Source organism: Pistacia vera, unplaced genomic scaffold (genome assembly GCF_008641045.1).
Source record: "Pistacia vera cultivar Batoury unplaced genomic scaffold, PisVer_v2 Contig478, whole genome shotgun sequence".
In the NCBI taxonomy this organism is placed as follows: Eukaryota; Viridiplantae; Streptophyta; class Magnoliopsida; order Sapindales; family Anacardiaceae; genus Pistacia; species Pistacia vera.
In genome coordinates, this window is record NW_022196310.1 from 985,944 (window position 1) to 1,055,787 (window position 69,844).

At 35.7% G+C, this 69,844-nt stretch overlaps 5 protein-coding genes across 7 annotated transcripts; 4 read left to right on the plus strand and 1 right to left on the minus strand.

Annotated features, from left to right (window-relative positions):
* Positions 1-898: 898 nt before the first annotated feature.
* Positions 899-6,132, plus strand: LOC116146432 (protein MODIFIER OF SNC1 1-like). Its single transcript, XM_031431828.1, has 5 exons — positions 899-1,007; positions 1,164-1,244; positions 1,370-2,711; positions 2,794-3,058; positions 3,143-6,132. Exons 1-5 carry the CDS (start codon positions 899-901, stop codon positions 5,681-5,683), a joined length of 4,338 nt encoding a protein of 1,445 aa, XP_031287688.1. The 3' UTR covers positions 5,684-6,132.
* Positions 6,133-6,724: 592 nt separating this feature from the next.
* Positions 6,725-14,029, plus strand: LOC116146433. Its single transcript, XM_031431829.1, has 6 exons — positions 6,725-6,893; positions 7,456-7,522; positions 8,438-8,571; positions 10,327-10,653; positions 12,041-12,496; positions 13,220-14,029. Exons 2-6 carry the CDS (start codon positions 7,496-7,498, stop codon positions 13,632-13,634), a joined length of 1,359 nt encoding a protein of 452 aa, XP_031287689.1. The 5' UTR covers positions 6,725-6,893; positions 7,456-7,495; the 3' UTR covers positions 13,635-14,029.
* A 628-nt stretch (positions 14,030-14,657) lies between these two features.
* On the plus strand, positions 14,658-19,045 carry LOC116146515. 3 transcript variants are annotated; one of them, XR_004130513.1, is made up of 6 exons: positions 14,659-14,997; positions 15,947-16,013; positions 16,297-16,695; positions 17,569-17,912; positions 18,274-18,724; positions 18,865-19,045. XR_004130513.1 is itself a non-coding variant. In XM_031431933.1 (5 exons), the coding sequence occupies exons 1-5, from the start codon at positions 14,917-14,919 to the stop codon at positions 18,487-18,489; spliced, it is 1,083 nt and encodes a 360-aa protein (XP_031287793.1). In that variant the 5' UTR covers positions 14,658-14,916; the 3' UTR covers positions 18,490-19,045. The 3 variants fall into 3 exon arrangements, 2 of the variants coding, with proteins under 2 accessions (XP_031287793.1, XP_031287792.1); XM_031431933.1 differs by having other exon boundaries at positions 14,658-14,997; positions 17,593-17,912; positions 18,274-19,045; XM_031431932.1 differs by having other exon boundaries at positions 18,274-19,045.
* Positions 19,046-21,953: 2,908 nt separating this feature from the next.
* On the plus strand, positions 21,954-25,442 carry LOC116146407 (LRR receptor-like serine/threonine-protein kinase GSO1). The gene has a single exon (XM_031431811.1). The coding sequence runs from the start codon at positions 22,260-22,262 to the stop codon at positions 25,188-25,190; it is 2,931 nt and encodes a 976-aa protein (XP_031287671.1). The 5' UTR covers positions 21,954-22,259; the 3' UTR covers positions 25,191-25,442.
* A 20,681-nt stretch (positions 25,443-46,123) lies between these two features.
* Positions 46,124-58,068, minus strand: LOC116146481 (protein MICRORCHIDIA 6). The gene is made up of 20 exons (XM_031431895.1): positions 57,902-58,068; positions 53,664-54,035; positions 53,300-53,374; positions 53,153-53,187; positions 52,480-52,558; positions 52,298-52,387; positions 52,122-52,197; positions 51,390-51,468; positions 51,189-51,317; positions 50,560-50,658; positions 50,381-50,467; positions 50,149-50,295; positions 49,226-49,318; positions 48,487-48,541; positions 48,267-48,378; positions 47,575-47,798; positions 47,380-47,489; positions 46,800-46,879; positions 46,378-46,420; positions 46,124-46,258 (listed from the first exon to the last, which is right to left on the minus strand). The coding sequence occupies exons 2-20, from the start codon at positions 54,025-54,027 to the stop codon at positions 46,154-46,156; spliced, it is 2,082 nt and encodes a 693-aa protein (XP_031287755.1). The 5' UTR covers positions 54,028-54,035; positions 57,902-58,068; the 3' UTR covers positions 46,124-46,153.
* Between the last annotated feature and the right edge of the window lie 11,776 nt (positions 58,069-69,844).

Here is a 69,844-nt window from a genome sequence, read left to right on the forward strand (position 1 = left end):
TGCCTTCAGGGTTCCGTAGAAATGGAAATCAGAGTAGCCGTTTGGCAGGGGGCATGAATCTCGTGGAGATTGGACTTCATCTGCACAAGATAACAACAACATAACCAACCTATAAACAGGGAGAGCAGCGACACAATTCACAGTGTAGAGTACCGCCTGTTGGACCTTACAATATAGTAGTAGCAACAGGGGAAACAACTATGAAGGACCAAAAGATGCCCCTAATAATGCAGCAGGGGGAAGGTATAGGGAGAGGGGTCAGTCACTCAAGGCGCGTGGGGGGAACTTCCATGGAAGGCAAAGTGGTTGTGTTCGAGCAGCAGATGGTAGTTATGATTAGTGAAGAAAATAAGCCCAGATGGGTGGTTTATTGTATGGTCAAAAATCAAATCCCAATGAAGTGTAGTGGCTTGATCCCACAAGTTTTCAGGTATTGTAGTTGAGGTCGCATTTTGAATTGTAGATATAAACTAACTAAATCATCTTGGAACTGATGGTTGTGAATTTAGCAGGAGGCTTAGGAGAAAGCAAAGATGTGCTAGACAAAAAGAAATAGTGATTTTGAATGGAGTACATGGAAGTGGATGATTTCTGCCCTTATTTTTTAAAATGTACCTGATATGAGAACAACATTGTAATTTGTCATTGTCAAAGAAAGTTATATGAAAAGCAATATAAGATTTTTGAATTTTATTGTTATACAAAAAGCCTCCATCGGACTTGAACTCTCGCTTGTGTATGTGCTTTTGTGATTTAAAAGAGAATAGAAAAATATCTTTTTAGAAAAGGAAGATAGAGAAAACTATCAACACCTGGTCAGCCTTATGTTATTCGCTCTCTGAGGTTTTCTCTTTTGTTTCCAAATGATTTGACTTTTGCTAGTTATTAACTGTTATACATGCAGGGGGTTAAATCCTCTAGGAATGATGGGTTTTCTCTAACTTCTGGAGACTTTCCAACCCTTGGTGCAGAGAAAGACAATGTGGGAAAGAACACAGAGCCACAAGGTTTCATGTTTAATTTTGTTTTACGGGCATATGATATAGTTGTATGTTAGCCTGTTCATTTTGTAGTTTTATGAACATGATTGGCTACTTGTTCAAGAATGGTTTCTTTATATTCCCTTTACAGTATCAATAAAACTTCATTTTCTTGCATTGCAGAGCACAGTTCTCATGGTCAGCCCAAAATGTCTTCAGGTGGGGTGGCCCCACTGAAAGATAGAACTGAGACTTCTGTATCTGGTTTGTGTGCATGAACTTAATTTTCATTGTCAAAAAGAAAGAAAGAAAAGTGAGATGATTTTGATTTATGTTTATAAAGTAGTGTCATTCTCTTAATCCTTAAGGTATGTTTTCCCAAATTTCAGGTGATGTTTCTGTAAACGCAAATGTGAGGAGTGGAACTGCAAATTCATGGAGAAGAGATAATATTCCATATGGTGAAGATGGAGGGCGGCCCAATGTGGAGAAGTGGCAAGCAGATCCTCATGGACCCCATCCATACCCAAATGCCGCTATGCCGCCTCAGCATTATGAGGCTTGGCATGGTCCTCCAATCAATAATCATCCTGGTGGTGTTTGGTATAGAGGACCTCCAATCAATAATCCAGGAGGTCCTCCATATTCTCCAGTTCCTCCTGGGGGCTTCCCCATGGAACCGTTTCATTTTTATCGCCCTCCTATGCCAACAACTGGGCTTCCTAATCCACAGCCTGTTCCCCCACCGGGAGCGGGACCAAGGGCACACCATTCAAAAAATGGGGATATGTACAGACCTCCTATGCCTGATGCTTATATGCGCCCAGGTATGCCAATTAGGCCTGGATTTTATCCTGGTCCAGTGGCCTATGAGGGCTACTATGGGCCTCCCATGGGTTACCGTAATCCCAATGAACGAGATGTACCATTTATGGGAATGGCACCTGGTCACCCTGCTTATAACAGGTACTCTGGTCAGAATGTTCATGATCCCAACAATTCCCACCCTAGATCCAGTGGATATGGTCCTAATGGCAAAGGCTTGGCTTCAGAACAAGTAGAACCTATGGGTCATCCTCTTGATGGTCGAGGACCATACAGGGTGCTCTTAAAGCATCAAGATGGTTGGGATGGGAAGGATGAAGAACAGAAGTGGGAAGACACTGTAACTGATGCATCACATGTTGAGAAGGGTGACCAACCAAGAGCGTCATCATGGGATGAGGACTGGAGAGGAGATTACAGAAAAGATGAAGAGATGAATTTAAAACGAAAGGCTATTGATGAAGAAACTTCTTTTCAGACATCTGACCATGTTGGAGGTTCTTCTGTACCTGTCAAAGTTAAGTCACCTGAAAGTATGGGAACAAAGGCATTTGATGACATTTCAGTGAAGAAGTTGGAACATCCAACTACTGTCTTACCAGAAAACCCTGCTGCCGCAAAAGGTTCCTCTTTGATTCAGAAAATAGAGGGTTTAAATGCTAAGGCGCGTGCCTCAGATGGTAGATATGATCTCATATCTGTTTCCAGTAAGGAGGAACAAAAGAATAAACCACAAGTTGTTAATCATGAGGCTAACCATTCTGCCAATGAAGCTGCTGCTAGTTCTTTATATCCTGGTAGAAGTCATGCCAGTGGAAGTAATAATCCTGCTTTGCACGATGGCAGTTTTTCTGCTGGAGATAAGAGTGTTGAATCAGCTGCTGCCAGTGGAACAGTTGTCTCAAGGTTGTTTTTTTAATTTGTAGGTTTCTATAGGGAATATTTGTTATTTTCAATGTTTTGGAAGTACTGAAATGCAGATTTGCAGGAGATCTACTCATGCCATGCATGGTAGAACTGATCATCGTGGCAAAGGAAGATTTAATTCCCAAGAGGTTGATGGGTGGCGGAAGAAATCTCCAATTGCAGACTCTCCAAGTGTAACATGTGCTACACATTCTGAAAGTTCTATTGTTCACATGCAAGATCTGGCTCTCAAGGAGGCTGCTGAACAGTCTGCGTCATATCTTCAAGGGAAGGATGAAGGGGAGTCCATGCTACCCATGTCTGATTCCAATGATAGCGAAGCGCAGGTAATTTACTTTTATATTGTACGCCTGCTGGTTTTATGGATCGGAAAATTTTCTTATAACAATTATTTTGACTTGTTCCATCAGCGTGCTAAGATGAGAGAACTAGCCAAGCAACGTGTCAAACAACGTCAGAAGGAAGAGGAAGAACGGGCGAGAGACCAGAAGGCCAGGGCTCTTGCAAAGTTGGAGGATCTGAACAGACGTTCACAAGCAGTGGAAGTTTCAACCCAGAAGTCTGAGGTTTTTCTTAGTGTTGATGTCCAGAATAAACAAGAAGAATCCCAGTCTCTGGTTGAATCAATTAAGGTTGCTAGCAAATCTGGAGCATCAACGTCAGGTTTGGTTTCTACCTCAAGTGATGTGGCACAAAGTAGTGAAAGTGGCAGCAGCAGTAGAGTTGAAAAATCCACTGTTTTGTCCAATGAGCTCCTTCCAGAGAGACCAAAGAGTGGCCACAAGGAACCTGTTGGGATGTATAAGCATAATGAATCTATTCCCGTAATACAGGATGTTAATGACCCTGTTCATCAAAACAATGCCCCTCAGGTATATGAAGGTAGCATGTCTAGACAGAAGCGGGTAAGCTATAAGCAGAAGAATATTCTGTCAGAAAGGAATTCCTCTGAGAAGTTTATCAGTACTAGCACAACTGAGTCACTGAAAGGCCATACTGATTTAATAGTTAATGCTGCCACATCCATTGAGGTTGTTACCGATGAAATTACCCCTAGCAGTGAGTCAAGTTTGCCTGGCAATCCAAATGTCATGGTTGAGTCCTCTGTACATCAAAAGAGGAGAAATAACAGGAGTGGCAAGAAGCACAAAGTAGAAGAGGCTTTGTCTGTGACCGCCTTACCAGTAGTAACAGAAGCATATATTATAAACACTTCAAGTGAAAGTAGTAAGGCAAAGGCTTCTGAATCTGAGTTGGATCCTAACTCTGTTCAGTCACCGATGGATCCTAAAGATGCAAATCAGTCTTCTGATATGTGCTTGTCTTCACCAACCGATGAAAACCATGGAAGAGCAAATAACCAGTGGAAATCTCAGCATCCTCGTAGGACATCAAGAACACAAGCTAATAAATCAGGAGAGAAATTCCATACTAATGATGCTGTTGTCTGGGCACCTGTGCGGACTCAGAACAAAGTTGAGGTGGCTGGTGATGCCAGTGAGAAATCTATGGTTGAGGTTTCATCTGTAAAGAGCGACCATCAAGTGCAAAATAATTCAAGAAACAAGAGGGCCGAAATGGAGAGATACATTCCTAAGCCTGTAGCCAAAGAAATGGCTCAACAAGGTAGTATTCAACAGCATATATTGATTCCTTCGGTTGATCAGACCACGTCACATGAGATTTTTGGTAGAGCAGATTCTGGTTTTCCCGGTGCAGACAGTTCCCAAGCTGCTGGGTTTGCCAGTGGGAAGATGGGGGTGGCTATGGAGTCTAAAAATGGGGATAATAGGCAGAATAAACAGGGAAAAATGCATGGATCATGGCGCCAACGGGCTTCTTCTGACATTGTGCAAGGGTTGCATGATGCACAGTCTTCGAATGCCAGTAGGAATGTTCAAAAATCAATTGAGCATTCCCAACCCCAAAAGCCTGATGTAAGCTCAGTGAAAGAGCAGCCCAAGTATTACGATGATTGGGGTTCTGATGGCTGGAACATGCCTGAAAATCCTGACTCTGCGGTACCACTTACTGTTCCTGTTGCAAAAGATCAGGGAGTGGCATCCAGAGGAAAGCGTCATCAGTACAAGGGGCAGAAAGGCACAGGAAATAATCATGATCATGATCACAAGAAGATCAATAGCGCGGATGCTGATAAGAGTTATGTGCAATCTTCGGTACCTGTACCTGAGATGAGTCAATCTGACTTGCCTTCTGCTTCAAAAGAAAATCGAACTTCTCATTGGCAACCGAAACCACAGGCATTTTCAGCCTCTAATCAACAAGGGAGCCGGCCCAGCAGTGGTCAAACTGTAGGGACGGAAGTTGGGAGGGCTAATAGAAAGGACTCCACTTCCCAAGGTGGGTTACAACAACCACCTCTTCCAGACAAGGAGACCAATGAAGTTATGGCTCAGTCTCATCATGTTCAGTCTGCATCCCATTCAAGCAAACTGGAAGAAGCACCAAATGTTGGCAATCAAGAACCCAAGAGAGAAAGGAGGATAGCATCAGTAAAAGGACGCCCCCACTCCCCAAACCAAGGTCCTGGTAACCAGGTTGAAACAGCTCCATCAAATACAGAGATTCGACATGAGCAACGCATGCCTTCAGGGTTCCGTAGAAATGGAAATCAGAGTAGCCGTTTTGGCAGGGGGCATGAATCTCGTGGAGATTGGACTTCATCTGCACAAGATAACAAACAACATAACCAACCTATCAACAGGGAGAGGCAGAGACACAATTCACAGTATGAGTACCAGCCTGTTGGACCTTACAATCATAGTAGTAGCAACAGGGGAAACAACTATGAAGGACCAAAAGATGCCCCTAATAATGCAGCAGGGGGAAGGTATAGGGAGAGGGGTCAGAGTCACTCAAGGCGCGGTGGGGGGAACTTCCATGGAAGGCAAAGTGGTTGTGTTCGAGCAGCAGATGGTAGTTATGATTAGTGAAGAAAATAAGCCCAGATGGGTGGTTTATTGTATGGTCAAAAATCAAATCCCAATGAAGTGTAGTGGCTTGATCCCACAAGTTTTCAGGTATTGTAGTTGAGGTCGCATTTTGAATTGTAGATATAAACTAAAACTAAATCATCTTGGAACTGATGGTTGTGAATTTAGCAGGAGGCTTAGGAGGAAAGCAAAGATTGTGCTAGACAAAAAGAAATAGTGAGTTTGAATGGAGGTACATGGAAGTGGATGATTTCTTGCCCTTATTTTTTAAAATGTACCTGATATGAGAACAACATTGTAATTTGGTCATGGTTGGTGTTACTATGGAACTTTTTTGCATTTTCATTGAGCCTTGTATTTAGTGATTAATATTTCACGTTGCTCTAATTATGGAACACGAATAGATAGGGGGAATGAAGTAGAGAAGAAGTTTTCTGGTTCTCCCACTTCACCCTCGATATCATTTTAATCCTTTGTTGTGGCTTGGCTTTACTCTGTGGATTGATGTTTGGGGTCTGTATGAACAGCTTTTTATGAGTAAAAGAATTCGACAGGAATAGACATAGAGCGGCATATCTCTGTATGACTTTGGAAGTCCTATTTTGTGGATGATTTCCATTTCCAACGGGCTGTAGTTATAATAAAAATACCTAAATCTTCCATCAAATTTTCAATTATAGAATAGAAACAGTATCATTAATTTCTTAATGCCAGAAGTTTGGCCTAAGTACCAAAAAAATAGAGAAAAAATGTCACTTATTAGAGAAATTAAGGTATAAATTATCACCTTTTACTTTTAGAATGTGTGGGCGACACATTGAAAATTTGAAAGGGGAACGTAGATTCAGTGGTTCTAACATGATAAGCGCGTACCACATCATGGGCCTGGCCCAAAAGAAGGGTAAAACCCGAAATAGCACTTTATTTACACCAAAATAACCTGATTACAAAAACGGGTCACTTCACAAAAGCCACTAATTTGTTTTTTGTTAAAAATTATTTTAATCGATTTACTTCGCCTTACCCTTACCCTTTGGTTTCTAATTCTATCCACTGTGAAATCAATCCAGAAGAAACCCATCCTCTATAAATAAACCCTAAATTCACCGTTTAAAGCTTTCTCTTCTCCCTATCCACTACCTATCTTCAATAATCAATTGCATCTTCATACCTTCTCACACGCACGCTCATGATTTCTTTTACTCAGGTATTATCTCTGTTTTCAGCTTCAATTTTTAATTCTAAGCTTCTTCCTTCTCTTTTTTTTACGGATATTTTCTGGAAGGGTCTTTTTTTTTTTTTTTTGTAGCTTTTTTTGGTTTCCTGGATAATAGAGAAGGAGGGAAAATACTTATTTGAAGGTTTCAATTCTTTGTTGTTTTTGGTTTTTAAACGTTATGGGTAAATTTATTTGCCTTGGAGAAATGTTTTGGGTGAGGTTTTAGCTAGGGCTTCTGTTTGGGTGCTGAGAAAACCGAGGAAAACAAGAACATGCGGGAAATAAATGTTAATTATCCTAATTTTTGCTGCTTAAGGATAAGCTTAACTAAAATTTTTGAGCTTCTTGTTTCCGCTTTCTTAGATAATGTAAGGGTTCTTCACATTATGCGTTTGTAAAACTTGGTTTTTGAAAAAAATAAATGTAAGTCATTGTTTTTTTTTTTTTTAAAACTCCTTCTGTTTTGTTATCTTTTGGTCTTTTTAAGATTATATTTTAATTATCATTGTGGTGAAAGTAGCTCTTATCTAGCAACTGTTTATTGAATTAGGTCCTATTGAGTAAATGATCCGGTGCTTAGGGTCAAGACAATGGTGTTGGTAACCCATCAGTTGCAGGTAAGCCTGTAAAAGTGGGCATTCTTTATGTGTCTGTCTGTCAATTTTGCATCTAAATTTCATGAAGCCTAGACTTGCGGGAAAATTTGTATTGATTTTGAAATATGCTGGCATAACCAACTGAAGAATCTAAATTATAGTTGTGTGGCTGTGCTGCTCCAAATAATGGTTGCAGGTTATGTAGTTTCTAGTACAGAACCGTATAAATCTTCATATTTGGCAGTCGGAGAATTGTGTAAAACTATTTTCTTCCCCGTTTACGTGATATTAATTAATATCAGAATCTATATTGTTGATTCTATGCCTTTGGGTATTATAATTATTGGAATATATATTTTGATTAACATCGTAGGTCTTAGTGTCTCAGTTCAAATAAGTTTAAGGATTTGCGCTTTTATTATATGCCAAATCTAATATTTCTTAGCAAGTTTGCCATTGAAATAACTATCCGTTTTAAGATAAACCTATTGGAGCAATTGGAGCACTACACCAATGTTCCTTTATCTTCCTTTTTTCATATAAGTGTACATACCCTACATATAATCTCGAACATTTCTAGTTTCCAAAATCACGGAATTGAATGTCATTATGGTAATAAGCAGAAACTATGCCACTTGCTGCATTATATATATTCTGTATGTTCCTGAGTGGAAACTATTAGCTTTCCAGTTCAGCCTCCTGGTTATATAATGCCTCTTATCTTGTGTCTTCATCATGAATTGCTAGTTCAATCCTGTAGGTGATGATATGTTTTCATGGAACCTCCCTAGTTTGAACCTTTTCTTTCTGTTTCGCTCTGATGTGTCATATCTATTAAAGTTTTCATTTATGTATGCTACTACTAGAATTGAGTTTTTGAGTTTCTTTTTGCTTGTCTGAACTTGTAGAATAAATGTCTTGTCTATTGCATTTCAGGGTTCATATGTAGCATTTCCCACAAAGCGTTTATCATGGAGCAAAGGGTTAATATTGAGGCGACATGTAACAACAGTTCACATGGTTGGGAAAACAGAGAGAGGTTCATCATTAAAATGTAATTTTTCTTTAAGGTGAGAAATGTCATTTTTGTGTTTAATTGTCATCTCCTTTGGTTGAAGTATGTTGAAGTCACTATAGGTTGTTTATCTCTTGGTACATGTGATTTGCTTTTGGAAATTTTCAAGTTTGCAATCTCATATAGTGACTATAGACATACTATCATTAACATTGAATTTGCATCTTGATGCAAAAACCTGTTTTAGCCCTATGTTCCTATTTCATTTCATTGTATATTAGGCTGGGTTATAATCCAGTTTTCTTCAGTTTATTGTCTTTTGTATTTTAATGTTTTTGTTGTAAGGGTGGTTACATGCCATTTAATGCTTGTTCGTGGCATTTTTCTTTTTTACTCTTCTATTTCGAAGAGGGGAGAAGGGATGAGGCTTTTTCAGTGTTTCGGATTACTGTCTTATCATTTTTTTTTTTTTTGGATTACTGATATGCTTTTTAGAATATTCTTGTAAGAATATTTTGGGTGTGTTTGTTTTATTATTTTGAGTAGTATTTTTGAAAAAGTTGAGTTGGGTTATTATTAAAAGTATAGGATTTGAATTTGAAAATGTGTTTGGTAAGATTATTTTTTAATCCCTTATATTTGTTAATTTAGTTAAACACTCCTTACAATAAAAATTTTAAAATTAATAAAAACACTTCCACGCACCCATTAAATGCCGGCTGGCTGCCGAGAATATGTGAGTGGGTGGGGGTATTTTTGTCAATTTATAAATTTTGATTGTTGGGAGTGTTTAGTTAAATTAACAAACCTAGGGGGTTAAAAAAATCTAGGCTGTGTTTGTTTTGTTTTTTTTCAAAATACTCTATTCCTATCCTAAAAAAATGCATGTTTGTTTTCCTATTCTCAAAATCATATCCTATAATATTCAACTACTTTAAACCCTCATAGGTTTAATAATTTAACTAAACACCCTCAACAAAAAAGTTCTATAAATTGACAAAAACACCTCCACCCATCCACATTTGTCAGATTCTGGCAATTACTGCTAGAAAGTGGCCGGAATCTGGCGTAATGGCGCACTACCGGCTGGATCTGGCCAGTAGTGCGCTGATCTGACCTTTTCTAGCTAGATCCACTGTGGATCTGACTGGAAAAGGCCAAATCCACAGCCAAAGATCTGGTTGTTGACGGCTAATATATGGTCGTCGTTGACCGTCAACGATGACCATATCTTTGGCCATCATTGATGGCAAGATATGGCTAGATCTGGTTGTCAATGGCTTGATCCGGCCGTTGATCTAGCCTTTTTCGGCCAGATCCGTGGTGGATTTGGCCGGAAAAGGCTTGATCTGGCCGGTCGTGCGCAATGAAACAAGATTCTGGCTGTGGTGGCCGGAATCTAGCAACTGTGGGTGGGTGGGTGGGTGGGGGGGTGGGGGTGTTTTTATCAATTTATAAACTTTTTATTATTGGGTGTTTAGCTAAATTAACAATCCTAAGAGTTTTTTTTGGTTAATTTTCAAATCCTACCTCGTAATAATAACTCAACTCAACTTAACAATAATATTTCAAAAATATTACTCAAAATAATAAAACAAACACTAAATATTTTGAATTGAATAGAATATGATTGGATTTTGAGAATAGTGAAACAAACATGTATTTTGAACAGGATAGGATAGGAATAATAAAACAAACACATCCTTCATTGTTTATCTTTTCTCTAGTATTAGTGTTTTCACATCCTTGAAATTCTCTCTTTTATTTTATGTATCTTGTACAATTAGTTCTGATAATTAATATTCTGCAGTATAGGGGCTCCTCGTGTTTGTGGAGTGAAGGTCAAACCTGTAAAAATTTCTGCTTTTAAAGGCAGTGCCCAAAATGATGAATCAGGAGGAAGAACAAGTGGATCAAAGATTTCCAAAAATTCTGTTAAACTTTCTTATATTCCGAAAGAGAGTGAGGAAACCGTAGCAGAATCTTCAAAGGCACATAATGGTCCACTGCCATATGCCTCCGAAACGAAAGAGACTATTGCAGGGTCCCCTGCGATTCAGAGACTATTCAAGAAATGGTTGACAATGTTGCAGACACAATCTCCGTGTCAAGAGGCAGATGAGGTTTTGGGAGAGAGGCCGNGAAGAGGGGAGAAGGGATGAGGCTTTTTCAGTGTTTCGGATTACTGTCTTATCATTTTTTTTTTTTTTTTTTTTGATTACTGATATGCTTTTTAGAATATTCTTGTAAGAATATTTCGGGTGTGTTTGTTTTATTATTTTGAGTAGTATTTTTGAAAAAGTTGAGTTAGGTTATTATTAAAAGGATAGGATTTGAATTTGAAAATGTGTTTGGTAAGATTATTTTTTAATCTCTTATATTTGTTAATTTAGTTAAACACCCCCTACAATAAAATTTTTTAAAATTAATAAAAACACTTCCACACACCCATTAAATGCTGGCCGGCTGTTGGGAATATGTGGGTGGTGGGGGTATTTTTTTCAATCTATAAATTTTTATTTTTGGGGGTGTTTAGTTAAATTAACAAACTTAGGGAGTTAAAAAAATCTAGGCTGCGTTTGTTTTGTTTTTTTCAAAATACTCTATTCCTATCCTAAAAAAATGCATGTTTGTTTCCCTATTCTCAAAATCATATCCTATAATATTTAACTATTTTAAACCCCCATAAGTTTGTTAATTTAACTAAACACCCCCAACAAAAAAAGTTCTATAAATTGACAAAAACACCTCCACCCACCCACATTTGCCAGATTCTGGCAACTACTACTGGAAGGTGGTCGGAATCTGGCGTAATGGCGCACTACTGGCTGGATTTGGCCGGTAGTGCGCTGATTTGTCCTTTTCTAGCTAGATCCACCGTGGATCTGGCCGGAAAAGGCCAAATCCACAGCCAAAGATCGTTGGCTATCATTGACCGTCAACGATAATCATATCTTTGGCCGTCGTTGATGGCTAGATATGGCCAGACGGCTAGATCCGGCCTTAGATTTGGCCTTTTTCGGCCAGATCCGTGTTGGATTTGGCCCGAAAAGGCCATAGATTTGGCCGGTCGTGCGCAATGAAACAAGATTCCGGTGGTAGTGGCCGGAATCTAGCAACCATGGGTGGGTGGGTGGGTGGGGGTGTTTTTGTCAATTTATAAACTTTTTATTATTGGGTGTTTAGCTAAATTACCAAACCTAGGAGTTTTTTTTGTTAATTTTCAAATCTTACCTCGTAATAATAACCCAACTCAATTTAACAATAATATGTCAAAAATATTACTCAAAATAATGAAACAAACACTAAATATTTTGAATTGAATAGAATATGATTGGATTTTGAGAATAGTGAAACAAACATGTATTTTGAATAGGATAGGATAGGATAGGATAGGAATGATAAAGCAAACACACCCTTCATTGTTTATCTTTTCTCTAGTATTAGTGTTTTCACATCCTTGAAATTCTCTCTTTTATTTTATGTATCTTGTACAATTAGTTCTGATAATTAATATTCTGCAGTATAGGGGCTCCTCGTGTTTGTGGAGTGAAGGTCAAAACTGTAAAAATTTCTGCCTTTAAAGGCAATGCCCAAAATGATGAATCAGGAGGGAGAACAAGTGGATCAAAGATTTCCAAAAATTCTGTTAAACTTTCTTATATTCCGAAAGAGAGTGAGGAAACCGTAGCAGAATCTTCAAAGGCACATAATGGTCCACTGCCATATGCCTCCGAAACGAAAGAGACTATTGCAGGGTCCCCTGCTATTCAGAGACTATTCAAGAAATGGTTGACAATGTTGCAGACACAATCTCCGTGTCAAGAGGCAGATGAGGTTTTGGGAGAGAGGCCGCCTCCCAAGGAGTTATCTGAAACTAATATTGAGACGTGGAACATGGGAAGAAGTGAGACTCTAAAGGCAGTTTGGGGCCACTTTTGGGATCTGGATGCAACAGTAAAGATACCCTTACTGATATTGTAAGTATAATGGTTTGTGCATGAGATTTTAGTCTCGCTTGGTATTCTGCATGGTTTATTAAGTACTCATTTATAACATAAAATTTACAAATTGGGAGACATAGATTAGATGCTGTAACCGTATGATATGTATATTTTGCTTTGTGCAACTCTTTGCTAGTATAAATGGTTTTTTTGGCTCTGATTTTAGGAATGGTGAATCAGTGCCCTTCCCTTTAGTCTCCTTGCTTGATGTTTTTATCTAAATTTTTGCTAAATCAATATATTTTTGTCTCTAATTTTTGTAAAAAATCTATATATCTATATTTTTGTGCAGTTTGTGATAATAATGTTTCCATCTGTGTTTTTTACAAAGCCTGGCATAACTTAATATAGTATCTTGCTGTCCAGTCACCTGTTCTCAAACTTTTGCATCTGAAAATATGAATTGCTGCAACGTATTGTAAACTGAAGAATGGCGAAAGAACATAATCAACATAATACTGTTTGTTCCCAGTTTGTAATACTAACATTGTTACAATTGTAACTCCACGTAATGCAGTTATGTGGAAGCCTTTTGGCATCATTAATATGAGTGTTGTTCAACCGTTCTATCTTGTTAACAGTTATATGTTTCGCAAACTTAAACAAACTTGGGAAACTGTTGGTTGTTTATTTGGATTATTAAGAACCTGACCATATTTCAGATTTATTCTTCTGATGATTGATTTGCTGTATTTGCAGTGTCCCTTGGTATCTGGCAGTTAATGTTGTTTATGGGGCTCAAGTTTCAAAGGAGTTGATTCCTTTATGGGTGTTTGGGCCCATAATTGTTGCTCTCTACATCAAGATGATTCGATGGTTGTTTGCACTTTATGTCTACTGCTTCAAGCAAACAGTCAAAGTAGTTAAGAATTTGCCAACGTACTTCGCAGTGGCCTCCAAATATATTGCCCAGGGGAAGCTTAAGGAAGATTTTCGAGCTCGTGTCTGGCAACCTGTGGTGGACTTTAAGAACTCGGATTTTGAAGAGCTGACTAGAAAAAATCTGAAAGTATTTCAAGAATGGATGGTGGAGAAGTACCTGGATTTTGTGGAATCAATATGGCCCTTGTATTGTAGAACCATTAGGTTTCTAAAGAGGGCTAATCTGATATAGAATTGATTTGAGTTGAGAAAAAGTCTTTTAGCGGAGTAGTAAAGATTGAAACTAGAGTTTTCTCCCTGAAAATGTTCCCATCCCATCCCAAGTTGAAAATTTTGAAAGAGAGCTGCCAATCCCCATTTTAGAAGGGGGAAGTGGGAGGTTTGTGGGTCTTTTAAATTACAGATGGCAAGTCATGATTAGGAAACAGAAGTTGTCCAATTTGTGTAATTTTTTGTAAGGCGATGTTTGATTATTCTTGCTTTGAGGAGCGCACTATATGTTTCTTTTCCTCTTCAGTTGTAACTGAGGTTCTATACTTATAATGAAGGTTTATTCAATTCACACTTAGTTACTTTAGTTTTAATGGCTTAATGCAAATGATGCTAGAAGGTAGAACAAACATTCTCGGGGATCATTTGCCTTCTCGCAAATGGTTCAAGACTGTTGTTTTTTTTTTTTTTAATTCAAGTTTTGTGTCTTTGATAAATTATCCCATTCCAGGATTTTAATCAATCTAAAGTATTATTAATGAATGCTGGACTCCCTATTCTCAATAGTTCAATAGACGAACGTAATACTATTGTTACAACATGATCTTACAAATTTATTTTCATAGTTCTAACGTAATAGTTTGTAATAGGTTTTCGTCTGCTCAATTACGATCTGTCTCATCGGAGTTGTAAAAGAAAGTTTGTAAAATTGAGTTGTAAGTTAATTTTTATTGTAATTCAATACCCTCTTTTAAACATGTTAAAAAAAAAAAAAAAAAAAAAAAAAGCGGTTTAAAATGAAATAATTCTTTAATATCTTTGTGTTTTAATTTGAGGATAACATCAATCTATTCTTTTATTTTAAAATTATTTATTAATTTCTTGTTTTTATCTATTATTCTGGCATCTTTCAAGTTTCAACAGAATATTAGATAGTTGAAGGCTTTATTGGATGTTTCAAATAAAAATATATTAACTGGAAATTACTGAAAAATTGATAATGAGAACAGTAAGTGAGAGGCCCATGTAAGACGTAGAATTGTCCAAAAAATACCCGTTTGGAACCCACACAAACAAGCCGTCTTCTTGTTTCATTCCAAGACCCACAACCTCAGTTTTTCCGAATTATCAATTTTCCCACCTGTGCCTTTCTTCTACATCAAATTCCTCACATGGGTACTCTTAATTTTCCTTTTATTTAGATGGGTCTGCCTTAAAATCCACTCAAATGCATTCTTTAACTTCCTAATATAATACACACCTGAGCTCTCTGTTATTTTGACCTTCATATAATAGAATTTGTTATGGCTGTTAAGTTCAGTTCCTCCTCATTCTCTTGCGCGGCCAATTCTCTTTTCCCTCCTAAACCTAGAATAATTTCAAAGGTAGATTTTTAATCTTTGTTTCAATACTATAATTCTTTGTTGTTCTTATGTTATGTTTGGAGGGTTCTCTATGGGTTTCCATAGAAACATCATAGAGTTTGAGTGGCTTTTCCTTTTTCTAAGAATCTCTGGTTTTTGCAAATTTTCATTGAGAATGTGTTAGCTTTTTTAGTTTGCATTAAACTTCCAATTTTCTGTTTAGGTTACAATTTGGTCTAGGTCATATATTTAACTTGACTATACAATTTGTTCAGTTTGCCTAGAATATTTACCTCCATATATTGGTGAAATGTACTATACTTTTTATATTTAGCAACCTTGGACCTTGTGTTATGAATTATTTTTTAAGATAGCTTTTTTTGGCATGTACATGGGTCTTTGCTGTCATAGAGTTGCTACATGTTTTTTTAGATATCAGATGACCTTTGAATTATAAATTTTTCGATAGACAAGTCTCACTGATTTGGATGTTGTAGTGCACGTTAGTTTGAGTTGACTAAATGACCCACCACTAGATTTTGTTAGTGTTTCTTTTCCCCTTCAGTGCATTACTTGTGTCTTTGACATTCTATGGAAGTGATATCCGCTTTAGTGTATTGTATGAAGAAATCTTCATCATTAAACATTTCTGTTATATTTGACGATTCTTAGAGAGGGGCTAGATTTTTGTTTTTCTTAAATATCTTTCTGTGAGGGAGTATAAAGTATCTAAAAACAGTAAGGATATAGTTCTAAGTGAGTATAGACACTTTTCCACTTTTGATTATCTTGCCACACTCTAACTTTATTTTTCAATGACTTTCTGCTTGATTCTCGTATAATTTCTTTCAACTGGCTTCTTGTTATTCCATGTTATGCGTCTGGGAATGTTTTAATTAGAGATGTCTCACTAGTTTGAGAGCTCTCTTATACTTTTCTAATCTTATAATACTCATGCTTTGATACCCAGATGACCTTGTTACAGAGACCATATAACAAAAAGCAACATGAAATTATGCAGCTTCGAAATTCTAAAGGTAGCTTTCATGACTTGTTGGGTGATTTTTAAAGCTCTAGAAATATTTTTGTAAGGTTCAATACCCACCACATTTTGGTTTTTCCCTTAAGGACTATGTGAGGTGCTACTGACAATGGTAATCAGGTCTTTTGGCTTTATTTTCCCGTTAAAATACCAATACACCAATTTTGTTGCCTATTGTGTATTTAAGATTTTGAATTTTGATTTACCACTGCTGTGCAAAAATGTTAGTGGTGTTTCATTTAATTCTTCTCATGGTTTCCTTGTGGTATTTTGAGTAGTCAAGTCATGCCACTTTGTATATGGACTATTGAAGTTACAAGGAAGGTTTCAAAAGAGGCAAAAGGTGCAATGTGCCATTTCCGAGGATCAGTCACAATACATTGAACTCAAGCCAGATTCTGCAGAACAAGTCAATCAGCATCTTGATTCAGAAGATATCTCTTTGGCTGGTAGTTCATCTATCTATCATGAGGGAGCTAATGGAAGACCTGGTTTAATTTCATTTTATAATCGTCCATATAAAATAGAGGATGAGATCAATACATCTGATCTTCAAAGGAGTCCAAGCAGTCTATTATGGCTTGTTGGTCCTGCTGTCCTTGTGGCCTCTTTTATTTTCCCCTCACTTTATTTACGCCGAATAATCTCCACAGTATTTGAGGACTCTCTGTTGACAGGTGAGTGAACTTCCTTATGTTCATATGCTGTTCTTCTTCTTTGTATGTATGTTTGTTTTATTTTATTTTTTGTTTCACCCCTTTAAATCTATTTTTTTTTTTCTGACAAGCCTCAAATAACTTAAAATTAAAATTAAAGGTGAAAAAAAAAAAATAATAATAATAGATTAGAAAGGTCACTAAGGTCTTTTTGAGGACAGGTGCTTGATTTTTGAATCTTTCTGGTGTGTTTTAGATTCTTCTAAAGATTGTTTTTTGTAACTGCTGTCCACAATCTAATCAATTTAAAGTGAACTCTACTCTTGAGTTGGTTACAGCTTCCCGATTGAATGTGATGGTTGATACTGCTGGCTATGGATGAGGGAGGAGCAAATATTGGAAAGGACAGGGATCATAGGCAAGTTTTGAAGGATGACTTGAGTTCTACTGGATATTGGGGTTTCCCAAACTAGTGAATAGGATGGTCCTGACGTGATTCATTGATATTTGCATTTTGAGAATTGGGGCAGAAATTTGAAAGACGATGTGGCAAAGATGGCCAAAATTAAAGATGGAAAGTCGGGTGAGGGAATAGGTCAAATAGCTGGCACAAAAGGCAGAATTCTATAAGAAGTTTTGCATAATTATCAAAGATTGATTGAGATTTAAAGAACTACTATTAGATATAACTCAAGTAGGGTGGACAGGCAAAATAGTTGTTAGAAAAAAAAGCTAGAGTGTTGACAGTATCTTGGGGTTTCTGATATGACATGTTGAATCCTGCTTATATTACTTTATCTTTGCAATGCTTTTCCATTTTTGTTCCAGTTTTGTTTTTATAGCTGGAGATAATTTGTTTCATTCTCGAAATTGCTCTCTGTTCACCATCTGCAGATTTCCTGATATTGTTCTTCACAGAAGCTCTTTTTTACTGTGGTGTTGCGGTTTTTCTTCTGCTAATAGACCGTCTCAGAAGGCCTATTGGGCCAGATTCTACCACAAATAATAATAGAACCCTCTCTCCTCAATTAGGACAGCGGATCTCTTCTGTTGCTGCCCTGGTACTCAGTCTAATAATCCCTCTTGTGACCATGGGCTTGGTCTGGCCATGGACAGGCCCTGCTGCTTCTGCTACTCTTGCTCCTTACCTGGTTGGTATTGTTGTCCAATTTGCATTTGAGCAGTATGCAAGATATCGGAAATCACCATCATGGCCTGTCATTCCAATTATTTTTCAAGTAAGTGCTGTCATGATTTATTTCTAATAATCCATTTTCTTGGAACATCTATGTTCAGTCAGGATAACAGAAAGAAGTTAAACTTTATTCTGTATGATATTTTTTGTTTAACAAGTGCTTTATTACTTCATTAAATTTATAGACACGTGTAGTTCATTTCAATACATTTGCACCTTAGCAGGTATATATATGCTAAAAAAACATTAGAGTTTGTTTGTCCATCTTGTAGTTCTTTTGGCTGGCTAATATTTCAATTAGTGCTCCATTTAGAGTCTTTGACTGAGATGTAGGTAAGGACTGAAATATTATTTTAATTTAGTTTTGATGCCTGTATATTGAAGAGATATTTGATGCAACACAGGTGTATAGGTTGCACCAATTGAATAGAGCATCACAATTGGTGACGGCCCTGTCATTCACTGTGAGAGGAGCTGAAATGACTGCACAAAACTTGGCAATAAACAAATCTTTGGGTGCACTATTGAATGTCCTTCAGCTCCTTGGGGTTATCTGCATTTGGTCACTCTCAAGCTTCCTGATGAGGTTTTTCCCTCCCACTGTAACAACTACGGAGTGAGGAATGAACATAATTAGGAGTAGTATTGTTATCGTCCTGCTTTACAGAGTACAATGCTGCAGTTTGGTCTTGTTCAGGTGAAAGAACTTAGAGGTCTGGCTCTTTTGCGGTGTTTCCGTGCTGCTGGCAATTGAAACTTTTGTTAAAAAAGCATCCAGGTTTGCTGAAAGATTTAAGAAGTTTATTGCAGGATTATTTTGATGGAAATGCTAAAAGCAGTAGAGAATGAAAAAGGGTAACTATCTTGCTTCTGTTTCTTCAGGTTTATGTTTGCCAGGACCTATTTTTGACTTTATATGATTGGAACGCTGGACAGCATTTAATTATTATCAACACCCATTTGTGACTTTGTAAATTGATAATCTTTTGTCATAGATTGGCCATATTCAACAATTGTGCTGTAAAAATCTGGAGGGATTAAAATGATGTAGGCTGCTTATGTGGCATCCAGACCTGGCTTCCTTTGGCATCAACTTACTGGATTGTGTATCAAAATAAATCATTGAAATTTTTTATTGTATAAATTTTTTTTAGTTGGACTTATCATTTATTGAATGCAAGCTATAAAAATTCCTTCATTTTTTTTCCTACTACGTTGTGTTTCGATAGTAAATTGAATAGAAATGTGTTGGATCTTGGGCTATAACTATAAGCATGGGTGGCCGCATATATCTATCTGGGGTGTGTAAGAGTGGATGAACCAGTGCTTTGATACCTGACCTGGCCCTGCCTGTTAAACCGGTTCAACCAGGACCTGGGGCCTTCATTGGGTGGGTTATCACTTTGAACCATCGTTTTAAACCTAGCCTGACTCGGCGATAACCCAGGTCCCGGTTTGAAGATTGTGTGTACTTCTTGTCCAATTTTTTTTTTATTAAGATCCAAAAAATTAAATTTTCCAGACTCCTTAGAATGTTTTAAGATAATGCATGTTCTTCCCTTTTTCAAAATGTTTTGTTGCCAATAACTACTATGTTATTCTTAAGCTAATTAAGTTTCTATCAACTGAAATCTTTAAGAATATGAATCAGCCAGAGCAAGCGCACAGTTAGAGTAGAGAGCCTCTAGTCTACTGGGTGGTGTTTGATATTTCTTTTTATTGCTCACAGCCTAACAGGGATTTTAATCAGAGTCAGAGAGGGCATCTTAGTGTGAAGTCTGTAGTATTAGTGGTTGCCTGTTTTACCTGCTTTTAGGGAAATCATTCTCTCTTTTAACTCATATTTAACTAGAAACAATGTCTTTTGGGAAGCAATTTCTCTTTTTTAAAATCATTCTATTACTTTCGAGGTTTCATTATTAATATTTTCACAGTCAATAATGTACCTTCTTCTTTGGCTTTATAATATGTCTGTTATCTCTTGACATTTGACCTTCAATGTTATGATATGTTAAACAAAACCAACTTATTTTTCTGTTTAAATTCCAGAGTAGGTAGTAGTTTGAAGATTATACAAGGAGACACTCGGATTAGGTAGTTGACAAATTCTCTTAAATTTGATATATCATTCTGGGTGCACAAAATAAGAGGCAGAAACATACAAAGAGAATGTCAAATGTCATTTCAATATCGAATTTGATTGCATGAGAGAAAGAGTGGTATAAACGTAACTTTAGCAGGCATATTTTGCAAGCATGAAGATGCTTCTGACTCAAATCTCAACATGCTGATGTTGCATGTGTAGAGAAGAAAAGGTAAAAATGTGAATTAAGCTGTGGAGTCACATCCATCCAATATCTAACGAGAAATTATTTCAAAAATTTTCACGAAAATGTTTTTTACTCAAAACTATTGTTTTAAAACCCGTTGTGAGACACGGTAAGGTGACCAGGTCACGAATTGATCGGTCGATTGGATCATTGATGTCAGCGACAAAATTATTTTTAAAAATTTTAAATATCCCTTAAATTTTAATATATTACAAAAATAACCTCTAAAAAATTTAATCCCTAAAATTTTAGTTTATTTAAAAAATGCCCAAAAAAATTATGTTTTAATCAATAAAGTTTTGTACTATTGAACACCCCTAGAAAATTACAAGTCCCTATAATTTTGGAATATATTGAAACCCCTCTGAAACCTAAATCAAACCGGAAAGGTTGTCGGGTCCCAGTCAGACCGGTCCAACTAGCTAGTTCGTTTGGGTTTTGAAACAGTGCTCAAAGCACGTCTATTTAGTTTTTGGGATCCAAATATTATAAATTGAATTCTAAACTCATTCACTAACAATGTAAGATATGACAAATCAACTATCCGCTCAAGTCAAAAGTGAAAACACTTGGTTTGGTAACCTAACAAATGGTCCAGGTGGTTAAATGTTTTGTCTTTGAGTTATTTTGATGGAGTTTGTTGGTTGGTTGCATTTGCTTAAAAAACTGAGAACTTAAGCAAAGGTGAAGGATTAAAAAAAGGGTTCTATTGAAAGCTTCAGAAATCTGTATCAGAGAAAAGTCCAACTGATGAAGTTAACCTCTTTGTCCTCGCTTGTTTGGGTTCTTATTTAACAGAATCCATCTATTTAATTTTAAGGTTAGAAGATTCCTTTTAATATACTGACCTTATCTCTCATTCTTACCACAAGATTTGATTAGAGGTGATGCTCCAATGGATACATAACACCAAACCTCACATGGTTTTGGCCCAATAATGGGTTCTATATAATTAATAAATTTGGTCTTCACTGTAAATGGATTGTGGTTGTTTTCCTCTCTTTGTTTTCTTGCTGTATTAAAATTTGGTATTAGGTGGTTTAGGTTTGAGAGAGAGAAGAAAAAAAGTAATCCAAATTCTCAACCATAAGATTTCTCCATTATAATTTTGAAAGAAGAAAACATTAAGAGGTTGGAATGCACTAACACTGACACAGAAAGTAACCACAAAAGGCAATGTAAAGTTGTATTCTTTTCAATTTCATTATTATTTCATTTTTAATGATTTAGATCTTTGACCCATATGATCTACATCAAGAAAATTATTAACCCAATATACTCCTTTATGGATGCATGCTTATGGTCCTTTATGGTTCTTTGGAACATCCCATAATTTTCAGTAATATAATGGATTTATACCAATATAGTTGACAATATGGTTGATAAAATTGACCACATCTCTTTAAGAAAGTCAAATCCTCCTTCCTTAAATCTTATGGAATAATTCTGATAAATTCTATCTGAATACCATGCTAAAATCTATTATTATACATAGGGAAAGATCAATCTGAATTTGACATTGAGCATAGAGAGGTGGCCACTTTTGTGGGTCTGCCCCTTATTTTTTTTGGTTTTCATCTCCTTTCAACAACAGCCATCACTCTTTCTTATCTTCATACAATTTCCCATTCCACACGACATTAAAACATGCGTCAAAATTTGATAATTGCCTTGAGGATGAAAGGAAGAAAAAAAACTCCTTACTTTTAGCATACTGATATAGGTAAAAGAAAAGACTGCCACCTTATGATAATCTGTGGTTATAAATTAATAATTCCTGATGCATCATTATTATTATTTTATTAACTTTCTTTCCAACATCATTTTGCAGCCACACTCTCACTATTTAAACTCAAGCTTTTTATGAACAAACCAGTGATTCTCTCTTTCAAATTCCCTCCTTAAACTTCTATTCCATTTGTGATCATTTCAAGTTTCATGAACTTCTCTTGCTTGTTCTTGCCTTTATGTTCAACATGGAACCTACCTTCTTCCCAAGTTATGACACTGAAACTTTGGAATTTGTAATCTGATACTTTGATTCCAAATTTATCTTTTTCATGCATTTCGAAATGGGTTGCATTCAAATGTTTCATTTCGTCCTGTTTTTTATCACATTTATTGCTGCTTTTGCTGTTACTCTTGGAGATAACTCAACAGATTCCTTCTGGCTTCTAAGAATCAAACAAGAAGTAGTTGATCCTATGGGAGTTCTAGAGAACTGGTCTTCAAGAGCTCATGTATGCAGCTGGCATGGAATAACATGCTCAGATGATGAAAAGCATGTTGTAGGCTTGAATCTATCAGGCTCAGGACTATCAGGTTTCATCTCACGCGAGTTCTTACACTTGACTTCACTTCAAACACTAGATTTATCCTCAAATTCACTCGCTGGCTTGATTCCTTTTGAGCTTGGACAGCTTCAAAATCTAAGGACATTGCTTCTTTATTCAAACTCTCTTTCTGGAAAGATTCCTCCAGAGATATGTCTTTTGAATAAGTTGCAAGTCCTTAGAATTGGAGATAACTTGTTATGGGGTGAAATTCCACGAAACATTGGCAACTTGATCGAGTTGAGAGTATTAGGCCTTGCATACTGCCACTTCAATGGGAGCATTCCTGTAGAGATTGGGAATTTGAAGCATCTGACATCTCTTGACCTGCAAAACAACTTACTCCGCGGCCCTATTCCAGAAGCCATTCATGCCTGTGAAGAGCTTCAAAATTTTGCAGCCTCAAACAATATGCTGGAAGGAGACATCCCTTTTTCAATGGGGTTGCTTAAATCTCTACAAGTTCTTAACTTGGCCAACAACAACCTTTCCGGATCAATTCCTACAGAGTTAAGTCATCTTTTTAATTTGAGTTATATGAATTTGCTTGGTAATCGATTGAATGGGGAACTTCCTTCAGAGCTTAATCAGTTGGTTCAGCTGGAGATCCTCGACCTGTCGAAAAACAACCTCTCAGGGAACATAAGCCTTCTCAATACTCAATTAAAGAATCTTCAAGTTCTGGTTCTGTCTGATAATGCTTTGACAGGTAGCATTCCAATCAACTTCTGTCTCAATAACTCAAATTTGCAACAACTCATTCTAGCTCGAAATAGGCTCTCTGGTGAGTTCCCTTTGGAGCTATTGCACTGTTCATCACTCCAATTATTAGACCTTTCTGATAACAGTTTTGAAGGAGAGATACCACCAAGTCTGGCCACGCTGGAGAACCTGACAGATCTTGCTCTCAATAATAACAGCTTTACAGGAAGTTTGGCTCCTGAAATTGGAAACATGAGTAAATTGGAAAGCCTTTATCTTTTTGATAACAAGATTACTGGTGGAATTCCGGTGACAATTGGCAAGTTACAGAGGTTGAGCTTTCTCTACCTTTACGACAACCAGATGTCAGGAAGTATTCCGAGAGAGTTAACAAACTGCTCTAGCTTAACCATAGTGGACTTTTTTGGAAATCATTTTACAGGTTCCATTCCTGAGACCATGGGAAAGCTTAAAAATCTTGTGCTTCTTCAACTGAGACAGAATGACTTGTCAGGTCCTATCCCGCCGAGCTTGGGCTACTGCAAAAGACTACAATCCTTGGCCTTGGCTGATAACAAACTCTCAGGAACATTGCCGCCGACATTCAGATTTCTTTCAGAACTCAGCCTCATTACTCTTTATAACAACTCCTTTGAAGGTCCTCTTCCTGCATCACTCTACCTACTCAAAAACCTCAAAATCATAAATTTCTCTCACAACAGATTTAGTGGCACCATTTTGCCTCTCACTCGCTCAAATTCTTTGACTGCGTTGGACTTAACAAACAACAGTTACTCAGGTCACATTCCTTCTGAACTAGCCATGTCAAGAAACCTAAATCGTCTTCGACTCGCACACAATCATCTTACTGGTAGCATTCCTTCTGAATTTGGCCAACTCACGGAGCTCAAGTTTCTTGATTTATCATTCAACAATTTCAAAGGCAAACTAGATCCTCAGCTCTCAAAGTGTAAAAAACTAGGACACCTCCTACTTAACAACAACCAACTTGGCGGCGAAATGCCTGGTTGGCTAGGCAGCTTGCAAGAAATTGGGGAGCTTGATCTCTCCTCCAATAATTTCCATGGAACAATCCCAGCTGAAATTGGAAATTGTTCAAGATTACTTAAGCTTTCTCTCCATGGAAATAACCTCTCCGGAAAGATCCCACAACAGATAGGTTATCTCACTTCTCTTAATGTCCTAGATTTGCAAACAAACAACCTTTCAGGAAAAATTCCTTCAACAATTCAGCAGTGCAAGAAACTCTATGAACTGAGGCTTTCGGAGAATTTCTTAACTGGTTCAATACCATCTGAGCTAGGAAGCATGACTGAACTACAAGTGATCTTGGATTTAAGTAAAAATCTGTTCACTGGAGAAATTCCATTTTCTCTTGGAAATCTGGAGAAGTTGGAGAGATTGAACCTGTCTTCTAATCAACTCCGAGGAGAAGTTCCATCTTCACTAGGAAAGCTGACAAGCCTCCACGTATTAAATTTGTCATATAATAATCTCCACGGCCAACTTCCTTCAACCTTTTCAGGATTCCCACTTAGTTCTTTCTTGGGGAATATGAAGCTCTGCGGCCCACCATTAGTATCATGCTCAGAGTCAGCAGAACAAGGGAGAAGAAAACTATCAAACTTTGAAGTTATAGGTACTATTGCAGCAATTGTGTTTACTTCAACTGTGATATGCCTGATTATGCTTTATATCATGCTCAGAATGTGGTTAAATTGGAGGAAAGTTTCCATTTCAAATTCGGATGGGGGTGGTGGGAGTGAACAGAAGAAAGAAGAGAAACGGGTTTGTGGAGATGAAAAAAGAAAAAATGGTGAGTATAAGAGAATGAAGTCCATGACATTGGTTCCTTTACAAGATGAACAAATTTCTACAGCATGCATATTCCAATCCAACATGGACAACAAAGAAATGGATGACAACTTAGTCTGACACTCAGAAGATGTGGTCACTTCCATTTTTCCTTTTAATTTGTTGGGGTTTATTGGGTCGTAAAATTCTCTGTCTTTTAACAAATCAAGTGTGTTTCAAATGCATTTATACAAAAGAATTGAGAGTGTACATATATGTTACTTTAAAAACCTAAAAATAGATGATTTCATAAGAGTCGTCTGTTATTTTCCATTTCAATTCTTCTTGTTGGCAGCCTCCTGTTTCAGTTAGATTCAACAAGGCAATACCATTATGAACCTGTTTTTATATAAATTAACTGAATTTGTACATTTCAAAGAAATAAAATCAGTATTAGGTTCCAGCAACTTAATTGAAATTATATGTTNCATATGTTCTACATACATACATTAAGAACACTAACGGACATATTTTTTTATAATTTTGAAGAAAGTTATTAACAAAAAGATAAAAAATGTATTTTTCAATACATCAATGCAATCAATTTTTTCTTCATTTGTAGCATTAATGTATGCCTCAGGATACACGATAAGACAACTTATTATAATTTTAAAAATATATCATATATACCTAACATCTTAGATGTTGTGAAAATATGCTGCAAAATAAGGGTAAAATGGCACTTAAAAAAAATATTTATGTTAGAGTTTGTTTCTCATAATATTTGTTAAAAATTGGAGAATTTTTTTACTCAATGAAACTTTAGGGTGTGTTAACTGAGCAAACGACGTGTTCCCACCCAAGGTAAAGCGAAATACAAGTTCTCACCCCTGGTTTATAAATTCCAGATTACCACCCTTAAACTAATAGAAGATTGTTTAAATTAACGGCTAAAGGATAAAATAGTCCTTTCTACTGCACTCCTTAACACTGTTGCGACATAGCTTTCATAGCCAACCACAACCACCACACCTCAGATCTGCCATAGCAACCACTTAACCATCGCCAGTCTGCCACCATCGCCTTCGACAACAATAACAAATGCAAACACTGACCACAAAACATCCTAAATATATCAACCCAAAGCTTCCTCCAAGAAAACTCTCTTCTGAAAAAATTCAAAGGCTCATCAAATTCGGTCAACCTCCGTTACCACATGACCCTTTTCTCTCTTCTTCTCCTAAAACCAAAACCGCCACCAAACCCTCCCCAACTCCCTCCATCTCCTAGTGGTGGCGAATCATCTCTCTTTACACCGACCAAAACGACACCAATGTCTCTAGAACCATCCTCATTGTCGGCGCCAATGTCACCGACCAAACTGCTGTTGGTGGGCAAAGATGTGGGTGGCTTGTGGGAGGCAGATGGGAGATTGGAGGTGGTCGAAAATCATTTTACACAGAATTAGACCTAAGACGATTCAAAATAGAAAAACTTCAATCATTTCAATTTAATTTATTTGAAAGGGGAAAAAGAGAGGTAATATCTATCCCTAAATATTAATCCGTATTGCCTAGGAATCTCAATGACCAATAATTGGTAATTAACACGGTAAGGAACTAGAGAATATATGGAATACCGCAGAAAGATTTCTTTTTATGAATTATTCTCCACAAAAACAAACTCCAAAAACAGTCACCAAATTCACCAAACTTCAATATCCAAGCAAACTCAAATTCAAAAAACAACCCCAAACAAACTCAACTCCAACTGGTGAGCGGGGCGATGCTTGTCGATGGAGGCGATGAGGTATGGAGGAGGGATGAGGGAAGTCTATGAAGGCAGTAGGTAGGAGGAGACGAAGAAGTGGTGAGCTAGGTCTGCTACGAGCGACTGCAGTGCAATCGATCGCTCGATTGCAAGGTGCGATCGAGCTAGTGGAAATGAGGCTTTGGAGTGTAATCCGGTTGTGATGGCAGGGTTTTGGTGAGTAGAAGATGGTGAAGCGGATGGTGTCGTTAGCTGGTGCGAAGAATCAGCGCGACGTGATTGACAGTCGCGCGATGGTGTCGCGGCAATGTAGAGGTATGGAAGGTAGGAGTGGAGGTGTGGTAAATTTGAAAGTAACATGTTATTTTCTAATTATAATAATTTAGGGGTCAAAAAATAATTTAATAATTTATTTGTCAAGGGTAGTATGATAATAATACCTTTTGCATCTGTGTTTGATCTTACAAATTACTAAAGGTGTTACTTTAAGGGTGGCAATTTAGAATTTGTAAAACCAGGGGTGGGAACCTGTCATTTCGCTTTACCTTGGGTGGGAACATGTTGTTTGCTCGTGTAATATTACTAAACTTCATGGTGGTATTTGTTATTAACCCAAAAACATTTCAATAAAGAAAATTCAAAAGGAAGCAAGCAAAGTTAAAACAAGATTCAAAACAGCAAAGACTCAACAAATATTCAAGCTAAGNGAGAAAATGTTTCCTTATAATCTATTCCTTCCATTTGCGTGAACCTCTTGGCAACAAGTCTAGCCTTGTATCTCTCAATGTTGCCTAATGAATCCTTTTTGGTTTTAAATACCCATTTACAAACAATAGATTTCTTTCCAGTAAACAACTCAAAAAGGTCCAAAACTTAATTATCCACCATAGAATTCATCTCGTCTATCATGGCATTATACCACAACTCAGATTTACTACTTTTCATAGATTGTAAAAACGTGTCTGGATCATCCTCAACACCTATGTCACAATCAGACTCTTGCATATACACTTTATAATCAGTAGAAATTGCTGATCTCTTTGTTCTAGTAGATCTCTTTAATGTTGTAACAACAGTCTCTTGCTAAGACTGTTGCACAATTGGTTGTTCCTCCTGTAGTGAAGGTTGTTCAAAATGATCTTCTAAAACAATCTCATCAGAATGTGGATTTTGATTGAGTGGTTCCTCATTATTCACCCTGTTTGAGTGAACAACCAATCTTTTACTTAATGTATAAGCATTGTCTAAAACATCAATTTTCTCAAGGACTGAGTCTCTGATTTGATCAGTCCCACTAACCACATCATTTTCAAGAAATTTGGCATTTCTTGATTCAAAAATGACTTAAACTTGGTTTCCAACCCTTCCATAATTCGAATGGCGTTTTGGGAACCGCCTTAGTTGGAACTCGGTTTAATATATACGCTGCAGTTTTGAGAGCTTCAATCCACAAAGAATGAGGAAGTTTGGAGTTACTCAGCATACTCCGTACCATATCCATTAATGTTCTATTTCTCCATTCTGCTACACCATTCTGAGATGGTGTGCCAGGAAAGGTGTATTGAGCCACAATACCTTGCTCTTGAAGAAATTTGCAAAATGGCCAGTGTTGTCCTGACCAGTGTATCTACCATAAATTCACCACCTCTATCAGATCGCACGATCTTAATTTGTTTTCCACATTGTTTCTCTACTTCTGCTTTATATATTTTAAAAGCATCCAACGCTTCATCCTTGTATAAAGCAAATAGAGATACATAATCGTGAGTAATCATCAATAAAGGTGATGCAATATTTCTGACCACTGGACTCATGTCAGGGCAGCAAATATCTTGTGTATGATTTTAAAAGTTCAGAACTCTTTCTGGCACCCTTCTTGGATTTGTTAGTCTGCTTTCCCTTAATGCAGTCTACACGTATCAAAGTCAGTAAAGTCGAGTTTCAAGAACTCCAGCATTTACCAACCTTTTACCTATCAATGGAGATGTGTCCTAATCTCCTATGCCACAAAAAGGAAGAGTTTTCATACATAATAGTACGTTTCATACTAGTGTTAGCATGTGAAGTCAAGACTATAGGAACATTATCACTTAAAGAATTTTAACAAACCATCAACCAGTACCATTCCACAATAGATGAGTTCTTAATTAAATTAAAGACCTACCATAAAAGTTGAAAGAGTATCCACAAGGTACAAGTTTAGAAACGAAATTAAATTCCTAGAAAAACAGGAATATAAAGGTTCGTTCCAATCCAAAGCATGTTAGTACTTAAAATAATTCTAAATGTTCCAACAGCTTCAACACGTGAAGGCATCCTGTTTCCTGAATAGAGGCACATTCACTTCCCAATGGCTTCCTTTGATCCAGAAAACCCTGTATGGTATTAGAAACATGGATTGTAGAACCAGAATCAATCCACCAATCATTATGTAAACACAAATCATATTAGATCATAACACACGGATAAAGGTTACCTTTCTTGTCAAGTCAGGCCTTCCTCTTAGGATCCTTCTTCATGTGTCCCGTCTTTTTATAGAAGAAACACTTGATATTGTCCTTATTACCTTGCTCATAACCTCATGCAGCTTGCCTTTTCCCTTCCACTTCTTATTCTTGTTTGAAGTGTACTTGACATTTACTATCACCAAATGTGCAGTTTCATTCACTCCCTAAGCAGTCTCTCCTCCTCCTGAACACACATGGTCAAAAGCCATTGATTGACCATTTATCTTTCTGTGTGTATAAGATATCTTAAAAGGAGTATAATGAGACAGAGAGAGTTCAGGACATAATGCACCAAGAAATCATCATTAATGACCATCTGAAGGGATCTCAACTGAGCAGCGATGTCCTGCTTTTCATATATGCTCACGAACTCCTTTAATGCCAGTGAACTTCATGGATGTCAATCTACCATTAGGATGCTTCCTAATGCCTTGTTTGATGTTTCAACTGTGCATGAATTGCCTCCATCAGATCCTTGACATTTTCACACTCCGATATCGACCCACGGATACTAGTCGTAATGTGAGATTTGATAAACATCATGCCTAAATGGTTGATCGCTCCCACCGTTCAACAAGCAATCTCAGCTTGAGAACTAGTATCTGTAGGTGTAGTGTAGGTGGCTCTTCCTTACGAAGAGCATAGTCAAGATCAATGCACCCTAAATAAGAAGGACAGCCTCTCTCCAGGATTTGTGTTATCACCATTTAAACTAGGAACCTTATCCTCAACCATCATCAAAGTTTGATCAACTGTGGTATATCAATAGACATGCTTACTAAATAAATTATGAGGCACAAACCATCAATAACAATTATAAGTTTCCAATGTAAAAAATAATAAATCATAAATGAATCGACATATCATAAAATCTCCCCGTGAGTAAAGACATTACATATTATGATTCATTATCCTTTAATATAAAATTAGAAATTATTAATATTTCATAATACCTGGGCTAATTAAGAAATAGAATAATTTCTATTTCATCCCTAATTAATCATGAAAATATAACATTCCTTTGGTAAATGATTATATTATATGATTACTACAAAACGATGTTATTAACCTTAATATGATCATAATAATATTACTTAATGCATATATTATCATAATTGATATCTGCGGCTACTCTAAATTAATCAAATATATACGATCATAAAACATCAAATAATTTATAACATGAATTATATAATATAACACAAATCAATAAAAGAATAAAACATTATTTATGCATAACAAAGTAATATATAACATAAAAAACCATCATACAAGCTGTCACCGACTTCCATGCGCCACCGTGACTAAAGGACGTGCCCCCATGAGCTTTTCACGCACCGCCAGAAGGCAGCACACACTCCTACGCGCCTTCACGCGCCCACACGGCACCACCACGCACCGTCACGCGCTTCACGCACCTAGGACACATTCCCACGCGCCCGACGCAAGCACAATCTCAATCTCCCTCACGCGCCACCACGGGCTGGCTCCGAATACAGGGCAGTTTGACCCGTTTGACCGGGTAGGGTTGACCCGGTTTGGTCTATTGGAACGGTTCGTTGACCGATTCATTGACTGGTTTGGCCTGTTGACCTGTTCATTGACCGGTCTGGACCGTTGACCATGTTGACTGGGTCGGATTGGGTTGACCTAATGGGTTTTGGGCTTGTTTGACCGGGTTGGTTGACCCGTTTTGACTGTTCACTTTGATTGGGTCAGATTGACCCGTTTATCCTATTGGATCGGTTCTTCTTGACCCGTTTCTGCAACTTTTTACCCAGTTTTTTTAGATTTTCAACAGCCCGTTTCCGGCATTTTAAAGGGGAAACTTAAATGTGGACATATAACCTATATCGGTGACATCCCAAATGACAATTTCGTCCTAAATCGGTGCTGAAAATGGCTTCCGAAAACACCAAAAGAATAATTTCTAACCAAAACTTTAAACTAGCATAACTTTGCATCTAGAACTCCTTTTTTGACAAATAATATACCGTTGGAAAGCTTTTTCAACAAAGATTCCAATGACACCAAAATCGAAAACAGATTCTATTTATAATAAAAGTTATGGTTGATTTACAGTACGGATTTTAACGGAAAAATCCCAAATTTTATGCAATATTTTTCAGATTTGCAACAAACAACTTCATGCTAGGCAGAGATTCAAATAATGCTCTGATACCAAATGTAAAATACATTCATATTCCAATATTCATATAAAAGTGATAATACAATCAATTTCAATATAAAATCTCCATGGAATATATGCGGAAGTAAATGACAAACCTCTAGCCATAGCAATTGTTGTTTAATCTTCTTGCTCCTTCAAAAATTACAGGATCTTCCACTGATTGCAATCTTAGAGTGATGGTTTTGAAACTAAAATAAAAACTGCGTCACATGGGGACCTGTAAAGTCTCCTTCTTATATGCAGTTGTCTTTCCATCAAAGACAACTGCTGAAGAGACATAACCGTATGACCACATCAGTCCACATCAGCAAAGACCAAAATATAATTATATGAAAAGTGTAGGACCATATTGCAAAAAGTCTAAGACTTTGACCATAAGAACCAACCCGCCCTTTTATCATTCATTTCTTCTTCATCTGATTCCGCCTTGGTTACTAGTGAAAGTCATTCTTCTGTCTTCTTACTCTACCTAAACCCACCAACCTCCATTGCAAGCTTATAGCTTTGAAGCTTATAGCTCTCTTTCGATAACTCGGTTGAATAGATAACTTCAGAGGAAGGCTTTCACCCTCAAGCTTTTGATCGCTCTGCCGAACGAACCACCAATTGAGATGTATCGTCAACCACTTCGGTAGTGGACCTGCTTAGTCCTTTAGCTGAGAAAGACGTGATCCCTGTTCATTATCGAGATGAACCCTTCTCCATTCGACGATCATCTATCGCGCTAACCCATGGCCTACTCTACTACATTGCTATTCCGAAAGGAATTGTGTTATTGAAATGATCTCTAACCTCTTGGAGTTATTATATTCAAATGATCTGTTAGCGCATATAGGCACCAATATTTTCAAGCTCATCTAATTGCGATCATAAGGTGGAGTCAGGGGCGGATCCAGCCCCTTTGAGGGTTGGCCCAGGCCTACCCTCAGATTTTAAAATAAAATTACTAATATATTAACCCACAAAAAATTGCTATTAATATATATATCCAAACTCAACTTCAGATTTTTTAAAAATGAGAATTATTATACATATATCTAGGCCCACTAAAAACTTGTTATTAATATATATATTTCAAGCCCACATCATATTAAAAGTTTAAAACTCGCTCTACTTTTTTTCTCCACGGCTCCACCTGCTTTTTATGAGTTTATCCCCAAAATTCTTTACTCTCTCATTTTTTTTTCTTATGCTATTCGCTTTTAAAACTTTTGAAAATTAAAATTAAAATTGTTGAAGCTTTTTTTTTTTTTGAAAGATTTTTTATTCTAATTTGAGAGAAAAAGACATGGATCTTATGAGTTTATTTTGAGTTTTGTATCTAAGAATGAACCTGCTTTCCCAAATTAAAACTTTAAATATATTTTAAAAGATGTTATTCTTCACCCTTTATCCACCACTTTATTACATTTCAAATTAAAAGATGTTATTCTTCACCCTTTATCCACCACTTTCTTACATTTCAAACGTTACCGTTCAGTTGTTCAAAATTATTAATGAAATTTGAGTTACTAACTATATTTATATCAAGGAAATTCTTTTCCTTTCTTTTATTAATTTATATTAAAAGTCAACGTAACATTGACTTAACTAAAGTTTTGGTTGATTTTAACTTAGGATAAGTCTGATCAAAGTCATAAAAATTTATATTATAATCTTTGGAAGTCAAAAATAAAATAAAAAATTAAAATTAAAAGAAGGTTTTGCTCAAGGTTTACTGAACACATTTATTCAAAAAAAATTTCTCATAGATTTATTCAAATAGGGATTATTGTATTATTATATTCTTTTCTTTCATATTCTTGATATAATATTATTTTCTTTGTTTTAGTTTTGATGTTTTTTTTTTTTTTAAGTTTTCATTAGTTGTTTTTAAGTTTTCATTAGTTGTTTGACAAACAATAGTAAAGCCACTGAGGCCCCCCCGGACAAAAATCCTGGATCTACCACTGGGTGGAGTATGATATGTTTAGCTCATCAAGATGTCATGGTGTGGTAGGACGCACACGGCACACGCACTGTTCTGAGCAACAAATTCCAAATTTGTTTTGGATTTAGCTATTTCAAGCTACAATATTTGTTTGGGTGGGAATTTGATATGTCAAGGCGGTTGAGTTGAGTAACATTTTAATCTTATGGAATTTTTTAATAACATTTTTATCTTTAAAATCCCTATCAATAACATTTTGACCCCTATCATCAACATCATTAATTGAGAAGAAAAAAGCTTTATAAAATAAACTTAAGTCTCCTAGTCCTTTCACTCGACGTAGATACTAGATAATTCATAATGTCGTAAGATTCTGTACTGGAATTAGTATTCTTTTGAAAAAAACAAACAAGGTGTCAAGGGCTAAAAGAGTGTTTCAGCAAGGGCTTTTGTGAGCCCAACAGAGAAAGGGCCAAAACCCTACTGAAATGGGTTTGTGGATAGATAAGTCAGTCCATAACCAAGAGTTTTTGGACATGTAAATTCCAGCTCTGAACATTGTCGGTTTCGGATAACATTTTCAACGATTCTCTCATCTTCCTTTGGGTCGCTTTCGGTTTTAGATTTGCGTACACTCCATTAGATGATCCATTTTCAGGTTATTTTTTCAACATCAATTTAATAAAACTGCCCTACCACTGAATGACCTCTCCATTCTATTTCTAAGAAACAATAATGTTCTCCGTTTACCATCAGTAATCATATACTCGATCATCATTTATGTAATCAAGAATCAACCGAAAATAAAATTGTGACCTCAGTTGGTAACACGACTTTAGATGATCCAGGGAAAAACAAGAGTAAAAGATAAGTAGAGAAGAAAAAATGTTTGCTGTTTATACTTTATAAAGTCCAAATAGGTTTATGTGTATGGGAAAAACAACATCAACCCTTTTAGAAACAGCTATAAAGAATATAGTTTCATTTGTGCAAAATATGGCCGCTCTGCTCACTACATTTCGCATGCGGATGGAAGTTTTTTGCACGTCTTACAGTACATATATCAGATAAACATAAGAACATCCACAAAAAGAAAAAAAACATACACACACACATGCACGTAAGTTTTTATAAAGAAAGAACAATGATACCTCTCTATCTATAACCAACTAACCCAGCCAAAACTCAAAGCGACATTGCAGAAATCAAAGAGATGGAGACTGGAAAATAGTATAAACAGTAAAGAAAGAAGAAGAAGAAGAAGAAGAAGAAGAAGAGAAAAGGAGGCTAGAAATGAGAGTTCTGAGAAGGGTTTTATAGAGGTTTGAAATTAGGGTTTGGGGCAACGGGCAAAGGGGCAGTCTTGCTTTGGTTGTTCAATTATTAAATAAATACAACTTGGTTCGAGCTCATCTCTTGTAAACGTTTAAGACAAGATATGACGTGGAGTTCATACAAGTGAAATGTAGTTGAAATTTTGCCATCTGGGACGTCCCTAATACAGATGACCGACAGCAGTACTGCGCGCAACTCCAACCGCTTCAAATGATAATCTGGTTGTAGTTAACATTACTTTGAAACATGTTTACATTTTGGTACGTACAGATTTTACTGCTAATTTACAGGATCTACTTAAAATGTAGCTTAAGATTAATGCAGGTTAATATAATGTTTTCAAGTACCATATTATCAATATTGTAACATGCCATATACTTTCTGTAGATGTAAAAAATCTACCGTCATGAACATAGGGTCTGATCCCGTGAAGTTGAGGCCACTGATAATCCGTTGGACCTGCACACATAAAAGGACAAGCGTGAAGCTTCCAGAAAACACTGGGGTGGTGTTTGCTGTAGGCACTCTGACGCTCAAGTCAGCGAGGCTGAAAACGATTATTTGATAAGAATTAAGGAGATAAAGAATTACCAGGAGTCTTGTCGGAGGCTAAGACTACAGCGGAGGCATTGGGTTCTTGGGACCAAGAACTTAGGAGCAAATAGATGGTTTTGAGTAGCGTAGATTGACTATGGGAGATTGCATGCCTCATGAGAGGGTAAGCCTCTGTTTTTATAGTGAACCCAAGGGGTTGGAATCTTAATAGGACACTAAGTCTATTTTGGGGGATAATCCATATCCTCAAAGAGATATGATTTTTTGACCTTATCAAATTAAGTTTAGTAGTTTAAATAAGATTTGGAATCTTAGTAGGACACTAAGTCCTATTTTAGGAGATAAACCCTATCATGAAAAAGATATGATTTCTTGACCTTATCAGATCAAGTTTAATAGTTTGAATAAGGTTTGGAATCTTAATAGAAGAGGAAATAGAATGGGATTCTGATTTTCTATTTATAGACTATTGTAGACTAATAGGCTGAAAACCAGTTTAACTTAACTTATAAGATAGCCCAATTCATAGAGTGAGTAGTTTACAAGGTGATTTTAAACGTAGGCCCAATCGGAATTAGGTTGAGATCTTAGGTCGTGACATGTTTATTTCGTTATTGGGCCTCGTCAAGCCCAAGACGATTTTTGACCCTAACACTTTCCCACAAAAGGGATATAATGTAGCTTAAGATTAATGAATGTTAATATAATGTTTTCAAGTACCATGTTATCAATATTGTAACATGCCATATTTTTTCCCTCAAAAGGGATATATAAATATGCCAAACCACCTTTTACACATTTTAACTACTGTGTTCATGCCACGACTTGGCCATCTTACTTAGGGTAAATTTACCCCAATTGCACTAATTTTTTTTTTTTTAATAATCGTCTGGGCCATTTTGCAGGTACCTCAACTAATCTCCTGGGCCCTAAAGTTAACGACTGGGTAATATTCCAGTGGTCACCCTTATCAACAACAAAGGAGAATGGAACTCAAGACTTCTTGAGCAATATACCCAAGAATTCCAGTTGACCGTCTGACCACCTAAGGGTTCGTTCAATTGCCCTAATATTGCTCAAGCCTTTCATATATCAATCATAATTTATATACAAAAAGTTTGACATAGAGATTTGGAGAAAGGAAAGAAAGATATTGAATTTCTTTTAAAGCATTTATCAATAATTAACTTAAAAAATAATATCATTTATACATATTTTAAATTTATAATATAATTGAATAACTTAAATTAAAGATAACAAATATGAATTGCCGCATCGCATGAATTTGTACTCTTAACATTACAAATTAAACGTGTTATGCCTAAAAATTCAGAGCCAACGTCAGCAAGTATCAATCAGATTTTAAGAAGGCTTTAGCCGTCCAAGAGCTGCCACGTTGCTCCATGAAAGAAAAAATATGCCTATCCAAGCCCCAAATAATTTGAGGACATTTCCTCAGTTATCAACCAATGGGAAGCAATGAAGGATTTGCACGAAACCTACCCATTTGCAGATTTGTGATCATTACCTTGAATTCCTCTAGTATAAATAGATGACTCCCCCTCTCATTTTTGAGATTCTGATACTGAACTCTCATTCTGATTGTAATCTTTATTTTCAGAACAAAGATAACCCACAGGAAAGAGATTGACTTGATATTCTCTATGAATACTCAGTCATTGTACCTCTATTCGTTGTTCGCTATACATAACCTTTTGTAATTTCTCATATATAAAAGAAACAGTGGACGTAGGATTCACTTTGAGCATCCGAACCACTTTAAAAATCATATCTCTAATTTATTATTTAGTTTTTGTATCTGATTATAATAGTTCACGTGTAATTTCTAAAAACAATTTAGCACTTTACACGTGCGAGTCGTTGATGTTAAAATCACGCATCAACAGTTTGGCACTAGAAGGAGGGCCTGATTTTATAACTGCTCTTCATTCAGAATCTCTAATCAATCAGTTCTACTTGTAAAACAAATGGCTCGTGGTTTTGAAACCGAGCGAACTAGCACCAACAACAAGGAAATCCTCTAGGTACAGGATGTTACTTCTCCTAAAGTGCCTCCAATTCCTTAAGGTACCATGGCAGACATTCAATTCCCTCGACCTCTCAGCTCGATCCAGCTGTGATGAATTACTTGGAGAGGTTCAGTAATACTCTCCAAACCTCTCCAAATGGTTAACCTACAGGTAAATCATTTGGATCAGGTTGTACCACCCAATTTTGACAAGATGGTACCATCTCCAAAAACGCTTGTAGGTCATGCTAAAGTGTGGAAACGGGCAAAAGCTCATACCACGAGCACTACAACACGTAAAAATAAGGAAAAACAGGTGGATGACAATGGGCCAAAAGGCTTGGAGGTCACTGAATACTGGTCGTGAGGCAGGTAGAATACCTATGGCTTTGCAACTTGGCGGAATGTCACATCATGAGCCGTCTTATGCCACATCGCACGGGCACCCTCACAAGAGTGCATGACATAGAAATTCCCACTATCGCTGGAATGATGGTTCTGACCACCACCACGAGGGAAATACCCATCGAATGCAGGTCGGTTCTGACCACCACAGAGGTCGGGATAACTCCCTAAGCCATTCAGTGCCTTCACATGACTCTAGTCAACATGTGTCAAGGTATGCCGGAGGCTTTGGTTGAGGTGAGGAAGAGTCTGATCTATGGTCTTTCCTCAATCGCAATCGTGGGGAGCGAACCCATATTGCAGAAAGTGATCTTTAAGTGGCTCTACTTCCTCAGATTGAGGAGTTACAGCGAGCTCTGGATCAGCTTAGAGCTTAACAAAATGAGCGAGGGCAGATCGCTAAGGCGTCTCCTTCTTCTTCAGCAGTTTTGACTGCTCCTTTCCCATCAAGATTTAGAATACCTGATATGGGAGCATTCGATGGGAATTCTGATCGGCAATATCATCTCTATGAGTTTAACGACCTCATGGAGCTTCACCAAGTTTCCAACTTGGCAAAATGTCCCTGCTTAGCAGTGACTTTGACTGCTCATGCGAAACGCTAGTTTAGATCGCTTCTGCCAAGATCTATCAACTCATGGTAGCAGATGCGTTCGTTATTTTTGAGACACTTCCAGGCTAATAAGAAGTTCTCAATGTTGTTAAGCTATCTGAGCAACATACGGCAAGAGAGGAATGAATTTCTCCAGTCCTATATCAATAGGCTCCACTGGGAGCTGAACAAGGTGGCTAATACACCCGAAAATTTAGTTCGAACTCTTATTATTGTGGGAGTTAGCCCGCAAACTGACCTGTGGAAGAAACTACAATTCCAGGACAATATTTCCCTCACTCGCTTCTACAACCTCATTGAGAAATATCTTAGAATTGAAAATTCAGTGGTTGCTTTGAATCGCCACAACCCCGATCCTTTGACCAATGCTCCCAATTGGAGGGAAGAAAATCGAGGACAGAGTAGTAGAAGGTCTGATCGCAAATAGACTAATGATGATCAGACAATGGGAAAGAAATAGTGGTTTGAACCTAAGAAATTTTATGCCCAAGTTCCTCATTGCGATCGTGACAAGAATCAGTACACTCCATTGAACGCATCGGTATCAGCTATTCTAGATAAATAAGAAGAAGCTAATTTGCTCGGAGAGCCAAAGCATATGAAAAATCCTTCTTCAATAAGAAACAGCAAGAAATATTATCGTTATCATTGGGACAATGGGCACCATACCGATGAATGTCGAGCTCTTAAGCAAGTTATTGAAGACTTCATAAAAAGGGGACAGTTCAATGAGCATGTTGATGGTCCGACTCCCATTCGGGAGAAGTATCAAGAGGACGATGGGAAGAAGCACTATGGTCACAAGGGCCTCCATTTCGTCAAAATTATATTTGGAGGGCTGCACCTCACGGGAATTCTCAAGTTGCTCAGGAGAAGTATGCTCAGGAAGCTTGCCATGACCTAGTGAGTATGTTAAACATGGCGCAACGACCAGCTAAAATGCGTATAAAGGAGGAGATCACCTTCTTAGAGAAAGACTCAGCATGATTGCATCACCCTCATGATGATGCATTCATCATCGCGATTGAAATAGGTCGGTGCGAAGTCCACAGAATGTTGGTGGATAATGAGAGAGCCGTGAACATCCTATTTCAGTGAACATTTGAGGAAATGCAATTGGAAGAGGCAAATCTAAAGCCTACCTTTATCCCCCTATATGGTTTTACAAGGGATCATTTGATTCCTAGGGGAACGATTTCACTTCCTGGCACTTTGGGTGAGACCCATGAAATGACAAAGATGACAGAATTTCTAGTGGTAGACTGTCCATCAGTTTTCAATAGTATATTGGGACGACCTCTACTCTAGAATTTCAAAGCTGTCACCTCCATATATCATCTAAAGATTAAATTTCTTCGATGGGGTGCGGGGAGGTCAAAGGGTCTCAGCGTAAATTTCACGACTATTATGTAAGAGTAGTGCAGATGGCATACAAAGGGAAAAGAAAGCCAGTGGGCATTCCCGAGCAAGCTATAACGATTAGCAAAATCAAACCACAGTCAGGTGTAGTGGAAGACAGTATAGATCCTCGTGTTCAAGAGGAGTATTCCTACAGTGGGCCTTTTGAGACTCTATTTGAGGCATCAGTCAACCAGAATGAACTAAGTCGTGTGTTGAAAATCAAAAGCAATCTCAACCCTCAGCTTGCTACTAATCTAACGAGTTTCCTCAAATAGAATATAGATGTTTTTGCATGGACTCATGCTAACATGATCGGGATCAGCCTGAATGTAATATATCATGCACTCAATATTGACAGTGAGGTCAAGCCAGTTTGCCAGAAAAGAAGAGTCATAGACTTAGAGCATTATGCTGCTCTTAAGGTTGAGGTGGATAAGCTTCTCTCAATCAGATTCATTCGGGAGGCTCATACCCGAGTTGGGTCGCCAATCCTATTTTGGTGAAGAAACCCAACGGAAAATAGAAAACCTGTGTTGATTTCACGGATCTTAATAAAGCATGTCCGAAGGACAATTTTCCTTTGCCTAGAATTGATCAGCTCATCAACGCCACTTTAGGGCACAACCTTTAAGCTTCATGGATGCCTACTTAGGGTATAATTAGATCCCAATGTACATGCTTAACAAGGAGCATACCTCGTTTATTACAGATCGAAGACTATACTGCTATAAAGTCATGCTTTTCGATCTGAAAAATGTTGGGGCAACCTACCAGCGTCTGGTTAACCATATGTTTTTCAAGTAGATCGGCAAGTCAATGGAGGTTTACGTTGATGACATATTGGTCAAGTCGCATGTTACTTCAAATCACATAGTTAACCTCGTAGAAATGTTCGACATACTTTGTAGGTATAGAATGAAACTTAATCCTCTTAAGTGTTTATTCGGAGTATCCTCAGGCAAATTCTTGGGGTATATGGTTAACCATCAAGGAATTGAAGTTAATCCTGAGAAGATCCAAGCTCTCTTAGATATGAAAAGTCCTGCCAATAAAAAGCAAGTTCAAAGCTTGAATGGGAGAATAACGGCTCTCAATCGCTTCATATCGAGAGTAACAGATCATTGTTTGCTGTTTTTTAATATCCTTAGGGCCAACAAGAGATTTGAATGGACTCCAAAGTGTGAGTGAGCCTTCTAGAGCATAAAAGAGCACCTTGGAAAGCCACATTTTCTGTCCAAGCCCCTTCCCAAGGAAATCATATTTCTCTACCTGTCTGTCTCTCAGTATGCGGTCATCGCAACTCTCATTTGGGAAGAGGGCAAAATTCAGTGGCCAATGTATTACACGAGCAAATGACTACTAGACGCTGAGACTCGGTATCTAGAGATATAACGATTAGCTTATTCCCTGCTGATCGCTTCCAAGAAGCTGCGACCTTACTTCCATGCCCACACCATCCATGTTTTAACAAACTACCTGCTCAGGCAGGTCCTTCAGAAGCCAAAGACCTCAAGTAAGTTGCTTGAGTGGGCTATGAAACTGAGTTAATTCGATCTGCATTACAAATTGAAAATAGCAATTAAAGGGCAGGCTGTTGCTGACGTGTAATTTCTAAAAACAGCTTAGCATTTTACACATGTGAGTCGTTGGTATCAAAATCATGCATCAACAAAATGAATTAAGATATCATTGATATAAATATAATACTAATAACGGTTATAACTTCTCATAGTAACTTTATTAAGTTGCATTAATCAATAAGTAAAAATGAGGCGCAAAGGTGTTAAAACTTGCTATAAAAATTAAAAAATTGTGTGGCGTTACCAGATTTCAATGAGTCTATAATATTAGCCCACGCTAGGGCTGCCAATTTCATAAGATTAATACGAAGTTATACTTGTTTTGAATAATCTTCCAAAAATTAATTGAACTTTGTTTGCAAACATTTTTATAGGACTTGGAAGAATCCAATTAAAGAAGGAGAAGTGTTAAGAATACTCTTTTTGCCCTCTCTTAACACATGAATATGATATTTTCCCATTTCCTTTATCTTTTTATACACTTATCAAATAATGAATGAGAAAGTGAAAAAGAGAGTGTTTCTAATCAGGGATGGGCGTTTGACCTGCCCCGTTGAGGACTCGTCCTGTCCGGCCCTTAATGGGGTGGGGATTCCTTGAAATTTTTAGGTAACGAGGCGGGGACGAACATGGAAAAAATCCCCGACCCTTGGGATGGGGGTTTAGTTCACCCCACCGTGTAAAGCCCCACCCAATGTTGCCTCAACCCTCCCCCTACAGCCCAACCCGTTTACTGTAAATTTATTAAAAACTTTTTTTTTTAATCTTTAATAGATTTTGTATAAAATTAGAATTCCACGATATAAGATTTTAAATCATATATCAAATTATCAAAAAAATTTATTGTTATCTTAAATACATTATTAAAGGCATGAAGATGAAGTATATATCTTAAATACATTATCAAATTATCAAACTTTGTGATTGTTATCTTTAATTGGGGAATGAAAGTAACTTAAAGGCAAGAAGATGAAGTATTGAAGTGAATAAACTTTGAATAGAGACTAAAGAATAAATATTATGAATTTATTAAGTAATTCATATTGACTTGATTATGTTATCATTTCAGTATCTTAACATTAAGAAGAAATTGTATCATAACTTTATTCATTTACTAATGTTTTGTTCTTTTTGTTATATTTCTTAATTCTTATTGTTATACATATTATTGGTTCCTTTAATTGCTACGTGCTAGAAGTAGAAGGTGTGTTTGTATAAGTTATACATTGAAAATTGAAATACGTTATTATTAGTGACAACCGACAATTAATTCTTGCATGCATGGTTTTGTTTGACAATATTATATGAGATTAATCACTAATTTTTTTTTTTTAATAAGAGTGCAAATATTTAATTTAATTTATACTAAAATATTCTAAAAATTAGATATTGACAATACTTTCTAATATTTTTAGAAAGTATTACAGACCCCTCACCAATTTTTTTCTTAAATTAAAAGAAATAACAATTTAAGTAGGGAGTCAAATAATAAAATCGATTTATGAAAATGTTAATTCACCAAGTAAATTATGTTAGGATTGAATATAGTTTTATTAATTTTATGAAAATGTTAAATGTTTTTCTTAATTCTCTATCATATTTAATTAAAAATTTAATATTGTATTAAACATTAAAATACAACTAAAATTTTTGAATTTAGAATCATATTTTGGTTTGAAAAAAAAAAAAACATTATTTTATTTTTATTTAATAGTTTACAAATTACGAAGACTTATGTAAGAATTATGATGTTGAATTGTTGATGTTCATTAAGATTTATGACTATTATTGCACTATTACATAAAGTAAGGTAATTTAGTTGATCTTCTAAGTAAATTATCTAAACTTTGAAAATATTTCAGGAGAAATCTAGATTAGAAAAAAATATATATCAAATTACACAAATCCTGTTTTCTTTCTAATCAATTAATTATTTATTTATGGGCAAACGACAACTTCCCACCCAAGGTTTGGCCTAATGACAAGTTTCCACCCGAAAAGTTTCAGAATGATAGTTTCCCACCCACTCATCCAATTTCTCCGTTATTTTTAACTGCAGAAGGATAGAATAGTAATTTCAAAAAACAATTAAAGGATAATCATGTCATTTTATCCCTTGTGTATAAACTTAAGAAACAAAACCCCTAATTTTTTTTCTCTCTCTTTCTTCTTCCTCTCTCTTCTTCTCTATTTCCTCTATCAGTCACACTCTTCTCTTCTTCTATTTCCTCTATCAATCGCACCATTGCTTGTAGAATAGACACTGCACATTTGTTTTTGTGTTGCTTTATTTGCGAAGTTATTATGTACAAGTTTTTTCTTGTGCTGGCAGTAGTGTATTTGAAGGTGCAGTTGGTCTTTTGTAATTTGAGGAGGCAGAGGGATAGCTGGACGAGTGTGTTGGTAGTAGCTTCAGTTTACGACATTTAGCATCCTAATAGTGGCAGGGGAGCTTTGTTTTGTAATGGCGGTTATGGCTGGCCTTTTGATTTTTTTCATCTGTTGTGTGCCTTGCAGGTTTTGAGCTGCTGTTTTTTCCAACAAAGCCAGCACATGTTTGTTACCTGGTTGATGCAATCGAGTTTTGGAATCATACTCCACTTTATTTTGGGTTGTTCTTTGCCTCCTCTCGATGGGTTATGGTTGTTCCTGTCCAACCAAGGCAGCAGCTGCCTTGAGTGTAGCTTGTTCCTTGGTCATGTCCAAGGATGTTGGTGCTTAAGGTTTTCTCCATTTTTCTGTAATTCTTTATTATTTTTATAATTAACTTTTAACCAAAACAAAGACCACGTCAGAACTCAGAATCACACGGGACCGGCAGCAGGTGGTGGCTACAGAGGTTATGGAAGAGGAGGGAGAAGGACTAGGGAGGGTATGGAAGAGGAGGGGACAATGGCCAGCAACAGTTTATCAAAATTTGTAAAAGAAAATAAAGTTGAAATAAGCTGAATTTACCATTCTATCCTTCAAAAGTTGAAATTAACCGAAAAATTGGATGGATAGGTGGGAAACTATCGTTTTGAAACTTTTCGGGTGTGAACTCATTAGGCCAAACCTAGGGTGGGAACTTGTCATTCACTCTTTATTTATTAACATTGTTTTATTTTACATAGATTTTGTTATCAAGTCTTTCTAATCAATTAATTAGTCATAAACTTTATTAACATTGTTTTATTTTTATTCAATAGTTCACTGAGACTTGATCCTTAATTTTATTCATAATTTCAATAAGTTTTTCTTCTTTTACTGTCTAGATCCCTAAATCTCATGCTCCCAATTATCACAAAAGAATTATACAAAATCAAATATTAAAAAAAGTTTGAAATAATCCCCTGTTTGGAGAAAAGTCCCCACTAGGATTAACCCCGCTATAGGGCAAAAATCCATACAGGGATTAATACCTGCAAATCTCCGACCTCTGGGGTGGGGGTGGGGGTGGGAATTNCGTTTTGAAACTTTTCGGGTGTGAACTCATTAGGCCAAACCTAGGGTGGGAACTTGTCATTCACTCTTTATTTATTAACATTGTTTTATTTTACATAGATTTTGTTATCAAGTCTTTCTAATCAATTAATTAGTCATAAACTTTATTAACATTGTTTTATTTTTATTCAATAGTTCACTGAGACTTGATCCTTAATTTTATTCATAATTTCAATAAGTTTTTCTTCTTTTACTGTCTAGATCCCTAAATCTCATGCTCCCAATTATCACAAAAGAATTATACAAAATCAAATATTAAAAAAAGTTTGAAATAATCCCCTGTTTGGAGAAAAGTCCCCACTAGGATTAACCCCGCTATAGGGCAAAAATCCATACAGGGATTAATACCTGCAAATCTCCGACCTCTGGGGTGGGGGTGGGGGTGGGAATTCCTCGGGCCGGGTGATCCCCCAAGGGATCGGTAACGGGGACTGGGCTGCGCCCATCTCTAAGTCAGACATACGGCCTTTGTAACAATGGGAATGAAAGTCACTGATTATTGACCTGTTCCACATTTCCTCAACTGAATCCAAGAAACTATTACAAGAATTTGGGATTACAATAAAGTTTTATCAGAATAATTACAAACAATTTCACACTCTCAACCCACTTTGTATTTAGTAATATCATTTCATTTCAATTAAAGATAAATCAACCGGTATTTAAACACTAGAAAATGATAGAGTTACCAAAAAGTTTACACCGAATTTGTGCACCGAATGACGTGACAAAATCCTGACCGTTGATTAATATTAACTGATAATAAATCAACGATCAGGATTTTGCCACGTCATTCGGTGCACAAATTCGGTATACACCCGTCGATAACTGTAGCATTACTCTTAAACACTACCCTAACAAAATTTATATCAATACGTCCTGACTAATAAACCACATTCATCGGTACACCATATCTAATAGTCTAGACAAACTGAAGAAATTCAATGTCATCTATATTTTTATAACTTCTAAATATCATCAATTTTACAGAGTCAAGTGTTATCGGTGGTCAGTACAAGAATCAACCACTGATTCGGACATGTTGAGAAAACCATGTTCCACATCAAGAAGCTGCTACCAAAAACCGACCTTGCATTGTCCTACTAGTTAACTCTACTATTTACAACAAAAAAGGTAAACTATACCTCAAAAACTTTGCCTTTCTCTGGAGGACCTCTCTGCTACTACCATAATCAAGGTTAAGAACTCCGGGACAGATCAGTATATACACCTATCGCTACAACAATCTTTTACGTATAAAAGAATTTTAACAAAAAAAAAAAAAAAACATGTAGAACCTACTGTTTACACCTTTCTTTCCTCTTTTATGGCATCCAATGCTTCTACTTCAGCCAGTTGTTCCTTATATTCCCGTTCCAACTCTTCAAGTTCACTTTGAAGCCGTGTCATCTGCATAAATAAGAATAATAGTGCTCATTAGTTCACAAAAAATTGCTCAAATATTTGTTGCTTGCTTTTGTGCAACGGATGTGCATACACAAAATGATTACTCATGTCAAATGAAATACCTTGTGATTAAGTTCTTCAATCCTCTTATCATATTCGAAGTAGCTGAAAAAATAAAGTGTTCCATATAAATATTTGAAATGATAAATAGGAAAAAAAAAAAAAAAGTCAGTAAGCATGATTCCTAATAAGGATTGAGTTTTGAGGGATGCGAGCGGCAAGGGATTTCAAAAGAAAAAATCAATAAGCATGATGCCTAACAAGGATTAAGTTTTGCTTGATGTTGGTGACAAGGGTCGGCCTAAAAAAATAAGTTAGGCCATCATTATTCAGGAAACAATAACAGTATAATCATAGTACAAAAGTGTAAATCTCCCAAATGATGAAAATATCAATATATACAAACCAAAGTTTCTACAATCCATTCTATCACACAAGTAAAACTGCAGATAACCACATAAAACTAAAATACTCATATACTCACTTAGCACTGAGCTTCTTGTTTTCTTGCATCAAGTTTATGGCTTCTTGACTTCTCAATTGGTTGACAGTAGTAATGACAGGCTACAAAAAAGATGAATAAGTTTGTGCCCAATTAACAAATGTTTTTACAGAACTGCTAGATAAAATAGAAAAAAAAAAAGTGAAAGCAACATAAAGACTCCTTAAGATGATGACTTGTGTATCCTTGCTATTAATCAAGGTACAAAGCAAGAAAACTAGAAGATGCAAAACACAATTCAGTCTATCAAGCCACACTACAATTCTTGAATACTGAAATGGTAAATCCAAAATAACACGAGAGAAGCTATATCACACTTGTCCTCTTAGAATCATATATCACCAAATCCAAATTCCTTGTCCTCTTAGAATCATATACCACCAAATCCAAATCCAAATTCAAATCAAATGAGCTTGCATAAGGGAGAGCGATATAAAAACCAAGAACTAATAACATATTTTTGCTCACCAAATAAAGTTAATTGAGATGCACTTAAATTATATTTGAGAAGGATGCTTTAGCATCAAAAATGGTTTCAACCAAAAGCGTCCAACATATCTACCTGTGTGTCCAAACTCTGACCAACATCACTCATGCTAGCCTCTTTACCAGAGTGCTTTTTAACATTTCCAAATTCCAATAACTCCCCGTATTCCTTCCTCTTACATGATCCTGTCACAACACAAGACATAATATGCAAAATATAAAATGTCAAGGTTAGTAATGAAATCATTTTATTTTCAGCAAGCAATTTTACCTGGTTTTGTGGTGCCTTGAGAAATGGGTATTAATTGCTCTGCTCTTCCAACTAATGAGTGGGAGGGATTGGATGTTTTTGTGCTACCAACAGGAGCGGAACTATGATTTAACACTACAGGTTTTATATTCCTAGGTTGTGCAGAATGAGATGAATCCTGCGATGCAACTGTTACTCGAGGCTTTTTATGGGCATGATAGCCAATCAGTGCACAATGATAATCCCTGACAAAGTGCAATAACATACATTAGCTAGGTATGAATGCTAACTGCAAACTCTCATCAGTAGGGGAATTCAATCACTGGATTCCAGATGCTCAACTCAGTATTTCAAGGCAATCTTGAAGACTTCAAAATTGATTTCTTAACCATATATTGAATCAGCAAAGATAACAACATTAAATTCAGCAATTATTCCTTATAGAACTCAAAATCACCCCATTCATCAACAAACTAGATTAACTTCAAAGCAAATAATATATGTACAAGTACTATGTAGTTTGAAACAAAATTAACATCCTTATAGTATCAAAATGTCTTTAGAGAACCTGATCCAAATTATTCAACAGCTGCTAGTAGAGTAAGAGAAGGCAGAAAATAAAAATGCATGATCAAGAAAGGAACTCAAACAGAGGATCTCAACAGTTTATACCTAATGTAAATCCTTCAATTCAGAGATTATCTAAAGCTTACCAGTATTCCCATTGCATTTCCTTCAACCGAGTTTCAAGCTTTTGGAAAAGGGAAGTTCTCTCGAAGTCTTGTTTGTTATGAGTTGGCTCCACAAAATTTGCTTCCAAAACACCTACAGTAATAACAACAGATAATCTAGCATGTATTAAATACAAATTTTGAACAAACAAATTCATCAAAAAACTGGGGGAAACAGATGCTTGGCTACAGAAATTCTCACCAACAACTCCTCTTCCCCTACTATTACTAGAATAGGTAACTACCTTCCAATATGGCTGCAAAAACAGTGAAAATCTGATCACATGAAAAATAAAATAAAATAAAGCATGGTAATCATGCAAAGATATAGCTCCAGTACAGGTGTTTGTGCACAGACGCATACACTAGTTTTTAAGTGTGTGTGAGACAGAGACAGAGACAGAGAGGCAGAAATTCCCCTGATATGCAAATAGTTTTGCATCTATTTTTATAAGAGTTTAAACATATTCACAAGCATTAAGATTCTTCAATAAATGACAAAAAATTACAACTGAACCTATCTGATCAAAGAACAATGGTTTCCCTCGCTCACTTAAAAATATTAAATAACAAAAATTACATTGAACCAGTCCAATCAAAGAACAACAGTTTCCTCTCTCACTCGATGTCATCAGTCAGTAGCCTTTCTATCATTAACCATAACAAGTTGCATTCTGAAGATCTAACTGGAAAATGAATACAACTATGAATTTACATATGTGAAACAAATTGTAACCAATGGCCACAGAAGTGACTATACAAACTACAAAAAATAGGAGAGCTAAACAAACAAAAAAAGTTTAATGACAATGGTCCTTCACTAATCTGAAGTTGTTAATATGGATCAAATTTTACATTGTAGTTAGATAAAAAAATCTCCTTCACATCAGTAAATAACTTAAATTAAAGGACAATAAACCTTTTGAGTTAAATACAGATACCAAAATTAGACGATTCTTGTGGTACACACAGAAGCCATGGATATTAACATTTGGAGCTTCTTTTAGAAAACCAATTGTAGTTATAACTGTACCCTGCACAATTAAACCAGGGAACACCAATGTGAATGATAACCAAATTCAAACATATACATAATCTAATACAGCAAAAATAAAGCTTGATATTTCACCTAAATCCAGAGACAGTGAATCTGGAACTATCCACAGAAACTTTAGCAACAGAGGATAAAACATGAAGAAAGCATAAAGTTGGGAGTGACAGCAATCGATTTATCAATTAATGGGTACAGACTTCAGACACCTAATATCAGTCATTAAAATGTCTTTTTCTTGTTTACTTTTCAAACTTAAAGGTTATTCTAAGGAGTCTTTGTCTGAATCAAAAAAATTAAAAAGTATTGGCTTTTAAGTAAATGTCTTGACATCATATCTGAATCTAAGCTACTATCTTTCACTCTAACCTGATTTTTCCCCTTCCCTTTTTCCTTATAAATTCCACATTCTCACAACCCTAACCCTTATATTCAGAAATCAGAAATCAGAAATCAGAAATCAGAAATCAGAAATCAGAAATCAGAAAAGAGAAAAAAAAAATTCAGACTCAGACATTCTGGTCTATGTTGATGACAAACTTGGATATAATTACACAAGTTTGTAATTGCAGATATAATTACACCAATTACATAATGCTCAAGAAGAAATAAAGCCCCTACTTGAGCTGTTATTGACCCTTCTACAGTACTTATAGCAGTATAGATCTCAAAAGAAATTAAACATATCAAGTTGGCTTCATAAGTCACAAGAGATTGAACTAGCATAATAAGACATCAAGGTTATAATTTGATATTTTTCCAATGGCACTTCTGTAACCAAGAATGAGAAGTTTCCAGCAATTAAATACCAACCTCCACGCATCCACCACTGTGGGGTCTATACAAGATGAATTCTGGAAATTTGAGATCATTAGCAATATTATGATGCTCAACAATGCGCCCACGCAATATTATGCTGAAACTTTCAGGAATCCGTATGTACAATATGGAAAGGTACACCTGTGAAGTAAGAGACTAGGCTTAGCAAGACATGAGTTCCTTTCTACAAGTATATTCAAACACAAGTTCTCCACTGTAGACTTACACGCAGAGAATAATGGAACCTGTTAGCTATGTGCTGTTCAGTGATTGACTTCTCTTTTTTTTTAATATCCACATTAATTTGAATATCCTGAAATCACCCAACCACAAGACCACACATCAGAAATGAAAGAACATAAGATTTTAAAATGAAGAAAATTAAAATATGAAGGGAATGTCAACCTCAGGATCTGAATCAAAGTCTAGCTCCGTATTACCATCACCACCGAACCATAAGTTGTAGATGATAATTTTTGTGCCATGTGATCCAATGTCATCAAACTGCATTCATGAGGGGAGAAAAAAATTATCAAGAGAATCTTGGAGACGGGAAAAACCTCCAAAAACCATCAAGATAGCAAAAATATCGATCAAATCACATCATATCACTTGCTAATAATGTAGAGAAGTAGTTTGGTAAATTCTATGTTCCTAATGACAAGCAACTCAGAAGTTTTCTATATACCCCGCATTCTTTGACTTCACAAATCAACTTTATCTAATCCCATCAATGGGGTATTATGTGGGAATTTCTTTTTCCCAAATCAAGTGAATTTTATTTTAATTGGCCAGGTTGCAGAATGGATAAAGAACAACATAACCAGAGATCAGCAAAGAATTGCAGCAATACTTAAACCTATTTTTCACTATTTCATTTCACTGTGGAAGTGTACATCACAATAACAATCTTCAAAGCTGATTGTTTTGGGCTTCTTTAGTGTTTTTCGAATAGTTGAATGATAATCATCCAACTGTACAAATAAAAAATAAAAAAATCAAATCACCAAAAAAAACGAACTCTGTAAGCTTACTTGCTTCAAAAGCTCTGCTTCTGAAGAGAAAGGAGACCACTGCAACATCAAGGAAAGATTTGACCTAAAACGTTCTCTATCATGCAATTTATCTAATGTGCCAGTTGATGTGTTGAACTCGTAATCCACCTGAAATTGAAATTGACAAATATATTAAAGTAGGAATTGAAAGAGAAAGTCAAATACACACAAGAGACTCACCATAGGTACTACAATTCTGTCAAGGCCTGTCTGTGTCAAGAATGTATAAGAGAGAAGACCAATGCTTTGAGTAAAGGTCCTAATCATGGAATTAACTAAAATGTCAGATTTGAATAGGCAACAAAATGTTGCAGGAAAACTAATCCACAGATAAACATAAAAATAACCGCTCTATATTAGTATTTTAATATCATTGTTTGGGAAAAAATAAAGAAAAATCTATTACCCAACTCCAGAATTTTTCATCTTAAGAACTCCGGCTAAAGGTATTAAGCATGATTTCAAGTCTCACATTCTCTCCAGAACAACCTAATATCTCATTTCTGACTTAATTTGTGAGCAAAATGTCTAATAATGTTCCAATAGGGTATTCTCAATATTGTTGCAAAAAATACAAAGCCCCCAAACTTTAGCTATTGGTATTCACTAATATATCAATTATCTAAGTAGCAAAAGACACAACAAAAAATTGCCAGGCCCTTGCACCCTTGGATTTCTTTTGGAAAGAATCCCTTAAAATGAAGAGGGGAACAGGAAGCCATATGATAAGAATAATGCAATTAAATTTTCCACTAACTTTCAATAAATTGTGGAAGAAGTCTGTAACTAAAGACCTATCAGATATGATACATTAATTTGCTTCCACAGGTGCTGTGAGATTACACATGACCTATTGACTCACAGCAAAAAGTAAACAAAAAAATTGAAATTTGTCGTAAGATTGTGTCAAACCTATTGTTTACATGGCGGCTGAAGACGACAGCATCTGCACCAAGTCTCATAGAGCTGGTCTTGAAGCCATTGCCATCTGAAAAGCCACAACTAAAGCAATAAATATGACGCCCAAAAAAAAAAAAGAAAAAAGAAAAAAAATTGACTCTTGCAGAATATTAGCATAAGACCAATACATTTTCCAATTGCTGATTTCAGTTTTTTATCTGAAAACCCAAAACTCATGCAGTGTCGCATTGCTTCAGGGTCCATTCCACCTCCATCGTCTAATTGCACATTGGAAAGTTTAGGAAACACAACAGTTAGTATTGCATTCTTCCATCAGGATTTTATGATAATGAAAATTCAATTCAAATACCTTGAAATAATAATGCCGGATTTCCATCCCTTGGATTTGTGGTTTTATCTACAATGACAAAAGTGGCCCCATTTTGGATCTATCCAATTAAGAAAAAAGTAAAGGTGAAATGCAAAACATGAAGTCAAGATATGATAGTTTAACACAAATAGTTATAACAATTGAACACTCTGTTTGATTGAAATTTAGCTCACATACACACCTATGCACCAGACATAGAAGTAAATCCAACTAGAAATATATTTTCATTGGAATTTTGAAGATATTCATACTTATCTCTTTTAAGAACATGAAAAGATAAAAGGTGCAAATAATAAACATTGGCTGTCAAATTACATCTAGTCAAGCAAACAAGTAAGAAGAAGCCCATAGATCAATACGCTTCCAATATCCTTAGAATAAGCCAAATACATTAATATAGGTCATCTGCAGACAGATAAAAACCAAGACAGCAAATAACTAATATAAAATTTTGAAAAGATTTTTTTTTTTTTTTTAATTCAGAAAAGAGAATTTCTCTTCCTCAAAGAGTTATTTAAAAAAAAAAAAAAAAGAACACTAAAAATCTGGGTCAAAATATTTGCAATCAAATAGTAATGTGATTATGATCCAGAATCACATAAGGAACCAAAATAACAAAATGGAAAGCTTAAAAAATCAAAACGAAGATCACCTCATCCACAGCGTTGTCAAGAAGCTCTGCAACAGCTGCAAACAGGAATGAACAAGTGAAAATTGTAGAATTTACAAACCGCAGCCAGTTGAATTCATCAGAAAAGAGAGCAGGAAATGAAACAAATAACCATATTAGCTGACATACCACCAAAGACCCACTTATGTGAAGTGGCATTTGAATGAAGGAACATAGGGTGGACATGTAAAAAATTTTTGCCATCTGTTATCCCAAAAATGAAATGTCAGGCACAATTAATAAAGCATCTATAACCACTCTTACAAGAAGACTCCCATGTATGGTTATGACAATCATCTAATAGAAAAACCAAGCAAAAAAATGATAGATAAAAAAATTATGCGTAGCATTTGGTTCGTTGCAGTATTTCATTTGATGATCAATTACCAGAACCCAGTGCACAAATTATCAAGAATTTTAAGTACCAATATAGGTAAACATTAAACAACCACATACAGATCGCTTGAGCATCAGTAATTGAGTAGGTGCATACTTTGAAATGTGACCTTAGAACCAAGCCCATCTTCATAGTTCCCAGCTTTCCAGAATTGCCGACAAAGAGGAGCTGGACATATAGATGATGTAGAAGAGATGCCTGTGTCATCAACCGGTGACTGTCCTTGCTCCAATACGCTATTGCTACTTTGCCCAGCACTTAGAGCATTTGAACTTTTATTTTCTTCAGATTCTTGTCTTCTAGGTTGGGTTTTGGACTTCCGATGCTCAGATGTCTGGTTATGGTTGTACTTTTGAAGGAATGTGCTTCCAACAGAATCTGGCTCCAACTTAACAGCTTTTACATCCACTGGTCCAGCTTCATCATCACTAATCAAGTCCACAATGTCTCTGCAGCTCATCTTGTTCACTGGAAGTACAATGGCAACCAGGAATGTTGAACCAAAATAGGGGGCATACAGTAGGCTAAAGATGCAAGGAATCCAGGAAAGATAAGACTAGAAAGCCAGGAGATCAATGGGAATATAGACTTAAAAGTATGGTTTGTTTCCCCCAATCAACTCTCATTGTTTCATATATCTTTTTCTATAATCTCATTATACATACATAGATAGAACATGAAAATTCTAAGTATGAACGTCTTAAAATTTTTAAAGTTCTAGACATCTTAATTTTTTTAACAACTTGACCAAAGATATTAAGCAATAAGTTTTTTCATAAGCAAAATTATGCAAATTCCTTGTGCAAGAATTTAAGTCAAAATTTCGTCTTCAACAAAAGTCTAGGTCACATTTAAAAAAATAATAATAAAAATAAGGACATCTACACAAAGATAAGCCAAAATCCTAACATAAGAAGATAATAGTTCTAAATTCCCATAATATAAAATAGAGTAAACCTAGATCAATTGTTTCCTAGAATAAATGTGGAGATTAGACATTTCATTCCACGTCACTTGGCTATTTACTCATGCAAGAGGATTCTTTCCACCTAGCAAGGAATAGGATTTGGGTTGTATAGGTTGCACAACCACAGGATGTTTTAGTTATCTTGGCTTTGAAAACCTTTGCGTATAATAATCGATCACCAAATTAGAAAATCCAAACTCCAACAGCCACAAATGAGTAAGAACCACCCAATTTCGAAAAGTCTTGGCCTTTTTCTCCTTTCCCAAAAACAAAAAATTCTACATCTTGGTTTAATTCACTAATCAATCAAGTATCAAATTTTAAACACTAATGATAGAAGTTCCTCCTTGAGTAATGTGTACGAGGAAGTTTGAAATTTTTCATGTTGGGAGTCTTCATTTTACTTAGAGAATTCATATAATAGCTCAAGTCCAACCAAATGAATAGACATTGTCCGCTTTGAGCTTTATCATTGTTCTTAGATAGTCTCCATTTAATAGCTCACATCCAACAAATTGAATAAATATTGTCCTCTTTGAACTTTACACACATATCCTTCAACATCACAAATTTTGCATTTGAGTTTCATGCAAGCGTTCTTCACATAAAACACATCTATTTAATTTAGACATTTCAAGGTTTACAAACTAGTTTAGGTTCATCTTTACTAGAAATTTGAAATGTGACAAACCCTCCTTTTAGACTTCAAACTTTTATGAGGACAACCACCTTGCACCACCAAATCACATAATTAGAGCACAAGTTGGCTCCAATATCACCAAAAACAGCTAAGGTTGAACCAACTAGGTAGATACTATCTCTTGAGTTTCATATACAGTAAAACATTTCTATAGTCATAATGGTGGAATCAAACTAATTTTATTACTATAAGGAGATTATAACCTAATAGAATAGTCACAAAAATTATTATTTTGACTTAGTTATCCTTAATGCAAATGATATAGAGGTAAAATATGCACTACGTTAATAATTAATTAATCGAGCATGTCAAATCCAATATATAGACATTAATAAAAGAGATAGATATAGTTTCATACCAAGAAGCTCTAAACATACTTGAGAACCTAGAAATATTTTGGTTTTAACAAGAGGTGTTCATGCTGGCGAGTTATTAGTACTTACAGGTTCATAGATATGGTAACAACTCTAAAATATAAATCATTATTTCAAACAACTTTAAATAAAAATTTTATTTCATCTTAATCTTTTAATGTAACGTAGCATATATTTTTTGAAGTTTATAGATAATTATTATTATGTGGAGACAAGTTCCTTAAAACGAGATCTAAAAAAATTATAACTTATTACAATATGGAGTTTATTCTTATCTATAATAGGCTCAAAAAATTTTATGCCTACATGAAAGTTATTCCTATATAGAGTATCACTATAGAAAGGTTCTACTATATATATCATTTATTTATTTTTGAATTTTATGCAAGCGCCTTTCATCCAAAACACATCTACTTAATTGAAGCACGCTAATTAGGAGTGTTTAAAATCAGTTAATCGAATTGGTTAACCATTTTCTTGAACCGAACCAGATTTTCAGTTCAAAAATTTTCCTAAACCGAACTGGTTTAGGGGAAAACCGGTTTTTCAGTTAAAACCAGTTAACCGGTTTTAATTTTCCTTGATTTAAATTGTAAACATCAACAATACATATCCAAATAAAAATTAAACATTCATACATATGTAAAGGGGATTTAGGTTTAGGGATATATATATATATTATTGTAAACTGGTTTCGATTAAAACCAGTTTACAACTGGTTTAGAGGAAAACCGGTTTTTCGGTTAAAACCAGTTAATCGCTTAGAAAAAACCGGTTAACCAATTTTCCCCTTAAGGCTTAAACTAATTTTTTTTTTTTTTAAATTTTCCCTTATTTAAATTGTAAACATCAACAATACATATCCAAATAAAAATTAAACATTCATACATATGTAAAGGGGATTTAGGTTTAGGGATATATATTGTAAACAGGTTTCGGTTAACCGGTTTTTCAATTTCTATGAACCGAAACCGAACCGAAAATGCGGTTTTTCAATTTCTATGAACCGAAACCAAACCGATTTTCGAATAACAGAAAATTTGGTTCGATTACGGTTCGGTTCGGTTTTTGCATTTTTCTGAACACTCCTAATGCTAATGCTTAAAGCCAATATAAGCATATAAGCTCATCTACATAAGCATCATAAGATATGACACTTCAAACAAGGTTAATTACTTTCTAGCAATCTCCATAGGAGAAGAAATGAACTTACCATTGTAAAACTCACTTTACAAGACAACTCAAAAAAAAAAATATATACATGGATGTAACAACAAAGACCAAGTTCCACAATTCTAAGTTATAAAGCATCAAAATCTCATATTACCTTAATCAAGAAGGATGCGTAAAAGTAGAGATCATAGGTCAAGATATCAAAACCACATATCACTTGACTAGAGAATGATGGTTTACGGTTTCAAACTCTCATGTCACTTGATTAGAGAAAGACAAGTTGTGATATAAGATAAGGATAGATTGAGCATGTTAATTGAGATGCTCATATCAACTTACTCGATGAGTATAGATCAAGGCGTCAAAATCTCGAATTAGTTGAGATGCTCTATCACCTTATTAGATAAGGATAAATCGAGGCATCAAAATCTCATATCATCTTATTAGAGAGGGATAGGTTGAGGAGTTAAAATGCTATATCACAATGATGAGTTGAGGTGTCAAAATGTCATGTAGTGTAAAAATCCCATCACTTAGAGAAGAATGATGGCTCAAAGCATCCAAATCTCACATCACACTCACCAAGAAAAGAGAAAATGATGGTTAAGAAGAAGGGTTAAAAAATTAAAATCTCATAAAACCTAATTAGAGAGAATTATTAAACTCTTAAATGTATATTTCTTTCATAAGTATGAAGACTTTTGAGCAGAAACAAATACATAACCTCAAAAGCTTTCGATCAAATCAAAAAATTATATCATACTAGCTGGGAGAGAATCGTGGCAATAGAAGTTTCAAGTAGTAGCTTCAACGATTTCATATCGTCCATTGAAATGTAAAGGAGAGTTGTCTACTACTAATTAAGATTAAAAAAAAGAAAAAGAAAAAATGTTTCAGCTATAACTGAGTATATGCCGAGAGGTTAAACTTTAAAGCCTCTGAAAAAATTACAAACAACTAAACGATAGAATTGCCGCTGCTAAGCAAATGTAGCCAGAAAACAGTGAAGCCCCAAAAATTAAAATAACAGACATGCAAAGGATCATTTACATAAAACAAAAATTGTTCAAAAACCAAGCTAGATTAGGCATGCAAAGAAAAGAGAATGCCTGATTTTTACCTCCTCAGAAAGTGCTTGTAAAATATTTTCTATGTCCTGTACAATAATTCCAGGACATCCAACTGCAACCAAAACCAGCTAGACCCTTGAATATTTTGAATAGCACCTAAAATACCAATAAATTCTCCATACCCAATAAGACTCCCAAGAGACTGAACCTTTTGCTTCCTTTTTATAAGGTTTACACAGAAAATGGATCTCAAACCTAACTCTTCATCTCAAGGGTATAACAGGTAATTTTTAATAAAAATGTGTCTAAATATATACCTTCCAAAATTTTCATAATATGATTTACCAAAATGAAAATGACAGCTGTATGACAGATATAAAGTTATGGTATACAGCTGTCATATCAGTTCATTAAAATCACCTGCGGTTGTTTTAAAAAATAAAGTAACATTATCGGATGACTTTTCTCAAGGGTAAGGGCGAGTATTGTTAAAATTTGATATAAAAAATATTATATTTAATTTGTTAAATGAAAAAATAATTTATATATTCTCATTTTAATTAGAATTTAATTGCATCCAATTGTCATTAATAGCCATGCTTAAAAAATTTAATCAAGTTTAATTGTTTGATCCTATATTAATTTGAATAGTTGAAAATCAATTAATGAAACTATAAATTATACATTAACAAATTAATTACTTAAATCAATATTTAAAATCATTTTTAATTAAATTTACCAATTAATTAGAAAAAGGAAAAGAAACTTTATATGATATTCAAAGAATCTATACATTGTATTATAAAGATGAAGAGACACAATAAATTGTATCATATAACAAAACACAATTTAGTAATTTACTAATGTAAAAGAAAAACGTCAAAAAATTACCACTTTAATAATTAATTGTTTCACATTATTAATTGATCAAATTCAAATGTTATTATAATAATATAATTATGTGAACATTGAGTGAAACTATATATAAATGAGTAATACTAAAGAAATTGTCTGTATTAAATATAATAAACTAAATATGCATATATAAATTACTTGATATATATGTAAATGACTAAATGTTAATATATATGTTATATTGTTGATAGATAATAACATACTTTTTATTTAAATAACTTGCGAATGTTAATAACATAAATACATAACATATGTGTATCAAGTCATTTAAATTAATTAATAATAAATTATGGTAATGACATTAGAATTTATCACAAATCCTATTTAATAATTTGACAAGAAATTTTAAAAAAAATTATATCTTAAATAGACATAATTTATCATTTATCAAATAGACATAATGTATCATTTTATAAGAGACATATTTTTTGATAATTTGATAAAAGTCTTGAAAAAAAAAAAAGATATAAAGTCTTTTAACAATATTAATATAATACAAGTATAATACAATAATAGTATTAATATGTGTATGATTTGATTCATAATATATATATGTGGGGATTTGCCGAAATCCCCAATTCAAGGACAAGCCGAATTCGGGGAATCCCTTAGGCTTCCAAGCTGGGCCCAGTGATAGGAGTCTTTGGCCCCGACCCGGCCCATGCCCATCCCTAATTATAAGACCATCTCCAACTCATTGCACTAATAGTGTAAATTTTGGTGCAAAACAATATTCCATCTCCAACCCACAACACCAAATATTACACTAAAAAGAATATTTCTTAGAATATTCTTTTTTTTCTTCTTTTATTATAATAATCAACAATTAATCTATTTCACTCATTATTTTTGTATATATTAATTAAATATTAGGAATGATATTTTTATTAAATAATTATTATTTTGAAAATTATACTAATTTAATAAAATTAAACATTTATTTAATCAAATAAACATTACATTTAATATGAAAAAACATTACATCTAATATAAAATGATACAACAAAAAAAAAAAAAAAAACAACAACAACAACAACAACAACACAAAGGTAAAATTTCATATTGATAGTAATTTAATTTTCCAAATTGAATAAAGTTCTATTTTTAATTTTTCATCATTTTTTAAATTATATCATTATTATGAATTTATTATTATAAATAATAATCAAATTAAATTAAATACAAATACTCAAATTTGGTGTGACTTTTGGTGTAAAATTTAATACTCAAATTAACTTAACAAAATTAAAAACAAAAAAAAGCAAAATTAAAAAAAAAATATTTTTTATTCACACTACAATACCACGCCAAAATGGCGTGGTGCTTTGGCGGGGGTTGGAGCACCAACCCATGCCAATTTGGTTTTTTTTACGCTATTTTGGCATGGGTTGGAGATGCCCTAAGGAAGATAAATTATCTTAAAGATTATTGAAAATGTTTTATTAAATGTGTTTGGTTAGATTTGAATAAATTGGTGGGTATGTTATATTGATATGTTTGGTTGGGAGAAATAAATTGGTGGGTATATCATATAGATTATTGAATTGCCCTTCAATTTTAATATTATTATATTATTATTTTTTAGATTATTTTTAACCCTCTACATTTGAGAATTTAGCTAAAACACCCATATAATAAAAGTTTAAAATTAACAAAAAGACCCTAATCACTCAAGCCACTATCGACCGCCGCCCACAACTGTCGACGACATGGCCGAAATGGCACACGACCAATCGGATCTGGCCGGCCAGATTTATTCTGGTATGGATCTAGCTGTTTTCGGCCAAATCCATAAATCTGACTGTTTTTTGCCAGAACTAATCTAGCAGTTGTCAACCAGATTCTGGCAGAAACCGTTGGCCAGATCCAATCAGGGTCGATAGTGGTGGCCAAATCCGGCCACCAGTCTTGGGTAATTGTTTTTAAGTTCAAAGGTATTTATGTCTTAAAAATTTTGTATAAAGAATAAAATAGTCTATAAATATTTTTGTAAATTGTTTTTAAAACAAGGGCATTATTGTCCAAAAAAATTAATAATTAGAGGTAAAAAAGTAACAAAAATAAGATTATCAAGTAATCTTAAAATACCTAAAAAAATTGTAATATTCAGGTTATCACCTATATAACCAACAGTAATTACTATTGATTTTGGAAAATTACCAAAGTCTTTATTATTTGACAATCAAACATGGTAATATAAGTTGACATTACCTCAGTAATGTGAGATAACCCCTAACTAAACAACCCTATATTATTTTTATCTAAACTTATATTTTAATAAAATATGTACATAAGTATTTATTGTAAGTAATTTAATAAATATATATGAATAATGTATAGATGTTATCACATCAATTTATATTTTTAATTGTCGTGTGTGCGAAGGATTACCATAACACGTTGTGAACATCTAGTAAGTGAATTGATAAACCTTTACTTGCAACAATGAATAACACCATGTGAATGTTATTGTCTTTTGTTGGATATTGTGTATACTTCTCTTAGCATTGACAAATTGTCTAATTGAGTTTAAAATTAGTTTACTAATATTTGGGTCTAGGTCGGGTTAGATTCAGGTAAACCCAAATGAGTTAGGTTTCTATTATGTATTTTCTTTAATAGTGAAAAAAACTAAGGTGAGAATAGAGAATGAGAGTGAGTTACCATTGTAATTGTTGTAGAGTTCTGATATTCAATAAAAATTATCTATTTGAATGTTGGATGTAATTCCTTAATTAGACGAATAAGGGTAAATCATTATGTTGAAAAAAACTAAGGTGAGAATAGAGAGTGAGAGTGAGTTACCATTATAATTGTTGTAGAGTTCTGATATTCAATAAAAATTATCTATTTGAATGTTGGATGTAATTCCTTAATTGGACGAATAAGGGTAAATCATTATGTTCTGTTCTTATTTTATATTTTACTTGTGATGTGTTTGTCTTTTGGTTTCAACATTTTAACTAGAAAAGCTAAAGGTGTTGAAAGCCTTGGGCGTTGTTGAAGCCTTTAGCCACCTCAACGTTACTGTTGACCGGTGCTTGATACATAGCAACCATTTGCTCCTTGATGATACTGTGCTTGGAATTTGAGGAAGCAAATGCTTTAATGCCTTATTTTAATAGAACATTAACTTAACATTGTTGCCCTCACTTAAGGGTCTTTAAAAGAGCTTGAAAAAGCACAGGTTAACTCCATGGGAGAAGGGATACGGTGCTTTGTGGTCAAGATTAATGTGTGTCGATTGAAAATTTTGATTTTTGCTTTGGGAGGTCATGGTGTGTTTGTTGAGTATAAAAGGTTACCGGTGAATTTGGCGAATATATTTAATAAACATTGGTGGCAAATCACTCGCACATAGTGAAACAAGAGAATTTCTGTTAGTCATGTTGAGATCCACGATGAAAGGTATTATCTAAGGAGACTTTGCTGGTGGAGGGTAAAATTTGAAAGAAAGGATTGCAAAGACAAATTTGGAGTAAATGTTAAAAGATTAGCTTAGATTTTGTGTGGAAGTTCAGTCGACTAAGGAATGAGAGGATGACATATTTAAGTTAGAAAGAATATCGAGGTTAATATTTAATCGATATGAATTGAGAATATTTGAGAAACCCATGGAAAGACACAATTTAAAATAATTAACAATTTCTTTATAAAAGTTTTCCTTTAATAAGTTCTACTCTACAGGGGTGAGAAAAAAAGTTTGAAAACTGAACCAGACTGAAAAACCGGACCAAAACCGAATAAAAAATTCGGTTTTTTTTATAAACCGGTTCGGTTTCGATTTTCAAAATTTCATAAACCAATTATCTTGTTTGGTTTTTAGGTTATAGATTTTTTCAAACCGATTAACCGAAACCAGATTTTAAAACCGGTTTAAAAAAAAAAAAAAAAAAAAAAAAAGTAATATTTAATATAGGGAAAATATGTCCTGTTTAATATTGTCAAGAACATGGGAGAGTGTGCAGCTTACATTTACGAGTCAAAACCAAACCCAACCCCTAGGCGTCTCTCTCTCTCTCAATTCTACATCTCGTGTAGATGTGTACCTCGTGGCTCATGCTCTTTACCATTTAAGTTGCCTTCTCCTCTATCTCTCAACTATTCAAATTCCATTCTCATACTCTTTTTATCGCAACTAAACTTGAGTTCTTTGGCATGGAGAGGAAAGAAACGACTTCCTCATAATCTTAGTTCTAGGAATTCCTTCATCGTCAACGAAACTTTTGAGGTACGTGGCTTCTCGTTCTAATCTCTATTTCTGATTAATTTGTTTTCTTGTGTTATTGTATTTAAAACTTATTGTTATGAGTTTTCGCATACCTTCAGGGCCCCATTCCAAGATTAATCCTAAGATAATCAAATCCGTTATTGCCTCCGACAGGAATACTTTTGATTCAAAGAAGATTCATTTTTTTTATTTAAAATTCGGTCCAAATTGGTTAACCGGTTATTTAGTCCGGTTTAAAATCGGTTTAAGCACTGATTCGGTTTAGTTTCAGTTTGGATTTTTGCTTGAACCGATTTTTTGGTTCGGTTCAAAAAATGCCCCAACCGATTCGGTTAACCGGTTTTTCCCATCCCTACTACTCTAATAAACTCTACTCTTATGGAGCCTATTTAGCCGAGCTTATGAAAATTAACTTATAAATAGCTAATATTGTGTGTGATTTTCCCATCAAGCTCGGAGAATCGTGAGGTTATAGCCCGATCTAGAACCAGCTCGGCTTTACCGATTGTCCGACCCAGCATAAGCTCGTAGAGTTATAGCTCGACCTAGTACAAGCTAGTTGCGACCAATCCTTACAATTGTTCAACCAATTCATGGATAACTTCAGATCCTAGGTATCTCGGAAAGGATCAGATTGACAACAATCTTTGCACAATCACAGCGCTCAATCGCGAGAATATCGGAGTTGCATTTCAAATTTAATTATAATCCATTTATTTTCACTATTTCCTTTGTACAAAATCTGTATATAAACCCCCTCCAACGATGAGAAAGGGGTTATCAAATGATTCTAAGACTGTCATTGTAAGCTCTCACAGCAAATACAAAAACAATGGATGTAGGCTCAAGAGTTTAACTTGCTGAACCATTTTAAAAACTTTCTTACCATTTATTTTACTGCATTTTACTATTAATTCATTGTTGGTTACCCGTAATCACGCACACATCGGTTCCGATCCGATCAAGGTCAATCAGATCATTCTGGTTTGTGTATTTTTGCATCAACATTTTGGCGTTAGAATGAGGGCCTCCACCAAAATCTTAGAATTTCCAGCAAGCAATCCCAGTGAACCGATCACTTCAAGCCCACAATGGTGCGTACAAGATCAAAAACCACAACAAAAAACCACGATAAGGTGGAAACCACCCACTAGGAGGTGCAACAAGACGTTGTTAGGCATTGACCACTAGTGTCACCAACTCACAGATTGCAAATAACCAGGGAGCAGGGACGTCAAATCTCGAGAACGGCCAACTAGTGAAAATGATCAGAACAATGGTTGCATAGGTGGTGCAATAGAACGTCGCTAAGTTGAGAAATCAACAACCAACCACACAGAACCTTAGCTAGCCACGCTTCACTGATATCAACGTGACAGGTCAAAATTCAGTCGGCGACCAGTCTGGTCATCAACACCGAGGGACGACCGACACCTTGACATCACAAAGTACACTATGCTCACAAGCGTGAGTCCCGTGGGCAAACTAACCGCGGGAGGTGACCAGGAAAATAGCCAATGGGGGAAAATTAAAGTAATGTTCACCCATGAGACGCTCGACCTGCCCAGCGGTATCCCTAATGTCAACGTGCCGGTTTTAACCCACACCCGAGGCAGGTTCAGACTTTGCAAGCTCGCAAGGTGAGTAATGTGCGCCAATCTGGCAATGACCGGCATTCCGGTTATAATCAACGTTGTGAGTAACGCACCGACGACCATGATAGAACCTACCAACCCAACCATCATGACTCAACCTCACGCATCAATGCGCATAATGGAGGGGGCTCATAAGCAACAGATTTGCGAACTCACCTGCTTGAGGTAAGGCTAAACAAAACCAGCCGGGCAATCACAATGAAGACTTGGATCAGGTGCAGAAAATGCTCAATGATCTAAGAGTCCGCTAGAACAATACGGCGAAAGAAATAGTGAGCTCTCCCTTCATAGAGGAAGTTCGCCAGGCCTCACTTCCTTAGGGATTCAGGGTGCCAAAAAGTAAGTTTGATGGTAAGGGAGATACCAGAGACCACCTCGACACTTTCAATGACCTAATGGAGCTGCACCAAATCTGCGACTGAGCAAAGTGTCGTTACTTCGCGGTCACATTGGTAGGGGATGCCAAGAGGTGGTACAAAAGATTCAAGGTGAATTCTACTAGTTTTTTACAACAATTCTCCTCGTTATACTTGCAGCAATTCCAAGCGAGGAGACATTTCGCAATATCGCTCAGCTACTTGAACAACATTCATCAGGAAAGAGACAAAACACTAACCTCGTATTTAATAAGGTTCCAAAACAAGCAAGCAAAGGTCACGGATGCGCCTGAAGAGTCAATCCAAACTTTGCTAATTGCCGGCATTAGGTAGCAAACGGAGCTATGGAAAAAGCTTCAAAATGAAAATCATATGAGGTTGGCAAAATTTTATTAGATGGCTGTAAAGCACCAACGAGTAGAAAGCTCGCTAGCAGCCTTAGCCAGAAGCTCGCCACGAAGAGCCCCAGACAAGCAATAGGATTGCCTATCAGACAGGCGGAGGGGCCAAGACTGCAATGATAGTGACCAAAATAGGTCCCAAAAGAGATAGAGAATAGCTAACCGCAGAGACATGCAGTCTTTCCCACGATATGCATAATACACCCCCTCACACAAGACATAGCTCATATATATGAAGTCTCCCATGAGGCTAGGAGGCTGCCCACTCCAAAAGGAATGAGGGAGGTTTTGGGCAGAAGAGATTGATAGAAATATTGTCGGTACCACTAGGACATCGGGCACAATACCAACGAGTGTCGGGCTATAAAAGATGTCATCGAAGATCTGATCAAAATGAGCCACCTAAAAGAATTTGTTAAGGAGGCACCAACTTGCGAAGGTATTGGCGAGCAGAATAACCAGATCCAACAAGCCTCGGCAAACGCCAACAATGATGTTCTAGTGGGCATGATATACGGGGGTACAGATATTGTAGGGAGCTCAAGGCGTTCTCGCGAGCAATATGCTCAAGAGGCCAAAACAGACTCGGTCCCCTAAGTAATGAGCTGTGAACAGAACCGGTTGAAACGGCCTAGGCAAGAGAATGAGTTGGTAGGATTCACAGTGGAAGAATATGAAGAATCTCCTCGCCATAATCATGATACGATTGTAATTGCAACCAGGATTGGCAACGCTAGAGTACTAGGGTGATGGTTGATAATGGAAGTGCAGCAAACATCATTTTCTTGGGAGCTTTCTGAGAAATGAGGTTCACTAAGAGAGATTTGAGGGTGTGCCTATCGCCGCTCTATGGATTCACCGGGGATAGTCTGGTCTTCAAGGGAACAATCGACCTACTCATGACTTTGGGGGCAGAACCCAAAATCAGGACGGTGATGGTAGAATTCTTAGTGGTGGATTGCCCAACCACATACAATGTCATCCTTAGAAGGTCGATCCCAGATGATCTAAGTGCAGTCACTTCAGTGCGTTGCTAAGCAATGATGTTCCCGACTCCAGGTAAGGTTGCAATAATCAAAAGATGTACGAAGGAATCTCGGGAATGTTACAACTAGGTCATTAATGTTGCATTAAAATGGCCGCTCCCGAAAACCATGATCATTGTAGAGTATGAGCCATACCCCGGACCTCTCGAGGATACCATAGATCCTCACATTTATAGGGAAGAGCCCGTAGCAAAGCCAGCAATAGAGCTACAAGAAATATCTGTCAGCGAGGAAAACCCAACTCGTGTATTAAAGATCGACGGTAGTCTGAGCATAGAAATGGCCGACAATCTGATGGGTTTTCTAAAGAAAAACCTCGACGTATTCGCATAGGTGCATGCAGATATGGTAGGGATCAGCCTCGAGGTGATGTGCCACAGGTTGAATATCTACCCAACAGCTTGACCAATCAGATAGAAGAGAAGATCTATGGATGCAGAGTGCTCTAAAGTGCTCAAAGATGAAGTTGACAAACTCCTAAACATCAACTTCATCAGGAAAGTGAAGTATCCAGATTGGCTTGCCAACCTAGTCCTAATAAAGAAGTCAAATGGCTAGTGGCGAACTTGCCTCGACTTCACAGATTTCAATAAAGCCTATCCCAAAGAAAGCTTTCAACCAATTAGTAGATATGACAGCTGGGGACGCACTACTCAACTTCATGGATGCATACTCGAGATATAATCAAATCCCGATTTATCAACCTGATGAAGAACACACCTCCTTTATTACTGATTGAGGTATTTACTGTTACATCGTCATGTCGTTCGGCCTGAAAAACGTTGGAGCGACCTACCAGCATTTGGTGAACAAAATGTTCATCGAGCAAATTGGCAAGATAATGGAGGTGTACATTGACAACATGCTCGTCAAATTAAAGGCCACCGAAAGCCACATTTAGCACCTAGGGGAAACGTTTGATATCCTTAGAAAATACATAATGAAACTCAATCCTTTGAAGTGTGCTTTCGGAGTGAGCTTGGGAAAGTTTCTAGGTTTCCTAGTCAATTAGCGAGGTATGGAAGCCAACCCAGAGAAGATTCGAGCTCTCTTGGACATGAAAAGCTCGACCAGCATAAGACAGGTACAGAGCTTGACAGGGCGTGTGGTTGCACTTAGTAGGTTTGTTTTTCCAGCCATAGACAGGTGCTTACCACTCTTTGAGACCTTAAAGGGGAAGAAGGGTTTCAAGTGGACAAAGGAGTGCAAGAAAGCCTTATAGGAATTGAAGAAACATCTAGGACAACATCATTTGTTATCAAAGCCTGTCTAGGGTGAGTGTAATATCGAAGATGTCAAAGGTATGTTTCTAACTTAAAATAGTCATTTAGATGTTAATTTTATGTTAAAAAGCATAAAATCTAACTAAGGGCAAAATAGTCAATTCTTTTGGAACAATATGAATTAGTTATCCATAGAAAGGCATTAGGGGAAAAATAGTCATTTTATTTATGGATAAGCATTGAAAAAGTCAAGGATGGGTATGCTTAATTGCATTCAATGGCATTAATTAAGTAATAATTATGTTTAGTGCAAAAATGACCAAAATGCTCTTATATGAAGAATTAAGGACTTATGAGTTATACAATTAAAATAATTGAGACAATAGTATAATTTTGGAAAATAAATGAAATATTTTCTTATAAATGAGAGGAAATTCGTTCAAGCCAAGGGAGAGAGCATTTCTTCAACCTTTCTTGCATTTTCTCTCAAATCTTCCATGAAACAAGCATTCTCTCTCTAACTTTTAAAAGAGTTTTACATAATTTTTCAAGGAGAACAAGATAGGAGCCTTGGATCTTCAAGTTGAAGGGTTTAACGTAAGGATTAAAAACCCTAGTTTTGATGTGATTTGAAGTAGATGTTGAGGTATAATATTACATATGTAGGATTAAGGTGTAAAAGAAGACAAAGGCAAAGGATTTGTTGGAGGAATTCTTTAAAAAGGTAAGGAATAACCTCCCATGACTTTAGGAATTATGCTAGGGTTTGTAATTTTTTATGAAACCTTAAATTAAGGCTTTAAGGCATAAAATTAGTTGATGGCAAGTGTAGTTGAACTCATTTATTCTATTTATTGCCTTAAATTCATTATACATGAAGTTATTGCTATTTATGTTTTATGAGTTGTTATGTTTGATTGAAGAAAATGAAGTTTGGATGCTGATTGTGGCAAAACTTGTAGTATTGGAGGCCACATGGTGTTGAATGGTTGCTATTATAAGTGTTGATGTGTTGTTTGCATTAGCTTATAATGTTATAACAATAATGGATGATTATGAGAATGAGATTTTACACTTCCTTTAAGATGTTAAAGACTATTAAGTGGAGGTTTATTTGATCCATAAGTTGACCTATTGGTTAATTGTCAATAGGAATTGATGTGGCATAGTTTAATATGAAAAAAAATTCGGATTTGGTAAGCTTAGGGGTTATGTTAAACATGCTTTAGTATTTCGACCATACCTTGAGTTATAAAACTCAAAATGTGATGATTCTTGAAGCACTAGAAATTTAAGAGATAGCCCTACAATTTTTGTGTTTATGCCAAGAGCCAATTCGTTTTAGAAATGGATGGAAAATGGCCTGAAGTATAAACTCCTGGTTATTAAGGTTTAAGATTTAACATGATCAATTCTTATAATTATGAATTGATTATTAATGTATTATTGTAATTATGCCATGTACTAATGTTTACCCATTAGTTAGATGATCTTTGAAAGATATACATGCTCATGATGTCAATGCATGCATGATTAATGTTATGAAATGGCATGAAGATGTAATGTAATACATGTTTTAAGATGATGTATGTGGGCAAGAGGTAATATATATGGATTGATAATCCATAGATGAATTAAAAGTATTAAGCTCACCAAAATATATATCTACATGCCATAAGATGTTAGAGATGCATATAAACATGATAGAGATGCATATAGACATGATGGAAAACGCGTAAGCATCGTATACCGGTTGAGGAAAGATGAATACATGTTTTAGATGCTAAACAACATGTAAGCATGCCTCCCGATGATATGAGCTCTAGATGAATTTGAGGCTAGATAATATGAAGTGCTTAAGACGCTAAGAAAAGTCTGATTGGCTACACGTTAAATGCTTCATATGCATTTAGTTGCATTACATGAGTTATGATGTTATTTACATCATGAGATGATTTATGCTCATGTTAGATGATATTTAGATGTTATATCATGACATGTAATGTGTGTGTACTATGTTTACTACTTATTTGTATGTGTATGCATTGATGTTTATATAGCCATGGGATAAAATAATGAAAGCATATGAATTAGAAGAAAAAAAAGGGAAGTATACCTAGATGTAAAAGATAAGAGATGTGTTAA

Excerpts from the sequence above, each read along its gene's own strand:
- LOC116146432 (XM_031431828.1), top strand. The coding sequence starts at position 899 with ATGCAGGGGGTTAAATCCTCTAGGAATGATGGGTTTTCTCTAACTTCT. Across the intron at positions 1,008-1,163 it reads AAAGAACACAGAGCCACAAG|AGCACAGTTCTCATGGTCAG; the intron begins GTTTCATGTTTA and ends CTTGCATTGCAG. Across the intron at positions 3,059-3,142 it reads CCAATGATAGCGAAGCGCAG|CGTGCTAAGATGAGAGAACT; the intron begins GTAATTTACTTT and ends TTGTTCCATCAG.
- LOC116146433 (XM_031431829.1), top strand. The coding sequence starts at position 7,496 with ATGGTGTTGGTAACCCATCAGTTGCAG. Across the intron at positions 7,523-8,437 it reads TGGTAACCCATCAGTTGCAG|GGTTCATATGTAGCATTTCC; the intron begins GTAAGCCTGTAA and ends ATTGCATTTCAG. Across the intron at positions 8,572-10,326 it reads AAATGTAATTTTTCTTTAAG|TATAGGGGCTCCTCGTGTTT; the intron begins GTGAGAAATGTC and ends AATATTCTGCAG.
- LOC116146515 (XM_031431932.1), top strand. The coding sequence starts at position 14,917 with ATGGCTGTTAAGTTCAGTTCCTCCTCATTCTCTTGCGCGGCCAATTCT. Across the intron at positions 16,014-16,296 it reads GCAGCTTCGAAATTCTAAAG|TCAAGTCATGCCACTTTGTA; the intron begins GTAGCTTTCATG and ends TATTTTGAGTAG. Across the intron at positions 16,696-17,568 it reads TGAGGACTCTCTGTTGACAG|ATTTCCTGATATTGTTCTTC; the intron begins GTGAGTGAACTT and ends CACCATCTGCAG.
- LOC116146407 (XM_031431811.1), top strand. The coding sequence starts at position 22,260 with ATGCATTTCGAAATGGGTTGCATTCAAATGTTTCATTTCGTCCTGTTT.
- LOC116146481 (XM_031431895.1), bottom strand. The coding sequence starts at position 54,027 with ATGAGCTGCAGAGACATTGTGGACTTGATTAGTGATGATGAAGCTGGA. Across the intron at positions 53,188-53,299 it reads ACATAAGTGGGTCTTTGGTG|CTGTTGCAGAGCTTCTTGAC; the intron begins GTATGTCAGCTA and ends TCCTGTTTGCAG. Across the intron at positions 50,468-50,559 it reads ACTTTGATTCAGATCCTGAG|GATATTCAAATTAATGTGGA; the intron begins GTTGACATTCCC and ends GGGTGATTTCAG.